The sequence below is a fragment of the Balaenoptera musculus genome, chromosome 2 (assembly GCF_009873245.2).
Source record: "Balaenoptera musculus isolate JJ_BM4_2016_0621 chromosome 2, mBalMus1.pri.v3, whole genome shotgun sequence".
In the NCBI taxonomy this organism is placed as follows: domain Eukaryota; kingdom Metazoa; phylum Chordata; class Mammalia; order Artiodactyla; family Balaenopteridae; genus Balaenoptera; species Balaenoptera musculus.
Window position 1 is genome coordinate 75,578,350 of NC_045786.1, and position 72,089 is coordinate 75,650,438.

Sequence of the window (72,089 nt, forward strand, 5' to 3'; positions counted from 1 at the left end):
ATTTATTTCTGATCTGATCTTTATGATTTCTTTCCTTCTGCTAACTTTGGGGGTTTTTTGTTCTTCTTTCTCTATTTGCCTTAGGTGTAAAGTTAGGTTGTTCACTTGAGATGTTTCTTGTTTCTTGAGGAAGGATTGTCTTGCTATAAACTTCCCTCTTAGAACTGCTTTTGCTGCATCCCATACGTTTTGGGTCATCATGTTTTCATTGTCATTTTTTTCTAGGTATTTTTTGATTTCCTCTTTGATTTCTTCAGTGATCTCTTGGTTATTTAGTAGTGTATTGTTTAACCTCTGTGTGTTTGTATTTTTTACAGTTTTTTTCCTGTAATTGATAGCAGTCTCATAGTGTTGTGGTCAGAAAAGATACTTGATATGATTTCAATTTTCTTACATTTACCAAGGCTTGATTTGTGACCCAAGATATAATCTATCCTGGAGAATGTTCCATGAGCACTTGAGAACAAAGTGTAATGTGCTGTTTTTTGGATGGAATGTCCTATAAATATCAATTAAGTCCATCTTGTTTAATGTATCATTTGAAGCTTGTGTTTCCTTATTTATTTTCATTATGGAAGATGTGTCCATTGGTGAAAGTGGGGTGTTAAAGTCCCCTACTATGATTGCGTTGCTGTTGATTTCCCCTTTTATGGCTGTTAACATTTGCCTTATAACAGTTGTAAATATTTATGCACCCAACATAGGAGGTGCTCCTATGTTGGGTGCATAGTTATTTACCATTGTTCTATCTTCTTCTTGGATTGATCCCTTGATCATTATGTAGTGTCCTTCTTTGTCTCTTGTAATAGTCTTTATTTTAAAGTCTATCTTTTCTGATATGAGAATTGTAATCCAGCTTTCTTTTGGTTTCCATTTGCATGGAACATCTTTTTCCATCCCCTCACTTTCAGTCTATACGTGTCCCTAGGTCTGAAGTGGGTCTCTTGTAGACAGCATATGAACGGGTCTTGTTTTTGTATCCATTCAGCCAGTTTATGTCTTTTGGTTGGAGCATTTAATCCATTTACATTTAAGGTAGTTATCAATACGTATGTTCCTATTACCATTTTCTTAATTGTTTTGGGTTTCTTATTTTAAGTCTTTTCCTTCTCTTGTGTTTCCTGCCTAGAGAAGTTCCTTTGGCATTTGTTGTAAAGCTGGTTTGGTGGTGCTGAATTCTCTTAGCTTTTGCTTGTTTGTAAAGGTTTTAATTTCTCTGTCGAATCTGAATGAGTTCCTTGCTGGGTAGAGTAATCTTGGTTGTAGGTTTTTCCCTTTCATCACTTTAAATATGTCCTGCCACTCCCTTCTGGTTTGCAGAGTTTCTGCTGAAAGATCATCTGTTAACCTTATGGGGATTCCCTTGTATGTTAATTGTTGCTTTTCCCTTGCTGCTTTTAACATTTTTTCTTTGGATTTAATTTTTAATACTTTGATTAATATGTGTCTTGGTGTGTTTCTCCTTGGATTTATCCTGTATGGGACTCTCTGCGCTTCCTGGACTTGGTTGACTGTGTCCTTACCCATATTAGGGAAGTTTTCAAGTATAATGTCTTCAAATAGTTTCTCGGTCCCTTTTTTTTTTCTCTTGTTCTTCTGGGGCCCCTATAATTCGAATGTTGGTGCATTTAATGTTGTCCCAGAGGTCTCTGAGATTGTCCTCAATTCTTTTCTTTCTTTTTTCTTTATTCTGCTCTGTGGTAGTTATTTCCACCATTCTGTCTTCCAGGTCACTTATCCGTTCTTCTGCCTCAGTTATTCTGCTATTGATTCCTTCTAGAGAATTTTAAATTTCATTTATTATGTTGTTTATCATTGTTTGTTTGCTTTTTAGTTCTTCCAGATCCTTGTTAAACGTTTCTTGTATTTTTTCCATTCTATTTCCAAGATTTTAGATCATCTTTACTATCATTACTCTGAATTTTTTTTCAGGTAGACTGCCTATTTCCTGTTCATTTGTTTGGTCTGGTGGGTTTTTACCTTGCTCCTTCATCTGCTGTGTATTTCTCTGTCTTCTCATTTTGCTTAACTTACTGTGTTTGGGGTCTCCATTTCGCAGGCTGCAGGTTTGTAGTTCCCGTTGGTTTTGGTGTCTGTCCCCAGTGGCTAAGGTTGGTTCAGTGGGTTGTGTAGGCTTCCTGGTGGACGGGGCTGCTGACTGTGTTCTGGTGGATGAGGCTGGATCTTGTCTTTCTGGTAGGCAGGACCACGTCTGGTGGTGTGTTTTGGGGTGTCTGTGAACTTATTATGATTTTAGGCAGCCTCTGTGCTAATGGGTGGGTTTGTGTTCCTGTCTTCCTAGTTGTTTGTCATAGGGTGTCCAGCACTGTAGCTTGCTGGTCGTTGAGTGGAGCTGGGCCTTAACGTTGAGATGGAGATATCTGGGAGAGCTTTTGCTGTTTGATATTACATGGGGCCAGGAGGTCGCTGGTGGACCAATGTCCTGACCTCGGCTCTTCCATCTCAGAGGCTCAGGCCTGACACCCGGCCAGAGCATCAAGACCCTGTCAGCCACAAGGCTCAGAAGAAAAGGGAGGAAAAAAAAAAAGATAGAAAGAAAAAAGGAAGGAAGGAAGGAAGGAAGAAAGGAATGAAAAGAAAGTTATTGAAATAGAAAAAAACGTTAAAAATAAAAAAGTAATAAAAAAAAAGAAGAGAGCAACCAAACGAAAAAACAAATCCACCAAAGATAACAAGCACTAAAAACTATACTTAAAAAAAAAAAAAAGGACAATCAGAACCCTAGGACAAATGGCAAAAACAAAACTATACAGACAAAGCACACAAAGAAGCATACACATACACACTCACAAAAAGAGAAACAGAAAAAATATATATATATAAAAAAATTTAAAAAGGAAGCAAACAACCAAATCAATAAACAAATCTACCAATGATAATAAGTTCTAAATACTAAACTAAGATAAACATAAAATCAGAAACAAATTAGGTGCAGAAAGCCAACCCCAAGTCTACAGTTGCTCCCAATGTCCACTGCCTCAATTTTGGGATGATTCGTTGTCTATTCAGGTATTCCACAGATGCAGGGTACATCAAGTTGATTGTGGAGATTTAATCCGCTGCTCCTGAGGCTGCTAGGAGAGATTTCCCTTTCTCTTCTTTGTTTGCACAGCTCCTGGGGTTCAGCTTTGGATTTGGCCCCGCCTCTGAGTGTAGGTCACCTGAGGGCATCTGTTCTTCACTCTGACAGGCCGGGGTTAAAGGATCAGCTGATTCGGGGGCTCTGGCTCACTCAGGCCGAGGGGAAGGAGGGGTACAGAATGCAGGGTGAGCCTGTGGCGGCAGAGGCTCGCGTGATGTTGCAACAGCCTGAGGTGTGCTGTGTATTCTCCCGGGGAAGTTGTCCCTGGATCACGGGACCCTGGCAGTGGCGGGCTGCACGGGCTCCCGAGAGGGGAAGTGTGGATAGTGACCTGTGCTTGCACACAGGCTTCTTGGTGGCTGCAGCAGCAGCCTTAGTGTCTCACACCCATCTCTGGGGTCCGCGCTAATAGCCGCGGCTCACACCCGTCTCTGGAGCTTGTTTAGGCGGTGCTCTGAATCCCCTCTCCTCGTGCGCCCCGAAACAATGGTCTCTTCTTGCCTTTTAGGCAGTTCCAGACTTTCTCCCGGACTCCCTTCCGGCTAGCTGTGGTGCACTAGCCCCCTTCAGGCTGTGTTCACGCAACCAACCCCAGTCCTCTCCCTGGGATCTGACCTCCGAAGCCATAGCCTCAGCTCCCAGCCCCTGCCCGTCCCGGCGGGTGAGCAGACAAGCCTCTCATGCTGGTGAGTGCTTTTCGACACCTATCCTCTGTGCGGGAATCTCTCCGCTTTGCCCTCCGCACCCCTGTTGCTGTGCTCTCCTCCATTGCACCGAAGCTTCCCCGCCGCTATCCCCCATCTCTGCCAGTGAAGGGGCTTCCTAGTGTGTGGAAACTTTTCCTCCTTCACAGCTCCCTCCCAGAGGTGCAGGTCCCGTCCCTATTCTTTTGTCTCTGTTTTTTCTTTTTTCTTTTGCCCTACCCAGGTACGTGGGGAGTTTCTTGCCTTTTGGGAAGTCTGAGGTCTTCTGCCGGCGTTCAGTAGGTGTTCTGTAGGAGTTGTTCCACATGTAGATGTATTTCTGATATATTTGTGGGGAGGAAGGTGATCTCTGTGTCTTACTCCTCCACCATCTTGAAGGCGCCCCCCTGCACATACATTTTAGAACCAGTTTGTAAATTTCTACAAAAAAAGCGTGCTGAAATTTTGATGGGAATTGCATTAAATATGTAAATCATTTTTATTTTTGATAGATTTTTGGATAAATTTGGTAGCTCTATTAGGCAATTAAGTAATTTGGTTAGCTTCTTTATTGAAGCTAGACTCTGTAATTCATGAACTAAACATGGCCCTGTGCAAGTTCTTTGCACCTGAGTATATGAAGAAAACTGTCAAATCTAAGTCAGTCACATGACTTGGATTATTTAAGTGTCAGCAAATTTACACTCCTGGAGATTTTTCTGCAACGTTGTTTTATGTTAGCAAAGCAGATATACAGCTGAATTTGTAAATGTGAAATAGTAATAGAATCAGCTGACACTAATGAAGAGGAAAGTAAATTCCGGGCTCTGTGTTAAATGTTCCACAGGCATTTTCTAAATACTTCCAACAACACATAGAAGGCGAGTGCTAGTATCATTCCCATTTTATGGATAAGGAGGCTGAGGTCTAGAGGGTCACACAGCTATTCAGCAGTGGATCAGAATTCAGTCTGGTTGTCTGTAAAGCCTGACCTCTTGAGGACTAGCCACTTAGCCACCAACCTGTGTTTGCACAGACTCCTTCCATGGTCTTATTCCAGAGGTCTGTGATTCAGCAACAAAACATCTATTCCCTTCCCTTGGCCCCAGGCTAAGAGCAGGCTCCTGGATCGTCCTCTGTGGTGCATGGTCCTCTTTGCTCCTTCATCCACAGAGGTCTTTTTGGCTGTAAATATATCATCTATTAAATTAGAATCTAATTCTCTGTATATCAGCAGATGAGATCTGCCAGCTGAGGACCATCAGAACCGCCTTTGGTAGAGGTAATTTCCTTCATGCAAAAGTTGGGAAGTATTGTGCCACTTTTTATTAGCTTTTATTTCTAAAGGTCTGAAGTCATTGGGCAAAAAGTATAAACAAAAACAAACAATAAACAGGAAGTATCAAATAAACACCACTACTCCAGGTGGAGAAGCTTCAGTCACAGTGACTCCCTTGCATAGGGCTGCATGGATGTTAAATATTTGGATTTCTTTCTACAGTGTGTTTTAGCTTCTAAAGTATAAGCAGTTTATGGAGTGTTCATTTTTTGATGTAACAATAATCACTGAAGGCCTTTTCTGCAATTCAGGTAAATTCAAGACTTCCTCTCTTTCTAAAAATAATTTCACTCCTGGCAGATGGCTATTTTTAGTAATAGTAGACAAACACATTTTCCTTTCGGTATAAAAATGAAAATATTTTGCAAAAATCTTACAGAAGACTCCGATACAAGGGTATAGAACTGAGGTAAACTTGTGCTACAAACTGAGGTAAACTTGTGCGCCATGTTCTCCTGAACAATTAGACATCAGAGTAAATCCCCTCTTTTCAGTTTTCACAGATTCCACATTATTAACTGGGGTTGAAGGACAGTCTCACTAGAATTGTGAACTGTGACTGGATATTTGATGACATTAAGAAATTATTGATAATTATTTTTATGTGTGATAATGGTATTTTGTTTTTGTTTCTGTTTTTAAAAAGAATCCTTACCTTTTAGATATACATATATTAAATATTCATGAATACAATTATATCATGTCTGGGATTTGCTTCAAAAAATAATCCTAGGGAGAGTAGTGAGAAACAGAGAGGAGGTATTGATGAAACCATGTTGACTATGCATTGGCAACTGTTGAAGCTGGTTGGGAGTCTGTTATACTATTGTACTAGCATGATACTATTTCTTACTATGGTATATTTAAAAAATCTTCCATAATAAAAAAAAAAAATGAAGGCAATCCCACTGACTTCTGTTAGAGTGGACAATAAAACTGGATCGTTAAGTATTTGAAAGATAGTTTTTGGAAGATACATGTAACTGAGAATTATTAAACTACGGAGAGTAAGAGAAGAGCTTGTGACCAAATTCTGATTTCCTCACTCCATGTCATCAAACTACAGCACATTAGAATGCCATTAATAATAGTAACAATAATAGTAACAATAGCTACAGCAGCAACAGTTCATATTCATTGAATACATACCTTGAGCCTGGAACTGTTTTAAGAACTTGGCATTGATTATCTCACTATTTTTAGCCCCACTTAATAGATGACTAAACTGAGGCTAAGTAACTCGGCTACTGTCCTAGTAGTAAAATCCTGAGAAACCAGGATTTGAACCCAAAGAGTCTCACTCTACAATCCATTCTTTCATTCCTTCTCCAAACACCTATTGAGCAGCTACCATGTTCCAGGCACTGGAGCAACAGTGGTGAATAAAAGAGCAAGAAGTCCTGCATGCATGGGGCTTCTATTCCAGTGGGAGGAGCAGGCAAAACCCAACATGCTTAATAAGGAATATGTGTGTTTTATTTATTTATTTATTTATGTTTTAAAAATATATATTTTTTAAATTTATTTTTTGGTTGCATTGGGTCTTTGTTGCTGTGCGCAGGCATTCTTTAGTTGTGGTGAGCGGGGGTTACTCTTCGTTGTCGTGTGCGGGCTTCTCATTGCAGTGGCTTCTCTTGTTGCGGAGCATGGGCTCTAGGTGCGCAGGCTTCAGCAGTTGTGGCACATGGGCTCAGTAGTTGTGGCTCGTGGGCTCTAGAGTGCAGGCTCAGTAGTTGTGCCTCACCAGCTTAGTTGCTCTGCAGCATGTGAGATCTTCCCAGACCAGGGATCGAACCCGTGTCCCCTGCATTGGAAGGTGGATTCTTAACCACTGCTCCACCAGGGAAGTCCAGGAATACGTGTGTTTTAGAGATGGTAGTAAGTGCTGTGGAAAAAGATTAAGAAGGGAAGAGGATAGGGAGTGACAGGGTTGTCAGAAATACCTGACAAATGTGGTGACATTTGAGCAGACCTGAAGGAGGTGGTATAGGAAATTTCAGGCAAGAGAAACATCAAGTGCAAAGGTCCTGTGGCAGGAGCTTGTGTGGTGGGTTCAAGGATCAGGACAGAGGCTTGTATGGCTGCAGCTGAGGATAGACAAGGAGTACAATAATGGCAAGACCAGGGACACCCACATATTACAGGGTCTCTGGAGCTTATGGCGCCCCAGGACCTCCCTGGTTCCTTCTCAGAAGGTCAAGAAGGCCCTTTCCTGCTCAGTGCTTGAGAAGGAGAGAGAAGGGCCAAGATGTGGATGGTCCCCATGGCCTCAGGCCTCAGACCTGGCCTCCAGAGTATCCTCACAACTTCTAGGACTTCCAAGGCTCTCCTCTGTTTCCATCCTTCCTCTACCCTTGGCCGTGTTTCCTGAGACCCCACAGGCAGGGTGTTGAGGACCCCAAGGAGGAAGAGGCTGCAGTATGACTGAGCTCTGGGACACCAGGGGGCGTGCTAGAGCCCAGGATATTTTTAGTAGACCAGGAAAATGTTTTAGTGTCTTCTAACATGATATAAAACATAATAATATAGTCTAGCTTGCCACCAATGCAGTCATAAAACATAATTTAAGCAATAAAATTTTCTGTGAGGGAAGGGGCCCATGAAGGCAAACATGCCTAAAGTCTACAAAAGACATAATGTAGCCCTGGAGAGGTAATAGAGTCAAGCTATGCTTGGACAACATGTCCATCCTCACACAGTTCCGTGGATTCTCTCAGCTAACTCAGTTCACTTATTCATGTTCAGTTTTATGGGGGCCTTCCTTTATTAATCTTGAGACTACGTTTCTTGATAGAGCTACTCCATTTCCAGCAACAAGAAAGAAGTTGGGGCTTGGTGGATCAGTCTATCTACCTGTCTGTCTGTCTGTCTATCTATATCTATCTATCTATCTAAATATCATTTATCTATCTATATTTATCTATCGTCAACTATGTACCTATTTATTTTTATAGAGACTTAGAGAGTCAGTAAACCTGACCAGGTCTACCACTCTTTCTCTCCATTTACTGTGATAAGTAAACAAATCCTCAGTTTGAGAATTGATAAACAACTTGATATAAAAAATTTCTTTGTGGGTGATATTTGGTAGGTTGAGTAATTCTGTTTAACTTATCTAAATACACTTACTAAGAAGTCTTTGACAAATTACCTGAGATTGAACTAACATCGTTTTTTGTAGGTTCTATACTTGAAACTTCTATAAAAATTTTTAGTAACAACTTGTCCCAAATTCTTTATCAATGGTTTTCAAATGGTGCCCCCCACCACACACACAGAGTTTCTCTTCAGAGACCCTTCAGTGGCTGCATTGGGGGTGGTATGTGAGATGATATCACAGGCAGGATGAAACTCACATCCTCTTCCCTGCCCTCTTTCTATTTATAGCAGCTCTGGTTTACTTGTGGATACCACATAAGATTTTATTTGAACAGTAGGTTCTGTGGCTAAACAAAACTTGTAAACCATTCTCTATAACTGGAAGTTGTAATTATTTTTCCATGATGACATTTTTGAACACTGACGTACCTTTAAATAAGGCAAGTGTGTGTGTAAGCAATTTAAAGGAAATAATAATTTATATCTTAAGGATTGGATTTTTAAATGTGACATTTTTACCCCACATATTCTGTTCAACAGCTGAGTATTAACTCAGGCTCTTAAAGGTTAGAAAAGTCCTACAACCCTTGGCATGCTCTGAGATCTCAACTGGTTGGGGAATCATAGAGAAATTCCATCTTTGACGTTAAAATAAATGCTTCTATTACGTTTTGTGATTGACAAGGAAGAAAGATATTGCATTTCTACCTCCTAAAGAATCTATTTTTTAAAGGTAGGTAGGCTCTAACTGACTTCTGACACATGTCATTCAACACTATAGAAACTCTCTTGGATAAGAACCTGACCCAGGCACACCCACTTGTAAACTGGGGAAGGGGGAGGATTTCAGTGTAAGCACCTTGAACCAGAGGACATTTTTTTTCCATTTAAAAAAACCTTCCTGGGGTTAATTTCCATAAGTGTACATTTCCTCTTCATAATTCTAGTCATTAATCACCAAGTAGTGTTTAAGAGCACCTGCGTGGATCACAGATTCCACAGTCCAACCTGAAAACTCGAATTTGGGATTACTTCTTGCTCTAAGAAGTATAATCCATCCCCAGGGTCTGCCCCTGACTCATCTGGCATCTCTGTTTTTGAAAGAACTTGGATCAGGGCACAGGATTTCAGTGTCTTCTCTTACTCCTCTTTTCTTCAATCCAGGGTCTCTTAACCTCCGCACTGTAGACATTTGGGGATGGATACTTCTTTACTGCAGGGGAGGCTGTCCTGTGCGTGGTAGGATGGTTAGCAGTGTCTCTGACTTCTACCCACTAGGTGCTAGAAATGCTCCTGCCCCAGTTGTGACAACCAAAAATGTCCCCAGACATAGCCAAACGTCCCCTTGCAGAGGTAGTAGGTAGGACTGTGAAGGAGCAAACTGTCCCCTATTGAGAACCACTGCTCTCTAATCCCTGAGGATCCCAAAACTGAGGATCCTACCAGGAATCACCCGGTCACCACTAGACATGGTTCTCAAGGATACCCATGTACTTTAACCAAGTCAGTGTTCTCAACACTGGCTGCACATTAGAATCACCTGAGATGTTTACCAATGACCAACTGAGCATTAGCATTTTTTAAAAAGCTCCCCAGAGATCTCAATTTGTGGACAGGACAGACAACCTCTGAACTAAGTGTACTTAGCGATCTTAATACTTATTAAAACTCCAAAAAAAAAAAAACCTCACCCCAAATTTATTTCAAATAGGAAATGCCAAGTAGTTTCAGAGAAATAAAAAAATTCCATATATCAGTCTATTACAGTCTATTATAGGCCCCTGGAGACATTCACATGTGCTTTTTGTTGTTTTTTTTTTTTAATCACAAAGCAGTTGAGAAACTGGATAACTCTGGGAATTCTGAGCTTTATAACAGTTTGACTGAAGGTGCATCACTTGATGTAGAGCAATTTCTCTGGTGCTTGTAATTCACAGACTCTTTTGACCAAAGTGACAGGGAGGAGCCTGACCAAGAGGAAATTCCTGGAATGTACAGTGTTGGAATTGACAGGGAAGGAAGATCAAGACTTAGCAAGACTAAGCGTGGCCTAGGAAGGGAGGCCTCTGATAATGTTCTTCAGCAGATGAAAAACACGATCTAATGGCTGCCTCTTTCCTTTGTTAGTGCTTCAGTCACAGTGGGAATAAAACCAGACAACGGCGGTCTTCATAACTTAGGATCCAGAAGAACGATGCCCAGAAGGTGTACATGTTCTGGCAGCTGCCAGTCCCACTTCTGGCCGGCCAGGAGGGGCTGGCCAAGGTTTTCATCCAGTTATTAATCTTCTGAAAGGTATAGGATGCATTCAGTGATGTTCAGCTTTCCATGTGACCTTAGGCAACTCAACTTCCCTGAGGTTTTGTTTCCTTATTTGAAAGATGAGCAGCATGATATTTACCCCAGACAGTGACTATAAGGATTAAATTAGATAATGTGTGTGAAAGTGCTTTGTGAAATGTAAGGCCCAGTAGGTAGCCCGTTGTAAACCCAGAACTGAGCGTGCTATTACATTATCACATTAAGTTCATGTTTCTCTGGTTTGTCCTCTGGCTGTTCTTCCTCGCAGTCTGGGTTAGGATCCGGGTGGTGGATTTCAATGACAAGAACATAGATGAGGCCTCCAATGATAGCACCAACAAAAGGGCCCACTACAGGAATCCACCAGAAGTTATTTCCAGCTCTGAAATCAAACAAAGAAATTAGTGATACACCACTTGGCCTTCTTCCTGGTATTACTGCTAGTTATTCACTAACCAGCTAGTCATTTCTCATGCTCATGACTCCCTTTTAAATCAGCAAGAGCTAAGTATAAGGGCACTCATTGTAGCTTGGCAACCATCATCCTAGATTTTGCAGTATACCTGATTTCAGATGATCTATTCCATTCTCCTATTAGTACTTGTGAGAGAAATGACCCGTTTATTTTCCTTTCAGAAAATATAGTCCCCGAACCCATGGCTACAATTGAGGGCATTTAGGGAAAGTTCAGGTCGATTATTCAGGAGTTGCCTTCCCCTCAAACTGAAATAATGAGTCTTGGGGATTATGAATGGTTGGGAGATGTGGAGAGATTCCTGGACATGATTGGTATATGAGGGCAATTACAAAATAAACAATCAGGAAACATTTGCCAATAAGTGAATTTAAAAAAATCAAAGGTAGAGATATGAATTACCTACTAAATATAATTTAGTTCAGTACTTATATTTTGAGGTCACAGCTTACTTAAACTTACTCTCTGATAAGGACTTTCTGCCATGTTTCCCTCTCCCCTCCAGAAATCCTCAATGTCAGCACATTGTATTGGAGGTATAGTTCTGAGAGAAAGCAGGTGCCTTTGCGAATTGTCACCATCTCTTTTGGAGACAGAAAATCCATTTAAATAATTCCGTAGAAAGGACCATGAGTGGTCAGAAGCAAGTAAAACTATACAATATGTTGTTTAAGGATATGAGCATTTGAGATAAAACTTTTTAAAAGCAGGATAATTATGAACAAAAAATTCAGAGTAATGCAGAGGAGGCAGAGGAAACAAGAGGAACACAACTACGCATGGGAATTTCACAGTGTTCTATTTGGGGGAAGGACTCATGGCTGCTATTTTTATTTTTATTCCTAACAACTATACATATTTCCATGGGACCTTTTGTTTGTATCAGTTTTTTATTAGAAAGGATAATAAAGGAAATAAGCACAGAACAGGGGGCCTGTCCTAGAATTCATGAGATTTAGTTCTAATCTCAGGAGGGTCCACAAGGTCTTTGGGCAAGTCTCCTCATCTCTGAGCTTCATTCTTCCATCTGAACAGTGGTCCCTTCCACCTGTATCATCCAAGCACTTTCTTAGATCCTGAATCTTATATCATCAATGCAGGCTCACAATAAGATAATAAATCTTAAGACCATAAACGCAGGCTCTGGGGAAGAGCACCGTGATTAAGCACAGTGGCCAGCAGATGTCACTCTTACTGCACTGGAAAGAGGTCACTGCACTCAGCTGTTCTCACAGCGCCCTTTCCCATGCCTCCAAATCCAGGCGGAATTTTCTATGAGAGGCACCTGGGCTTTAAAGAACTAGGAGCCTTCTCTTCAGGTAAGCACACGAAGCAAGGTTAAGCCACTTATTTGGTCCATCACTTCCATCACTGGTTTGTGGCAAATCTCTTACTGTCATTTAACAGATTAGGGTCCAAGATATCTGCTAGCACACATGTCCTCCTTTCACTGGCTGGACCCTCTTGAGCTGGATGTGTTGCACCAGGGTCACAAGGCTTAAATGGAGGAGCTCTGATGCGGTTCCCTGCCTGGCCTCACAGGTAAACAAGGTCATTTGCACACTGTGATTTGGGGGATGCCAGAAATATGTCTGTGTTAATTGCTTACGGTACCGTCATCAGGGATTCATTCCTTTGGTTAAACTATTTTAAAAATTAACAATACCCCTGAGATCCTTCATCCACTAAGTTATCAACACTTTAAAGTGAATTAGTGAAGACCACTTGCTTACATCCTAATACTTAAGGGAAAAGCAAGAGTCAGCCAGGGTCTGTCTTGCCCTTGTCAGACCTGCTGGAGGCCCGCTCCCGCTGTCATCCTCACTCCGTGCCGTGCAGGGGCAAGTGAGGATCCAAGGCAGTCTTGGTTTTATCTGAGACCTTGGGTGTGGATCCAAACTAGAAAGTCCCCTGAGATGCTTAGCTTGGATGTAGAACCCTGAAAGGATGGGACACTTTAGGGACACTTTGGAGTCCTGTTATCCCTCAGAGGTTTCCTTGGGAACTTTTTGGTTGAGGATTATCAGTCAGTCTAGCTATTTCCTAACTGGTTTCTGCTGCCTCTACTCATTTTTAATCTGTTCTATATAATAATGTCGGATCAGTTTTGCTAAATTGAAGTTCTAAACATGTCAAACTTCTGCCCTAAATCCTTTGTTGCTCCCTATAACCTACAGAAGAGGGAGCAGCAAAAACCCCAAAGTCTCGTTCTGGGAATCTAGGTCCTCTAATGGTCTGAAACAATTGCCCTTCCAAGCCTCTTCATGCACCCTTCCAACTAAACTAGATCATGTGTTATTTTAACATTCTGTCTTAGGATACAGAATCCTCTCTGCCTGAAATATCCTCTCTGTCCCCTGTTTAAGCATGTCCAAATACTACAAAATGCCCCTACTTCCACCCCCATAATTCTCAAATTTGGAGCTACAAACCTTCTCTCAACTCTTGGAGTTAATTAGTCAAATCTCTTTAATGGCACTTGACAGCTTCAACCTGTGTAAGAGCCTATGCTCACTACTCTGAAATAGAACGTAAATAAAGCAGTGAAGGGCAACAACAGTGAAGGGCATCTTTAGCACAGGGCCTTGAATAAGAAATCAGGTAGCTGCATGGATGAATGAATGCATGAATGAGGGGAAAAGACCCTGATGCTAACAAGGGACATGGTGCTCAGAGTTTGGCATTAGGTGATTTCAGCATTATCCCACAGACATGGTCTCCTGCCATATACTCAACAAAGCAAAGAAAACAGGCAAGATCTCTACCTCTTTAGAACCACCATCACTCTTAGAACTTTGGGTGAATCACCAAGCAGGGCTCAAATAGAGGTCACATCACTATGGGGCACCTTTGTTCTCGGTGTCTGTGTGAAGCTCACAGAGGTGTCTTGATGGTGCGGGCAGTGGTCTCCTGGAGTGAACCTCAGGAAATTGGGATTAAAGGAAACTCATGGGCCAATTCTGGGCTTTGGAAATAAGGAGATCTTTAACGTATGCTTTTGACAGTCCATTGGAAGAATACAAATGATCCTTCCTAGTTGTCATTTTCTTCAACCTTTTCACGTTCTAGTATGATCATTCTGGAAGAGAGCTCCTCAACTGTGGCAGTCTTAACATTTTTGGCTGAGTAATTCTTAGTTGTGGCGATCTGTCCTGGATACTGTAAGATGCTTAGCAGTATCCCTCTACTGGCCTCTACCACTAGATGCTGGTGACATCTGCCCCCACCCTCCCCAGTTGTGACAACCCAAAGTGTCTCCAGGCATTGCCAAATGTCCCTAGGGGCAATATCACCTCTGGCTGAGAACCACTGCTCTAGAAAATTCACTGCATTGTTCGTTTCTTAAAGATAGGAAATGTTTCTTGATTCTTTTTTATCCCTCATCTCCTAGGACATGTGTGTCACATAGCATTTATCCATACTTTTATTCAATAGCTTTTATTGAGGCTTTCTATGCACCAGGCCCCATCCTAGTCACAGTGGACACAGCAGTGAAAACATGGTCAAGGGCTCTGTCCTCATGATGCTTACACTATAGCGTAATGCTAATGCTGTCTGTGGTGGTGATCAGAATGGTGTCAGTGATTTCAGTAGCTTGTGTTTCATGATGGTGAAGGCAATCCAAACTCTTAAATAAAGTCATCACTTGTGTACAACTATATACAGGTCAGCATTAGGGACACTCAAGTGTTTTTTTTTCTCACAGCAGACATTAAACTAAAATTTGCTCACACATGTTTTCCCTGCTTCTCTTTCTCCATGTTAGAGCCCTGTTTCCTGGGGAACAAAGGTGGGTGGCTTTCCCAGAGAGAGATGTGATGAGTGGATGAGGACTGGCCACCATGACTTTAGTGGGGGGACAGTGGGAAGGAATTAATGGGCAAAGTTTGTCTTGGGAGCTTGGTACCAGCAGTTGGCATATTTCATCAGCACATTCTGAGGTGTAAGGCACGGGGTCTTGCCACTTCCTGTGCACAGGCTCTCTTTGATGCCTGTTCTGCCAGGAATTTCTTATGCTTTAAGAATTCAAGAACCAGTGATTAGGACTCCGCACTTTCACTGCCGAGGGCAAGGGTTCGATCCCTGATTGGGGAACTAAGACCCCGCAAGCCACATGGCATGGCCAAAAGAAAAAGAAAAAAGAATAAGCTCAGCACTCACTTCTTCTGTGGTGCCTCCCCCAACTTCCCTGGGCAGAGCTAGTCACTCCCTCTTCTGTGTTGCCTTAGTACTTTGTTTCAAGGGTTACCAGAGCACTTGTTACATTGCTCAAGGCCAGTGTCTTATCTGATTTTGAAATTTCCTTGCCTGGCACAGTGACCACAGCATAGGTGGTGATCAAGGAAGATCTGTTGAATGAATGAATGAAGCGAAGCTAGCATGATCCACTAGAAAGAGCCCTATAGTAGTATCAGAAGATAGAAATTCTACCCCTTTGTCACAAAGTGAATATGTAGACAAGTTCTACATCCAAAATAGTCACATAAAACCATATACCAATTGAGAAATTATTATTATTATTATTATATAGGACAAACCTATCTCTTTGAATCTATCTAGAGCCTCTCTATCTTTCTCTGTCTCTTTGTCTCTCTCTCTGCCTCTGATTATGTCTCTGTGTCTATCTCTTTGTCTCCCTCCCCCTTCTCTCTCCCTCTCTCTCTTACACACACACACACACACACACACACACACACACACACACACCCCGTATCATAAATCACCAGTGATATGTTCCACACTTACGATGAGGATGCACTTAACCTCACCCTCCCATCTGCACTCTCTTGGATCTCCAGGTCAAAGCACAGCCTTCCCCACTGAGGCACAGTGTGAATCTTCCTCCCTCCTCCCTGACCGTTGTTACTTACGTGAAGACCTCAAACCCCCAACCTGCCAAGGCAGTGAAAAGTCTGGGACTCAGGTCTCGAGCTGGGTTCATGGCACAGCCACTGTTCATTCCCAGAGAGGAAGAAATGACAACAATCAGGAAGCCAATGACAATGGGCTGTAGGCCTTTGGGGACTCCCAAGTTTCTTGAGTCAAAAATGGCAAAGATGACAATGAGGAGGAACATGGTGGCCACTACCTGGGGAGGGAGAAAATATACAAGGGATTTAGCTTATATTCTTCCCCCTTGCCCACCTCAAAATGCACCCACTCTCATTAAAAACAAACCTAGTAATAAGTAACGTACGCTGGGTGAGCACTCTGTGCCAGACCCTTATTGCAGCAATCCTAGACATGGGGGCTGATATCATTCTCCTTTACAGATTAGTTACCTGCCCAAGGTGACACAGTCAGTGACAGTCAGGTGTGGATCCAGAGAGTTCAGCTCTAGAGACTGTTATCTTTACTACGCTATCCTGCTGAGCTACTACCAGCTAAATGGAGAGCAAGCTACAGGCTGGAAAAATGAACAAAGGGGCTCATTCAAATTGGTGAGAAAAACAGTGTGAGACATCAATAGATGAATGGGCAAAGGAAATGAAAAGAAAATTCATAAAAGAAAAATAGATTTAAGAAACAAATAAGAGGGAAAAACTGATTCACAATGAAAAAAAGTAACAATACCAAGTGTTAGGGAACTGATACCACTTCTCTCAGGCTTTCCTAATTAAACTAAGCGCATACTACACTTTTGAAAGGCAATTCATCAGTAATTTAGCAACATGCATTTAAAAAAATCCATAGGATTATGTACTGAATTTGACCCGATTAGATATTTTGAGAACCACATCATGGAAATAATCTAAAATATGGAAACATCATAAAACAAATATGCAAATAAATAATTAAGCATCATTTATAGTATTGAAAAACTGGAGTCCACATCAATAGGGAAAGGGCTAACTATATTATGAAGTGCCCATTCTATAGTCTATTATACAGCCATTAAAAACAAATATAAGAGCTATCTGGTAACATTTTTAAATGCTTATGATATTAAGAAAAATATGTGCATTATATTTTATACTTGAAAACAACATAAAAACAAGTTGTAAGAGATTATACAAACAATGACAGCAGGTATTCTGAAGTGGTGTGGTACAGTGGGTATTTTCCCCACTCTCTAGTTTCTAAAATTTCCAAACTGTTATTTTACTTTAACAGCTAAATGATAGCTTCTATTTACCAGACACTTATTATGTGCCAGCTACTTCATATGCTTTTTCTCATTAGAACTTCACACCAATCGGTGAGATAAATCCTGTTTATTCACAGTTTACAGGTGAGGAAATGTAGATAGAAAGAGGTTAAGAAACTTGCCCAAGGGCACACAGCTCATAAGCAGAAGAATCAGGATAAGAACAAGGCAAGTGATTTTAGACCAGAATAATTGTGCTGTTGGCTACACTACCGATGCTTGGATGCAGCTTGTTTAAATGTCATTAAGGCAGAGACACTTCTAGCTGCCTAGAGAGTCTGGATAAACCTGTGCACGTGGGGAGACACAGAAGACCTGTGATACTCTTAAGCTCAACACTACACTTCACAGTCCTTGAACTGAGATCACAATGTCTTTTCTTGAGGCCTCTACGTTTAGATCATGTGCACAAAAGAGACAGTTAGGTGGAACAAACCCCATTTGCCCCTACAGGGGTTGAAATGTCCAGTCATGCACTTTTCTCTGAAACTTGACTGATGTGGAACAAGTGTATGTATTAAAGAGGAGGCAGGAAACCCTTAGTGGTATCAACTTTGGCAAGGGCAGGAATTTGTCAACAAAGCTTGGGTTATGCGTAGGGACCTCTGACTTTGGAAACACAGCCTTTCCTTTCTGATAGGCCTATAATGTTCCTATGCATCCCCCTTATTAGATTATGTCTTTTCACCAAAGTTAGGTCTTTGTTGAATGTACACTTACTTGGTCTGCAAGTGCATTCACCAGAGACAGGTACGGAGCTGGGTATGTTGCGAAAATGTGTGCTGTTGCGTTTTCTCCCACGACGAGCAGTTTTCCACCAGCAAAAGACAGAAATGCATCTATGGAAGACAGAGCTCTGGCATGTTAGTGTCCTCTGGGCAGAGGGGAGGTAGGCCTATGCCAGGTCTTGTGCTGAACAAGTACAGGAGAACCCTCAGGTTCAGCTAGGCAGATCCATATCATTTGCCTCTTTTCACTTCACAGTATGGTAGCTTTAGAGATACCCAGAGAACTTCCAGGATAGCTGAGAAAATCCCGGCTGCCCTTGATGGTTCACTCCACGTTTGAGCCAAATCCTTATCCAGTGGGTCTTGGGAACCATTTTTCTTTGAGGGGAATTCTTGGAATTTTCAAGATTGACTAAAAGCCAAAGTGAAGCTTGGACTTGCTCTAGGCAGAGTTCATGATTCCCAGAGGGTTCTCAGTAACCCCTAATAGCAGTCCAGAATTTGAGGGCATCAAGGTACAGTGAAGATGCCCTTAGAACAAGGAATACAGCAGTCCCCGACACAGCCAGCACCACCCCAGGCCTCTCTGGCCACAGCAGCTTGTTCTCTAGGTTTCTGGTCTGGTCTTGAGTAATTCTTTAGTCTTCTTGCACTCTAATTCTTAGGATACTCTGTGGGAGTACATTTCCACAATGTACCCCTCAGGCTTGGCTCATAAATTCTAGTTCCTAAGGGCTTCAGTTTGAGAGTCATAAAGTATTAAGACTCACCTTGGGTTAGATAGAAGGAACTACTTTAACACTTGATTTTACGGAACCCCAAGATTTTTTAGTTTGAAGGGCCTAAGAAGTCATCTAGTTCAATTCCTTTATTTTCCAGAGGAGGAAACTGAGACCAATAAGGTCAGATGACTTACTGAAGTCACACAGCCTCGTACTTAGTTCACATGGAACTAAACTCTGGGTCTTTGATCATCAGTACTCTGTTTCCCCCAGGACTGTTGCAGAATGGAAGCCCTGGCTATTGGATGGAAGGGAGAAGAGGTTCCCCACCCAGCCCATTTCTCTGCTATGCCTCTTCCTTCAAAGACTTTATTCCAGATTCCTTCTTTAAATACTTACTCATCATTCTCCTTGCCACAAGTCAACGGCTCCCTTCCCAGCCAAATCAGAGAAAGCCATGGAGAAGCCAGTGGCCTATTGCTTACTTTGGCATTGTTCACACTGTAGTGCTGGTTAGGTCTAAAAATATACTTCCTTTAAGTTCTGCCCTCCATTTAAGTTGTGACCATTTTCATTAAGAGGCTTCCTGAATGTGCCCTGATGATAATGTTGGCCCCATTATTTAGAACTTAGGACTCTCAGAACTGCCTGTCAAGTGTAAAACGTTTCCTGTTCTTACCTCATCTCACCTCTTCCTACAAGTAATTCTGACTTTCAACTTATAACCAGCTCTCCCTAATCTCTGGACTCAGGGGCCCTACTCACCATAATAAATGCCAAAGAGGGTTGCAGCCCCTACAAAGGCTCCCAAGAGCTGGGCCCCCACATAAAAGGGGAATTTGAACCACTTCATCCGTCCAAAAAGACACATTGCAAAAGTCACAGCTGGGTTGATGTGGCCACCTGCAAGGAAGATAAGGTGATTCGGAAAGTCAGAGGGCAGGCCAGCCAGGGGGAATTATTGTGAAGAAAACCTGATCTAGGGACTGCAGGCAGAATTCAGCCATCTAGGTGAGGAACTGTATGTGAGGAGACAGGTGTGTGTGTGTGTGTGTCTGTGTGTCTGTGTGTGTGTTTGAGTGGAGAGAAGAGAGGACTAATAATCCCCATGGCATCATTAGACACTGTTTAGGAATTTTAGCTTTCTCAAAAGAAAGTCAAATATATAAAGAAACTTGTACTCAAGTGGCTCTTTCTCTCTCTCTCTCTCTCTCTCTCTCTCTCTCTCTCTCTCTCTCTCTCTATCTATCTATCTATCTATCTATATCTATCTACTGGGTTTTGCCTAACTATAAAGCAATAACCCCAAAGAGGTTGGTATAAACCGTTAACTTCAGTATATTTTTAAGTCAATATACTTATATACTTGTAAGATTTAAATCTGTATCTAGTCCTCTCTAAGTCCATGTCCAGAGGATATAGAAACAATCTTAGGACTGAAAAGAGATATCTCTTTAAGGGGAAATGGCCCTTCCTTTGTGGGCTGTGCCTCTCACTGAGGTAAGGGGCTCAGTTTATTTTGAGGTAGTCACAGTGTCTGAGTGGATTTTCTGTAGTTTCTCTGCATAAACGATGTATATCTCACACACAGAAATGGAGTGACACTTCCTCCACTCCAGCCTAAACTCTGACTAGAGAAATCAGCTTCTTTGATTCTAACCCAGTTGCAAGGTCAGGTAGAGGGCTTGCTCTGGGGTAGGTTACTGATATCCCCAGCTGGCTTTGCTAGTAACAACAATAAAAACAATGCCTATTGAACACTTGCCAGATGCTGTCATAGGGGTATTACATGCACTTGATCCTCCTAAGAACCCAGTGAGGTGGGTACTAGTCCAGTTAACTGCTGAGGAAACTGAGGCACAGAAGTAAAGTAACATTTTAAGGTCACATGGCTAATAAGTGGTAGGTCTAGGATTCAAATTCAGGTTTATTTGAACTCTTGGGCCTATGTTCTTTTCTAGACCTTCTTCACCAAGTTTATAAAGGTTTCTCTGCCTTAGAAGGCAGGGAAAAATTTTTCAAAGATCATCTTTGAGCATATGGGCTTGATTCCTAGGGATGAAGGACACTCATATGAAGCATGCCAATGACATTTAGTGTGGAGGGGGGATTAGAGTAACTGTCAATGTTACCACACTGAAATGTGGACCTCTGGGTTGTGGAAATAGTTGTAAACAAAGGAGTGATGATGATGATGATGACACTTTGCCATTTGACCCCCCACAGAACCTATTGATGAGCTTGTTTTGGGAAGCCTTCCCCCCTCTCCCCTGTCCGTGAAGAAAGCTATGCTTTTCCTGAGTCTCTAAGCCGAAGTGGGCTTGAAATGGGGAGGGGTTCTGACTGCTGACTACACCGTGAGGGTCCTTTCTTCACCTGCCTCTGCCACTCTGGGGCTAATATGAACAAGAAAATGCCAATATATCAAAGCACAGGTGACTTCCTGAAGCCTTACACACACATCACCTGTTTTGTTTTACTTTTAAATCTAAGAGAGTCATAATTCTGGAGACTGGCAGGAGTACAGCTTACTAGGGAAGGTGGAAACAGGGGTTAGAAGAGGGTAGCACCCAGGGCAGTGGCAAGTTCCTGGAGCCAGCCCTGTTCCTCTTCTCCCAGAGCTGGTTGGAGGGTAGCCGCCACCCAGCCAGCCTGGAGGAACCCATTGTGAAAGGACAAGGCGATGTAAGAAGTCACCTCCAATCAAAAATGTCTCCCCTCAGATGAGTCCACCAATGGGAGAGTTACTGTTTATCAGGCTCCTCTTCTAAAATAAGACTTGCTGTAGGTAGGTCTTATTTAGCCCCTCAAAAGCACCCTGAGGCAGAAACTTTTGTTCACCTTGACCTTGACATGCTGCAAGGCATTCAGTAGGTTTTCAAGATATGAAAGTTGATATATGTGGAATCTAAAATATGGCACAAATGAACCTATCTACAAAACAGAAACAGACTCATAGACATACAGAACAGACTGGTGGTTGCCAAGGGGGAGGTGGGGAGGGAGAGGGATGGACTGGGAGTTTGGGGCCGGTAGATGCCAACTATTACATTCAGAATGGATGAACAACAAGTCCTAATGTATAGCACGGGAAACTATATCCAGTCTCCTGAGATAAACCATAATGGAAAAGAATATAAGAAAAGAATGTCTGTATGTGTATAACTGAGTCACTTTGCTGTGCAGCAGAGACTGGCACAACATTGTAAATCAACTGCACTTCAATTTAAAAAATTGAAGAAAAAAAAAGATATGACAGTTGAAGAAATAGAAGTCTTTATTCAGATAGCTCAGACTACAAAGATCTACAGAGGGAAGGTTGTTTGGGGGTCAGAGAGGCTGTGCCGGGAGGGTGCTTTGCAAAGCAACGAGGAGAGTTTCTTCTTGCAGAGATGCGTGATCACTTGGCTTACCCGAAGGACAAAGCAGAGCAGTGTAGTGGAAAGAACATGAGTGCTAGAGTCAGGGAAGGCCACACTCACATCTTGGCCCTGCCAAAGTGGTTGTGATGATCAGATTATTCACATAAAGAGCCCAGGGGGATAGCTGGATTCCCCGAGGCCTGAGATGAAAGTCTTACGTGAGCAAGGTGAACTCTTTCAAGGTTCTGTCCTATATGAGTCTCCTCCCCACCACCCACAGACAACTCTGTGATAGAGATCATTTTAATATTTTATTTGTCATTAAGCAAAGCTATTTTGATTTTTCAGTGAATTTTTATTGCTTATAAAAAAACTACATCAAAAACAACCGCCATAGTCTAGGTACAAGCTGGCAGTGTAAACACTTCGTGGGGGATGGTGCATAATTAGGGCATTATGAGTTCTGATGGGCCAGATTGGATTGCCAGACTATTGGCAAGTTCACAAGGGAGCAGGGTGCAGTAACTGCCATGCAGTAAGGTAATGCTTTATGTTCCACAACCAGATGTCAGCTGACCTCACCAGTCTGGACCACAAAGTGGGATCCCATTTATGTTTATGCCTAATATACATTGGTTATTTTTGGAATTCCCAGAGAGGGCCTCACATATGCCCACAAACCAGCATGTTAGCTGCAGCCACTGTGAGAAAGTCACCTCCCCTACACAGTCTTCCTCTCCTGTTCCTGGCCTGCTGAAGCCAATACTGAGTCTGCACTGATGTCATCAGTGGGCCAGTGTGTTGTCTGTGCATGTTCCCCCCAGTTCTCAGGGAGCCTGAATATCAGTTCCAAACAGAGATGGGGAGATAAGCTCCTTTTCCAACTCAATGCTACCTTATATCAGCCAGGCTCAGAAACTGCTCTCCTTGCATTTTGAGATCTCACAGTCTCTCATAAACAATTTGGACAGCTCCCGAGCCTCACCCAGAAACAGCCTCTAGTGCAAACAGTCCCATCAATTGTGGCCCTTACTCCTCTGAGCGCAGGGGCTTAATCCCAGTCTAAAGGCCGGATGGGAAGACTCCACACCATCCTTTACTCCCTCTTCCCCTTCCTGCTGGTCCCTGTCACTTCCCCTCCTATCGTGACTCCAAATATACCAATGGATGCAAACAGACATTGACAGCGCTGGTGGTAAAGGGTGTTAGCTACATTGGTAGGGTCTGGGACCAATTTATCCTAAGTAAATATTTGATGAAGTTTAATTCAGGGTGTTATGCAGGTGAAATACTGCAAAACCACATCTCCACCTTAAAAAAAATCACTGAAAATATACCTACATTTATATTGAATGGTTTGTGGAAACAACACCTGTGTGAATGTAGTTGGGAGCGTGAGGGGAGGCAGTAGAGCATCCTGCATGCTTATTTGAAGCCAGGAGTGTGTTCTGTGTCTGGTGTCAAGGCCTGCAGCTGTAATTAAGCCTTGGCACATTCAGGGTGTTCCCCTGGTTATTCTTGTGTCTTAGGTAGGCAGTACAGTGCTGGGATCACAGCAAAGCCTCGGCAAGAGTTTGAACAGAAACACTGCTCATGCCAAACAAACCACATGTATGGGAATCTGTAACCTGGTCTGCTCCAGGATCTGAGTCCGCCTGTGATATGGAAAGGCTGACAGCTAGCAAACGACTGTTCCAAGTGCCCAGCCCGTGGATGCTCTGTGGGGGTCTGGACAATCATTCTTTAGTGCTCCAATGGCAGTACTTGTCACCAGTCCAGCCAGCTCAACTGCAGGATCCTCCAGCTGGACCATACTGCCCATAGGCCCTGCCTGTACTGTCCTTCCCATAGTAGACCACTGGAAATGTTGTATAATAATGGGGATCTGTGCTTTGCTGTAGTATAGACCTGGGTCAAATCTTTGATCTGTCTCTTTGCCAGCTGTGGGACTTCTGGCAATTTACTCAATCCCTTGGAGCTCCAGTTTTCTCTGTAGAATGGACAATAATACTGGCCTCAGAGTGCTGCTATAGAAGTGAGAGGAGATAAAGTATGTACAGCACCCAGTACAGTGCCCAGCATGCAGGGGGTCCCTTCTTCCATTATCACCAGCAGTCTTGCCTTAGTTCTCTGAGCCCCCAAACAAGGCTGCTGAGGATTCTGCAAGCCTTTGGGAAGTGGATCATTTCCACAGTTCCTTCCTAAGGTCCCAGGCTGTATTAAATATCATTTCATTTTGCTTCTCAGAACCTTGAGAATGGCTTCTAATTAGCCTACCACTCAGGACAGAATTGGACCAAGACCTTCTGACTAGCGCTGTACCTCCATGAACACACTAGCTATTTTGCAAATGACCTAGGCTCTCTCTGATTGCTGTGGATAAAGGTCCAGGGAATTGCCTCTGTTGGAGTGATATTCACTGGGCTATTCACAGCATATCTGGGAAGTGGTTTCCAAGTGTGGCGTAGAGCTAGTAAAAGATTCTATTGATAGATGAAGAATACTATTCAGTAGCCAGATTTAGGAATCAGTCAGTTCTGAGTTCCAACCTCATCTCTGTCTTTTGCTAAATGTTGCCTTTGTGCCAGTCACTTGCCACTTGCTGGCCATTTAAATTTTGTCATCTATAAAAATAGAATCAAATACATATTCTTGCAGGACTGTTGAGATCTAGAAAAATTAAGGTCTGTAAAGTACCCAGAACTGCGCTAGTACATTGGAATGGTTGAGTTAATAGTAGCTATTATTATTATTATTTCTATTACTTACCAGAGACACCTCCAGCAACATAAATGGCCATTACTATTGCCAATGAAAATCCAGTATTGATAGTGATGATTCCTCCATGACGTCCTCGACTGAGGACAGCTTGGGCAACAGAGCCACATCCAAGGACCTGGAATGAAAGGGAACTCAACAAGTAAGTGAAGATGGCCACTATCAAAGACAATGGAAAGTCAGAGTAACAAGAAGCATTTTTCAAGCACACTCATAGATTGGACTGCCATAGGCCTCGTACAAATCAAATTATAATCTTCCAGCTGTGCACAGATAGCAAAATGATGGTCCCAAGGCTGCAGCTGGCTTATGGATGAGTTTTGTTAAGACTGCACAGTGTTAAAATTTTGTATGAATTTATAAACCAAGTAATTTGGTAATCATTTCATAATATATATAAATATCAAATCATTATGTTGTAAAACTGAAACTAAGATAATGGTGTATGTCAATTATACCTCAAAAGGAAGGAAGGAAGGGCAGGAGGAAGGAAGGGGGGAAGAAAGGAACATTTGGTGAGGGAGGGTTATTGGGAAAGATGAAACAGTCACATACAAGCTTGGTAGGAAAACAACAGGACAACGAATGACCATCAGCCTTTGTCACTCTGTGGTTTAAAGAGCCAGTGTGGTCCTGGAGGAATAAGTTCTAGGCTGCAGTATCATTAGATCATTGCTCTTAGATGTCAAATAGCCACAACTTTTTCTAGAATACAGGTTCTGTTTTGGGTTTTATAACTAAAGAAGAGCAACCAACTGGAGGGAGGGCTCAGCATCAAGTAATGGATATTATTTAAGGGCATATGAAGAAAGGTTTCAGAAACAAACGTATTTAAGGAACAAGAGATTAAGAATGTGAAGACTTCTTATCTGGAAGATAATAACCAGCTCTTGTGTCTCTTCACAAAAGGATGAGAAAGGAACTCTGAACCTGAAATATGAGAGGTTGCACATAAACCATTTCCTGATAGTGATGAATTAATTCTAAATAGCTCCCTTGGGACTCATTTGTGGAGTCCTTCAGAGAAATACAATTTACAAACAATGGATATTTAATACATATAGAATGATTTTGGTTTACTCCTCCCTAAAGGCAGAGAAATTACCTAGATGATCTTTTAACATCCCCTCCAGTCCCTGATTCTAAGATATATTGATTTAGCTCTACCTGCTAGACAGTAGGGAGAAGTAGGACTTGACATCTCAAGGGAAGCACAGGGGCTGCATATCACACGCACAGGGCTGTCTTTGACGTTAATCACAGACTCCAGACCCTGCACTGAGAGCTAAATAAAGTTGCAGCAGGAACATGTTCCCTTTTCCCTTTTCAAAAAACAAAAAAATCCCCTGGGTTCATTTCACAGCCTACCAATTTCACCTAGGCTTGACATTATTTTTTTCTAGGATCCCTATCTGTTATAATAACTGTCAGAATTAAAACCACACTGCTGTCTTTCTTTTTAATTTGCAGCCAATTAAATGCACCTGGCACAACTTCCAAGCTAGCTGGCATTTTGGTAACATCTTCTGAAAAAAGGAAGAAAACATTCCTGACAGCTGAGATGACCTGATTTAGACAACCAGGGGTAAGAAGAGACACATCCAGACACTGGCCAGTCCTGAGCTATTACTACTTTTCCACATAAGCTTCTTCCCTCTTTTATGGTCTGATGTTCACGCTCTTGTGATAGTCTACAGGGAGCATAAAAGCTTTAAATGGCCTGAGTGGACCTGGGGAAGCTTCTGTCCTGTCAAACTTCATTGTGATTAATACTCTCCTCTTATACCCTAGATGTTGAAATTGCTTTTTTGTTCTTTTCTAGAGAGGATAACTGATGCTGTGCAGTGCAAGAAAGGAGCAGAAGGAGAAATGAACAAGGTAAGGACTTTAGTTACCCTAGTCAGAAATTGTTACTCAGAAGATTTCAGCCCAACTTCGCATCATTGCTTCTTAATTTTTGAATACATTCATACAGCCTGAAAATCAATGAGGAAGACAGGTAATTGCCTGCTAGTATCTTTCCTTGCCTGCTTCATCCCACCTGCATTCACAGCACCAGGGAAGCAGATCTGGGATATTCTAATGTTATCATGGTCTGATTGCTAGGGAATTGGTCACCCACTCTGGTTTCCTTCTTCTGTGTGCCCACTGTAATTTTTTTTCCTTAAAAAAATGAGAGAACTGTTGTTTATGGTATTACTGATAGAATTTCCAGCATGATTCCATGCTCTAACCTTTAAGAACTGCCATACTTTCCCCCTTCTTAGACACAGAAAGAGCCAACCTGTCTCAGTTTTTCTGGTCTCCCTATCTGGAAATCTTTTTTTGGACCCATCACCCTTTCATATGCTTCTCACTAAACCTAACCTCTTTTCTCTGAAATTCACTTGTACTGTCCGTACTGAACAATTAATACTTAGTTGTTTTCCAGATGCGTGATCTTGATTTCCTTATCTAGAAAACAATCTCTATGATTCCTTTACATACCAACAGGCAATAATATGCTAGTTTATCCTGTTTTATTCTGTTTCCTTGGGTGTTGTGTTTCCCAAGTACACCACCCATATGCATGCCATCCACAGACCTCCAAGGTCTCTTCCACCTTCTTGCCAAGATCCAGCACCTACCTTCTCCAGGTAGGTAAAAAAAAATCACAAAACCGTGTAGAGGAGAGAAGGTATTACAAAGCCATGGATCTTGTCTTCACTGTGCCCCCAAAAGTCTTCGTTCATTTCTCATTCATATTCTCCCAATAGTTTCATTGAGCCTTCTCTTCTCTCATTAGCCCAAGACACCTGCGCCCCTTTCTGCAAATAATATCTCCTTCTACTTGACTCAGTACCTGTAAGTGGCCTTGAAGATCAATGGGAATTCAGAAGATCACATAAACATTGTGTTCCGGTTATTCAGTGCTACGTAACTAACTACTCCCAAACTTAGTGGTTTAAAATGGTAACATTTATTTTGCTTGTGAATCTGTCATTTGGGCAAGGTTTGGTAGAGCATCTTACCTCTGCTCCATTTGATATCAAATATGATGGTTCAAAACTTGAAAGACTGGAATTATCTGAAGGCTCACATAGTCACATGTCTAGTGGTTGATGTCAGCTGTCAGCTGATGCCTCAGCTGGTGGGTTGGCCAACACACCTACAAATGGTCTCTGTGTGGCTTGGCTGAGTTCCAAGGGTGAGCACTGTACAGCCTTCAGAGCCTGCATTCTTAAACCCTGCATCATGCTACCTCTCAGCCATAGCACTACTTTGGTTCTGAACTCAATAGCACACAAATTACAACATCCTTAATAGGCATTAACTTGGCCCATGTTGGTTACCTTTAGGAATAGGGAGCTCATTACCACATCAGGTAGCTTGTTCTAAATATTTTTGGTGTTCCAGTGGTTGGGGAGTCCTCCCTTATATGAAGTTGGAGTCCTTTTTTCCTGTAACTTCTGTTCATTAGCTCCTGGCTTACTCTTGGGACCTCAGAGAAGAAGCCTCTTTTATACACCAGGCACTCCATTAAGTAGAGGGAGCAAAAAGTCCTTCCTGAGTTCTTTTCTGCTGGATGTTTGTCCCTTCACCTTTGATCCCTAGGACTCCTCAGATTCCAAGTGAGTCTCACCTGGATAAGCTCTAGGTTGTTAGCACCCCTTTTAAGCACGGAGCCCAGGAATGGACACAATCCTCCCTTATTTTTTTTTAAGCTTTTAAAAATGTTTATTATTTAAGACCAAAAATCCTGTGCAGGCTCCTTAGAGAGAGTATGAGGAATATATAAAAATATAAAGAAAAAAAACCCAATCACAATGCCTTTACCTATGAACAGACATTATAAACATTTTGGCTTATTTCTCCCCAGTAATTTTTAAAATATTTATTTATTTATTAAAGTATAATTGACCTAAAACACAATGATTCACTATTTTCATACATTACAAAATGATCACCACAAGTCTAGTTACCATCTCTCACCATACAAACTTATTACAGTATTACTATGTTCCCCATGCTGTACTTTTCATCCCTGTGACTCATTTTGTAACTAGAAATTTGTACCTCTTAATTTCCCTCACCTATTTCACTCATCCCTCTACCACCCTTCCCTTTGGCAACCACCTGTTTATTCTCTGTATCTATGAGTCTGTTTCTGTTTGTTATATTTGTTTATGTATTTTGATTTTAGATTCCCTGACTTATTTTACCTAGCATAATACCCTCGAGGTCCATCCATATTGTCACAAATGGCAAGATTTCATTCTTTTTATGGTTGAGTAGTATTCCATTGTATATACATACCACATCTTCTTTATCCATTACTCTGTTGATGGACTCTTAGGTTGCTTCCATGTCTTGGCTATTGTAAATAATGCTGCAGTGAACATAGGGATACATATAACTTTTCAAATTAGTGTTTTTATTTTCTCTGGATAAATACCCAGGAATGGAATTGCTGGATCATGTGGTAGTTTTATTTTTAATTTTTGGGGAAACCTCCATCCTGTTTTCTATAGTGGCTGCACCAGTTTACATTCCCACCAACAGTGCATGAAAGTTCCCTTTTCTCCACATCCTTGCCAACACTTGTTATTTGTTGTCTTTTTGATGATAGCCATTCTAACAGGTGTGCGGTGACACCTCATTGTGGTTTTGATTTGCATTTCTTTGATGATTAGTGTTGTTGAGCATCTTTTCATGTGTCTGCTGACCATCTGTATGTCTTCTTTGGAAAAATGTCTGTTCAGGTCCTATACACATTTGTTTTTTTGATGTTGAGTTATATGAGTTCTTTGCATATTTGGGATATTAACCCCTTATCAGATACATCATTTGCAAATGTCTTCTATTTTATAGGCAGTCCTCCCTTATTTGTGCATCACAGTATGACATGGTAATTAATCATGTACCTTCTGCTCCTTGCTTCTATTGCTATCTAGTGGAGCACTTAACCACAGGATGTAATTCAACTGTTCACATATTAATGCCTGGTTTTCGCAATTTTGTAAGATGCTTAAGATTGTGTAATAAACTTCTTTGCCTTTTAACAGCATCTAGGATATTGGAAGTAATTAAATAACCAGATCCTACATGTTATTTCCAGTTATGACACTTGGTGTCTGTGTAAATGAACATGTTATTTCTCAGCCTCAGCTTGCTCATTTATTAAAAAATAATACCTGCCAGACTTGTTTCATAGGATTCAGTAAAGGTTCAAATGGGATAACCTTAATGAAGGCACTATTTAAACAGCAAAGGACAATAATAGGTGCAGGATATTATTGCCTTTGGTATAAACTCAAAAGGAAAACCCCAATTCAGGGTGAATAAATTAAAACAAAGGGACTCATGAACTTAACCACTAATGCACTGCCTGGCAATAAAAATGGGGGCAAAAACACATCTATGACAGATATTAGAAATAGCTACTATTTCATTCCAAACATGAGATCAAAATTTTGGGGGAGAGGGGAAGTGAGAAACTGACAAGAACTTCAAGGTGTTTTGCGTATTTGTGATTACTCTTGAAAGATAGGTCGTTGCATAGATGGCAATATTTTAGTGCTTTTGGTAGTAAAGCAACACTAGAAAAGAGGAGGGGGTAAATACTGTTGTTATCAGGTTCCTTGCATGGCAGGAGTGGGAGAAAGAATTTCAGTAGAAAAGGAAGAAAGACATTTGAAAGGCAGAACTCCTATAAGAGATTGATTGGTGAGTGAGGTACCCCCAGTCATTCCCAGTCACCCAGGCCATACATTCTGGACTCTTTTGGTATTCCTTCCTCTTCTCTCTCTTGGCTACCCATAGTCAATCATTCCCAAATCTTTGGAGTCTTCTTCTGTGGCCTCTGACAAGTGTCCCCACTTCCAGTGTCTCCCTACTCAGTGACCATGCCAGATGAAGCACAACATACATACTCTCCCACCCCCATTGCTCAGGAATTGCCAGCATAAGGAATCGCCCCTTAACCTGATACTCAGGGACTTGCCTCACAATCCCCAGCTACTTTCTGCCCAGGGTTCTTCAGCATAAGTCTCTGCATCAGCCAGTCACTTTGAGTCCTTTGAACTCATGACACTCATTTCCACCTCTGCACACCCGCTCATGCTATACCTTCCAGCAGAATATCTTTTCTGCATTTTTCCCAATCAAAACCGATCTATTCTTAACACTGAGCTAAAATGCTACCTTTTCCCTAGGGCTTTCTCTGGCAACTGAAACCCTCAAAGTTCTCTTCTGCTTATTTTGCCATGTCTTTACAATGTCATTTCATTTCACCTTGCCTTGTGGCACCCCACCAAGGCTGTAATGTTCACAAGGGCACTCATGCTTCTTTGTATTCCATGCTCAAACAATACTTATGAAAAAAATTAAAATATCTGAACAAGCAGGAAAAAATCCTGCATAAAATGCCTTTTCAAGAGAAAAAGTTAATTTGAGGGTAAGATGTAAAAAGTGGGAGGTGTAATTTCTAAGACATACCACTTGGGACTGATGGGTAGTTCCCAACTGAGCCATGAGCCCTATGACAGGCTGATTAATGGACACAGTGAAATGCTGGAGATGAGGAGAGAGAAAAATGAGTCCACAGATTTTATTTCATTTGAGCCTTCTCAAATCCCCTTTGCATATACTACCTCCTTTAAAGTGAAAGCCAAGATGTTCTGAGCACAGAACACAGTGCAAAACAGGCACTCAAAATATTTGTTCAGTGAGTGTGTAAAAACTGAGCCCTTTCAGAAAAGCAGTTAGCGAAGGTTAGGGATTACTTAGCAAATGCATGCACCCTGGAGCCAGGGATCACCTGGGAACCTTCTAATTATCGCAAGAGGTCTGTGATTCCCTGTGCACATCAACGTTATCCAAAGAAGGAAAAAATTAACATGTCTTGTATCTACCTTTCTGTTTCAGTATTTTCAGAATTAATGGATACTAAAAGAACAGTTTCTATCCTATAAAGCTCCTGAAAAAATTTTAAAGTCGAAAGGAGCTCCTTGGGAAACGTTGTCATAGACTTTGGAATAAAGGTTGTATGAAATGTTGACTATCTTTACTCATCTGTTTAGGGTAATGTGAGTAAAGTAATACAAATACCAGCTACCATCTATTTGGTGTGTGCTTTGTGCCAACTTCCACGCTAAGTGCTTTACCTGTATTACTTCATCATTATCCCATTAACTTGTGATCACCCTGAAGGGGAAGTATTATTATCTCCATTTTATGGATGAGGAAATTGAGGCTGGGAAAGGCCAAGCAATTTTCCCAATGTTACATAGTAAAAATAAAGGAGACAGAACCAGGATTTGATCCCAGGTCTTAGTCAGAGGACTGTGCTCCTAACCATGACATATTGGACAGAGCAAGAGGTCATCAGAACCAACCAGTGCCCCCAAGAATTCATGGAAGTTTTCAGGGAGGACACTGGGTTTTCCACAGAAAGTGAGATGGGGCACCATTTTTCCTATCTGCGTACTGAGAGTAAAGGCTGTCTGGGAATGTTGAAGGCTTTGGAGAGCCCAGGCAGCAACCATCTGTTACCATCCACCCAGTATAAAAGGCCTCCCTGTAGACCAGATACAGTCTGAGGAAAAAAGACTGAGGTTGAAGCTCATTTGGAAGCCTCCTTGTAGACCCTGCTCTTTGTGCCAGGACAAGTGGCTTTTCTGCTGACAACATATGTGATCACTCTAGTTCAGAAAAATACCCAACACTTGTACTTTTTCTCTAAAGCTTCCCATGACCTAGAGAAAAATTCTTTTCAGCCCCATTTCCCTTCCTTTCTCAGAGATCAAAGAGACATGTTGGTGATTAAGTGCAACTTTTTAGTTTATGCAAAACTTTTTTTATGGATTTCTACTTGCTTGATTTCTAGCTCCCCTTGCAGAGACAACTTCCACTAGATGACCAAGTGCTCACCGGGGAAAACTAGACCTGAAGGCAGAGTTAAACCTTTTCCTCTCTTGTTCTCTTTTGCTCGTTTTCTTTCCTCATAGTGTCTCCCAATCTTGTAGTCATCAGCAGAAATCACACTCCCCCTATGCTGACAAAACCTGCCTACTCCTGGGAGTCAGTGGGCTGAGAGAATGGTGGGGTAGGCCTTTTCTACACTTACAAACCACACCCACGAGCCATGTGGATTTCCTGTGGAGCTGGCCAAAATTTAGGGCACTTATTTAGCATTCAACCTATTCACAACATCAAGACTCAAGAAGTCAACCAATTCCACCTCTCCCTCTCCGCCCCAAGTGCCCCGTTAGTACATTTTACTGAAAAAGAGCCAAAGAACTAACTCAGGTGGCCATTCTAAACTGCTCCAGTACCTCCAAAGCACACCTGGCTAGTGTTTATTTACTATTGTTCTTTTAAAAATGTATCTAGGAAGCCAATATCCTCCTTTAATCCAGTAATGTCAGTTTGGGTCATGTTTGCTATGTGCCATGTGGGCAGCAACAATGTGACCCAAGACATGAACCATGTATGACTATTTACCTTATGTTGCTGCAGGTCTTCTTGGAAATAGGTAAGGAATATATTTTGAATGAAAAGTATTCTTCAGTAGATAATTTGTCATTAAATGATGTAAATATTCATAAAACAGAAGTCAGCATTAAAAGGTCATATCTGTGGCAACACTTACATTTTAAATAAACTGAGTTGTATTATGTTTAGGTGGGTGAGTGTATATGTATACACACACACACCCACCCACATATATATATAGATATAGATATGTTATAAATAATCTCATTTAGTCCCAATAATAACCTAAGGGGGAAGAAAACTCTGCTGTTTTCATCTAAAGAAAACTTAGGTCAAAGAAATTAAGTAATTTGCCTGAGGACTATAGCTAGTGAGAAGATCATTTTGAACCTAAAATTAACATTTCCATCCAAAGTTCATGTTCCTTCACTTACATAAACAGCCCTCAAGTGTACCTGAGCCAAATAAGTCGTTTGTCCAGATTTGTACTTCAGAAGCCTGTCTTTCAAAAAATCAAATTGTGGAAAATGAAGATCTCCAAATCTACAAATACCTCTCACTGGGACTTGGCATTCACTTTTCTTCTTCCATTCCTCCCTGTTCAGGTACATAAAAAAATTCTAAGTGCCATGCACAGTGCCCAGTGTCACAGGGATGCAAAAAACCAGACACAGGGCCTCCAAAGTTCACAGACCAGTAGGAGAGATAGGAGCTGGGAACTGGTAAGAATCACAAGAAGAGTATGAAGTGATTCCCTGTCGTTTTATGTTATAATCCTGTTATTCGTGAATGGTTTAAGTATTTACGCCTAGGGAAAGTGTGCATGGGGATGTGATTTTATAATTCAGCCTTACTAACTAGATGATGGAAATTTTGACATTTAAGTCTCCCCAAATTCTTGAATTACTTGATTAATACCCAAAATTATTGAGCCACCTGACAATACTATTAAATCCAAGATATATTAATATATCACATGAGTGTATAACAGATTGGCCTCATGAGGAACTTGACTACGATAATATAAGATGAAGATTTATCTTCTGATATTGCCAGAAATAAAATTGTTTTCACCCTATTGCCTCAACTAATTTTACCAGGGGGTAGGATGGGAAAAGGAAAGGACCACAATCTTGCATGTAGACTTAGGTTTCTAATAGCCAGGCCTCCTGTAAACAAATGATATCGGACAGTAGCCCTCACAATCTCTCCATTTGCGCTTTTCTGGTGAAAATATTTTGTCTTTGTAGAATGTGGTTAAGGACACCTTCAGGGCAGAGTCACAGACTGGTGGTCCATGGCTAAAGACAGCCTATGAGTAGGATTGACTCAAAGATGTGTTTTGTTTTGCCCACGTGGTGATTTTTTCTAATTTTAGAAATTGTTACCAGTATTTAAAAATAGAAAAATTGGACTTCCCTGGTGGTGCAGTGGGTAAGAATCCGCCTGCCAATGGAGGGGATATGGGTTTGAGCCCTGGTCCGGGAAGATCCCACATGCCGCGGAGCAACTAAGCCCGTGCACCACAACTACTGAGCCTGCACCCCAGAGCCCACGAGTCACAACTACTGAAGCCCGCGTGCCTAGAGCCCGTGCTCCACAACAAGAGAAGCCACCGCAATGAGAAGCTTGCGCACCACAACAAAGAGTAGTCCCTGCTCACCACAACTAGAGAAAGCCCGCGCGCAGCAGCGAAGACCCAACACAGCCAAAAATAAATAAATAAATTTACTAAAAAAATAGAAAAATTACACATAGAACTCTGGATTACTGACCATTCTCGAAAAACTGGAATATCTGATAAAGCCTTACCCCATTCCTGCTTAGCCACAGTGGAGACGGTCTGGGTGGCAGATGCCCCCCCGAGACATGGCATACACTGTCCACTTCCTCCCTAACTCCACCATGCCCATGTCACTCAGATATCTTACCTGACTGGTCTCAATAAGCTTTGGGGCTACTGAGTACCATCTTAAGTCCTAGAAAGTGAAACCCATTTAGATCTTGGGGCCAGTGACTTCCTGGCCCCACAGATACCATGGGTATAACCTACCTGGGCTGAGACGCAGGACAGCCTCCCAGTTCCTGGAGGAAGGATTGTTGGCTACCTTCAAATGAAGGAATAACTATGGGCAAAGCTTTATCTAGGGAGGTAGTAACAGGGAGACCGAAAATACAGTCCTATTCTTGAGAAGAAAGTCATTTTGGGGCCTGCCACAGGCTCTCCTCTCCCTGTAAGTGTTGTGTCTTTTGTAACTGGAGAGGAAGAACAAATCCCAACCTCAGTACACTGGTCTCTGCAAACCTTGTCCCTCCGGCCCGTGCTGTAGGTATGTGTTACCAGAAGTCCCACCTCCTACTCCATCTGTCTATATATACCTATTTAGTTTATGTAACTGTGTCCATTGGAACATGTAATGATAATAGTAACAACAAGAACAACAATAACAGATACTACTTATTGAGTATAATAGCATACATTAGCCCATTAACCCTCACAAAGACCCTATGAGTCAGGTCCTCTTAACTGTCTCCTCTTTACATATCAGGAAACAAAGCTTAGAGAGGTTAAGAGGTCAAGAGAATTCCTCACATACACACAGGCAGTAAGTGATAAAGCCCAGGTTTGATTGCACATAATTTTGGCCGCTGGGTGGATGAATGAGCAAACATTTACAGCCTGTATACCGTGGGCCAAGCATGCTCACTTCTATTACTTCCATTATTCCTCCCAACACTTAATCCTCATTTAAAAAGTGAAAGACTGGATGGCTTAACAAAAAATCCTATAGCTAATAAGTGGCAGAATCTGAATCGGGAGCCAGGTTCTCTGATTCCCAGTCCTGTGTTTCTCCTGAGACAACTTCTGCTACCTTGGTGGGGCTACTTGGTTTCTTTATTAGGACAGAATGCCTCTTCAGGCATGGCTTTCCAGTCAGTTAGTTTTCCAACTGGAAAATGAAACTTTCTCAATCATAACAAAAATGGTCACAAAGAACCAAGACTGAAATCTGGACATTCCAGTTAAAAATAAAGTATTGGGTGGCATGTAGCCTGAGATAATATCAGAATGCGATCAGTCAACTCTCAAGAACCAGCTGTACTTCAAAAGAGATGATGTTAAGGCAGGTTCATCAAAAGAGAGGAATCTGAGATTTGAGAAACAGGTGAATGGGCAAATGGCCAATTTTATAGGTCTCCAAATAGAAAAGAGTACCAAGAACCAACACTGACCTCAGCAATGAGAGATGACTAAACTCCACTCTTTCCACTAGGCTGAAAAGAAGAGTGCTCTCCTTTTCTGATCTACACCAGGCATTCACTCCTCCCTCAGCTCATCCCAAATAATGCTAGCTTGGACAAGAGCTTGATCACGATCCCAGGGCCAGAATAAGAAACTATAATTATTGATTAAGGTGTGTGTGTTCATATCAGGATAACCATGGGGCTGAGTGTGCTGGGTGTGGATGGGGGGTTGCTGAGGGCAATTCTCTCTTTATTCAGAGTGGCCCAACAAAGTCAAGTATACCTCGGGTCACTCTCAATCGGGAAGATCACTGAAGATGGAGGAGTTTTGGGCACTAATTTGTTTCTTAGGTTCATTCCAGGGCTTGCAGTTCCCAAAGTGTGTTCCACAGTTTATCAGTTCTGTGAGGTGCTCCTCAAAAAAAGTGGCTTGTGGTCAAGTAAGTCTGGGGACAGCTGTATATTCTAGTCCCCTCTTAGAAATTTACAGTGAAGATTAAAGGCCTGATAACTCCTACAGTTAAGAAAACTACTTAGCTTGGTTTAACCCAGTGTTTCCAAAGCATATCTGGGAAGGACAGCATATTTTCTTTCATGTAGTTCTTGTCTGCACTTCACAGAACTAGTGTTCTTCAGAACACAGTTTGAGCATCTCCCTAAATCACTTGGAAGGGATAAATTCTGCTGAGTGACCTCTTTTGTGGGGAGCAGAGAGGTGAAGAAAATATACATGAACATTAAAAAATTTTCAGTTACAAAGGGTATATGATAAAATATAAGAATTCATGGGACTTCCCTGGCGGTCCAGTGGGTAAGACTCCATGCTCCCAATGCAGGGCACCCGGGTTGGATCCCTGGTCCGGGAACTAGATCCCACATGCATGCCGCAACTAAAAGTTCGCATGCCGCAACTAAGAGTACACATGCCACAACTAAAAATCCCACATGCCGCAACTAAAGATCCTGCATGCTGCAACAAAGATCCCACGTGCCGCAACTAAGACACAGCACAGCCAAAATAAATAAGTAAATATTAAAAAAACAAGAATCCGTGTCCTTCCCACCCCAGATTTCATATTTTATCCTCTGTAGGTAACTAATATCAATACTTTCTGGTGTATTCTGTTAAACGTGTGTATATGTGTGTGTGTTTATACAAATGGGAGTTTTTATACATAACATTTTCTGCCTGCTTTTTCACTTTAAAAGCTTAGCGAGTCTTTCTATATCAGCATTTAAAGGTTGGCCCCATTATCTTTAATGGCTGCGTAAGAGTCCATTGCAGCAATGCACCCCAATTTCTTTAACCAATTACCTGTTGATAGGTTTTGAGGGGAGGTTTCCTGCTAAGAAAGTTTTACACAGAGTCTAAGCCATGTGGGCCAATTCTAGGATGAGAGGGACTAAGCCCTTGGGTCCTTTTTGGTCTTCGCTGACCATCCCAGACCTGTACCTTAGAGCATATCAGCCAATCTTTCAAGATGGCTGAGGGGGGGGCGGTGCATATTTTGCTGGCATATTTTCTTTTAAAGCATTTGCTTTGCTTTGCAGGGTCAGTGAACGTAGCAGTCCTACCTCAGATGTGAAATAAGGTGCCCACTAGATGCATGGAGTCACTGCTGGGCTCTTTCAGCATCTTGATATGTTCTGTGGGTTGTCTCACTTCTGTGAGGCTTCCCTTCCTCGGAGGCCTCACTTTTTGCCATATCTACATCACAAGGCTGATGAGTAAGGAGGAGCCAGCTTCTGCTTTCATCCCATGTTCTCCTTTCTTGTCAACTAATGAGAACATGTTGCAGAAAACTTGGTCATTAAAGAAAAACTAAGCGACTCCACTTCTGGAAAGTACAAAACAAAAATACTTCCCCTTTGAAAGTAATGAAAATAGCAAGTTTTCTGGGTCAAAATTAAAACTCAGGGATCACAAGCACAGTTTTGTTTGGCAGAATCAAATTTGGCTTTATGAGTCTGCAGCCCTTAGATCAGTGACTCAGAACAGACTTTTGTCCCCAGGTTCTTTGGAACTCTGAAATTTCCCAAGTTAGTCTGGCCCTTCATGTTCACTGACGATAAGGGGAAGCCCGCAGGAAAAATCCTTCCTTCAACCAATACTGACTCAGGGTCTCAGGACTTGAAGAGGATCAGCCTCATTTAGAGAAAGCATGGGGTTTCCTAGTCACTCATGGTCACACATCCCATGTGGGAGAAAGGGAGCAGAGAGCTGTTCTTTAGAGTGAGTGCTCTTTACCACCACACCCACATTCTTCAGTCTTCTTTTTTGTCAGTTTTCCACCTCACAGTCATCATTTCTGGTTGGTGATATACCTGGACACCCTAGCAAAAGCAAATGCAAACCTGTTCTGGAAGAGCAACTCCACAGTTCAGGCCGTACAGATTTCCCACACTGAATAATAAACCTTCCTGAAAAGCTTACAATACAAATTTACAAAACACTAAAGGAAATGATCCTTTGTGAATGAGACAGTGGATAAAATAAGCAGGATGATTAGCAACTCCAAAACTTGAGATGATGGAAGTAAAATATCATAAAATACTGTAAATATGTTAGGCTTTAGTAAGTTAAGCAGATTAAAAATAAACCCATAAGGAGGGAAAAGAAAAGCAATTAAGTACAAGAACCAAATAGAACTTCTAGAAATGAAAACATATTAATGAAACTGAAGACTTAATGAATGTATTAAACAGAAGACTAGATATAACTGAATAGGAAATTAGTGAATCAGAAGACAGATTTGAGAACACTGCAGAAAATTCATCATAGAGAGGTTGAGATAGATTTATGAAAGAATGGTTAAGAGACATATAGAAAAAAGTGAGAGGGTCAAGCATATATACAAATATAATAGGAATTCTAAAAGGAGAAAATAGTCTGGAGGAGAGGAAAGGTGATAAGCTGAGAATTTTCTAGAATTGGTGAAAATTGCAAATCTTTACATTGAAGATGAACAATGAATCCTGAGCACTACAAAGATTCATTCCTAGTCATAGTGAAGTTTCAGGGAAAAAAAAGAAACTTGTAATAGTAGGCAGAGAAATGCAGGTTATTAAGGACAAAAATTAGACCAGTAACAGACTTGTCAATAGCAATAATAAAGACATTGGGATGACACCTGCAAAATGATAAACAAAACCAATCATCAACCTAAAATTTATCAACTAATTTATCATTGAACCTTGAGAATGAAATAAAGACATAGGCAAACAAAGACTGAGAAAGTTTATCCCTCACACACCCTTCCTGAAAAATTTCCTTAAGAAAGTTTATTTAATTGCACCTGAAAGAAAGTAATGAATGGATGCAGTAATGATTAGCAAGTAAACCGGTAAATGACAGTAAATTTAAATAAGTATTCACTCCTAAAAACACTAACATTAAGAAAAATGAGAGTAGAATATTGATAACAATGGCATAAGATGGAGTGGTTGATTACAATGAGGCTTTTAAAAAGTTTTTGTGTTGTTCAGAAGGAAAGAGATATAAATTCACTTTAAAGTTTGTGAATGCAATATTACATTTTTTTTTAATGTAAGGATAAGTACTTAAAGAATAGTGTAAGCAGAGGAGAAAAGGGAGAAACAAAGAAAGCTGATCAACTCAATGGGAGAATACAAGAAAGGTCAAAGCAGAAACTACTAAGTGGAAAACAAAGAAACCACATTAAAAATTAAAGAAAGGGCATCACCACAGGTACAGAAGAGATTTTTAAAAGCTGTAAGCAAATACTATGAAAAATCTTCTCAGAATTACTGCTTTCACTATATTAATTTTGAAAGTATTAACAATTTTGAAAAACTACATTTGAAAACAGAAATGAAGTACAGTTCCCTAGGAAAAAAATAAATTGCCAAAATGGAATTAAGAATAGAAAATCTAAATGAGACATAGCTTTAGAGAAACCGTCTCTCACACATCTCTCTCTCTTTTTCTCTCTGTTTCTCCCTTTTTCAGTTCACATGCTAAGTAATCTTTAAGAAACATAATCCTCATTTTATACAAAATGTTCCAGAAAACATAAAAAGAGGGAAAAATTCCAAAACATTTCATGAAGCTAATATAACCTTGGTAATAAGACTAGACAAGGGCAATATAATAAATGAAATTATAGTCCAGATCCTTAGTAAGACACTGCAAACTAAATGCTGCATGAGTAGGTGAGAATTAATCTCAGGAATGTAATGATGATTTAACCCAAAAATATTTATCAATGTAATTTTCTTTATCAACAGATAAGAAAAGAAGCCCTTGTGCTTATTTTAATAGATGTAGAAAGGTATTTTTTAAAAAATTCAACAATCTTTCCTAATGAGAGTTTTAGTAAATGAGGAACAGACAGGACTTTCCTTTCTCAAATCAAGAATGTCTACCAAAAACCTACAGAAACTATCATGTTTCATGGTAAAATACCAGAAGCAGATTTTTGAAAGTTGGGAATAGAAGAAGAATGCCGCAATTATAGCTTCTAATAACATTGAACAAGAGGTTTTAACCACTATAATAAGATAAGAAGAAATTAACAATTTAAGGACTAAAAAGAAAGAAAATAAAAACTCTCATATTCTCAGAAAAAGTATTATCTGTGTCAGCACAGTCCAATAGTGCATTTTTCAATGAGAGAAAAGTTCTACATCTGTGTTGTCCAATATGGTAGTCAGTAGTCATATATGGCTCTTGAGCACATGAAGTGGAACTAGGAAGACTGAGGAACTAAATTTTTAATTTTATTTAAGATTAATTTTAAGTAGACACATATGGCTAGTGGCACTCAAATTTGATGGCCTTGATCTATACAGAATAGCCAAGATAATATATAAACTTATTTGAATTAATAAGAGAATTACCAAGTTTGCTGAATGTAAAATCAATATACAAAAATCAATATTGTTCTTAAACCCTAGTAATAACCAATTAGAAAATATAATTTTTAAAAGGTACTATTCACAATAGTGATAATAACCATAAAGTAGCTAAGAATATATCAAACAAAAATATATATGACTAATACCAAGTAAATTATAAAACTCTGGAAAGAAATATAAAAGCAGACCTATGAATGAGGAACTATTCATGGGTGAGAAGATTCAATATTTTAAAATGTCAGTTCTATCCAGAATACTATAAATTCAATGCAATTCCAGTCAATTAATCTTTTATTTGAGATTAATTTCCAGAGGAGAAAAATCTTAAGGTTCAGTAAACATGAAAAGATCAACTGCACTAGGAATTCATTAAAACTGCTAGTGAACTTCTATTTCCTACATAATCAAATGGGCAAAAATATAGAAGTTGGATCGTATCAAGGGTTGGTGAATGTATGGAGATGGGGACTCTTATGTTGCTGCCTGTAGTATAAATTTGAAACCACTTTGGAGAGCAATGTTACAATGCACATAAAGGTGAAGATAGACATGTCCTAAGCCACAAAACTCACTTCTAAGGATGTACTCAAGAGGAACTCATGTACCGGGAGACCTGTACAGGATGATCATAACAGCAGGGTTGGTAATTGCAGCACATTGCAAACAACATAACAGTTCACAAGGCGAATGGATATATACACCTGCCGTACTACACAACAGTTAAAATGAATTACCTACATCTACATGTCCCCAAGTAGATTAATCTCAAAAAACGTCTTTGACATTTGTATACCTTCAAATTGTAGAAGGTATACAAGTTATGAAGCCACGCATGTAAGTTTGTAAAACATCCGAAACAGTAGCATAGATTGTCATGGGCGGCAGTAATAAAAGTTCAAAAGCATGCACAAGAATGAAGAGAAACCAGAGAGGTTTGATTCTAAATCCAGCTCCACCACACATTTGCCTGTGGGCAAGATGTTCCATCATACCAAGCCTTAATTTCCTCACCTGTAAAATAAGAACAATTTCCTTATCTCACTAGATTTTTCCAAGATTAAATTGAGTGTTAATGCTCTTCACCATCTTTTGTCCTCATCACATAACTGTATTTGGAGTGAGAGAACCTTCCGCTTCAGGCCCCTCTACGCTCCATTGAAGGCACAGGGCAAGAACCCACATAAGAGCTCGTGTTTGGTTCTTTCACAGTTCAGATTTAGAACCTTGGACTTTCTTAATGTGACAGAACACCCAGATGCAGAAGTACAGATCCATGAAAGGCAGAGTACTGGACATAAATCATAAGTAAATAAAAGAAGCAGGTAGGGTTGGCCATGAATGTTCTCTCTGATGTCCTGCTGTGGTAGAAAGAGCATTTGACAGAATTCTGTGAGCAAGCGTGTGGGTCTCTGTTTCCTCAGCTGAAAGATGCAGGGGCCAGACGACAGAGACTACTTCATCCCAGTGTGTGAGGGCCCGAGGACAGAGCATCCCTCCAAGGCTCTGGCAGACAAGCCATCCGAGACCAGCAGAGGCTTCTGGCCTATCATCAGTCAGCAAACCTACAGCTCCAGCTCCGTGGGACCCTCAGTCATGGACGTCCCAGGCTTGGAGTGGGGCACAGCTTTGCAAAGCCATAAGCTAGAACCAAGCAGATAGAAGACAGATAGAGGGCAGGGGGCTGTCAAGACAGAAAGTGAGAGAGAAGAGTTACCAAGTCTCTTGAGGGCCACTTCCCTTTAGGTCCTTTGCTCTGAGTCACAGACTGGTCTCATGGAGTATCTAGAAAATAGAGAAGTATTAAGGGAAAAACACAGTGCTTTCCATGGCCAACGTGTTCATTAGAGCCATGAAGAGATGGCTGAACCACCTCAGAATCCTGGTGTTACAGGAGGTTTGCACGTGTTTGTAGGTGGTGAAGAGGTCCAAAAACTTCATGCTAATAGATCTTCTGTAAAATTTTCCTGTCATAATTGTGTCTGTTCTATATAATAATCTTCTGACACTCTACTGTCTAATGTATTTTAGGCTATAAAATTAGTAAAGTTCTCTTGGACTTTCACATGAAATGAGTTAATTTTCATTAAATACTGGTATATTAGGAATGACTGAACTCAAGATATCAAGCCTAGCTCTTGTGTTCATGGGCTAGGTGACCTTGGGTGAACCTCTTGATTGTGTTACATCTGTTTTCCCATCTGCCGATTCAGAGTTGATCACCTCTCTCTCTCTCTCTCTCTCTCTCTCTCTCTCTATATATATATATATATATCCAAGGAGAGTTATATAAGTAAGCAACAGTCCAGATGAAAAAACACTCTATCTCTCTTAGAGGAAAAGCACAGTGGAAACCCAAGGCCATGTACGTGCCTGAGGCATGACAACTGGGCTCCATATTGACTCCTAGGACACATGACTGCATCAGCCCGTGCCTCAGCTTCCCCATCAATGAGATGGGCCAAGGACATTCACCTCACTCGTATCTCATAGTTGTCCTACCAGTCTCTGGGAACTCCAGATAAATAATGTAGTAGACCAGAACTGTCTTGAATTACACCCTGCAAAGCAGACTTATTTTAAGAACTGGCTAATTTTAAGAACTCTAAATGCTAACCATATATTCTTTTCTTTTTCTTTAACATCTTTATTGGAGTATAATTGCTTTACAATGTTGTGTTAGTTTCTGCTGTATAACAAAGTGAATCAGCTATACATATACATATATCCCCATATCCCCTCCCTCTTGAATCTCCCTCCCACCCTCCCTATCCCACCCCTCTAGGTGGTCACAAAGCACCGAGCTGATCTCCCTGTGCTATGTGGCTGCTTCCCACTAGCTCTCTATTTTACATGTGGTAGTGTATATTTGTCAGCACTACTCTCTCACTTCGTCCCAGCTTACCCTATATTCTTTTGTTTCAAAAGCTCCCTAATATGGAATAGACCTATTCCAAGATCTGAGGACACTTTGTAACAATCATTTTAAAGCCCCAGAATTTCTACAGCCAGCATATCTGAAAACCGTTCCAGAAACAGAGTGACGAACTTGGTGACTCTGTCAAAGAGAAAAGTTTGGTCATAAAGTCATGAAGGCAGGATCACATGTGGGAAACATGGTGGGGTCTGAAATTTCTCCATCCATCTCATTTCCTCCCTCCCTCCTGCAATGCCCACTCCCCTCTGCCCTCCATATCCTGTGTCCCAGGCCTCTGCCCTTTCTATTTCTCTTCAGGGCACAGATCAAAGGTATTACTTTTAGCAAAAGTACTTGCATTATTTCATTCTTAGATATGCCAAAAGATAGGTTGTCTAATGTACAAGCTTGATGGGGTGAGAAAAAAAATGTAGGATCTTTCACAATACACAAGTAGATGCTACCTACTCATAAGTCCAGACCTGGAAGGATGCCCTTCCACCACAAGAGGAAATATGGCTGCTTGCTGGGCTGTTCACCTCAGCATCCTCAATAGGATGAGCTCTGTATCAAAGAATCCTGAGGGCTTCCCTGGTGGCGCAGTGGTTGAGAATCTGCCTGCCAATGCAGGGGACACGGGTTCGAGCCCTGGTCTGGGAAGATCCCACATGCCGCGGAGCAGCTGGGCCCGTGAGCCACAATTACTGAGCCTGCGCGTCTGGAGCCTGTGCTCCGCAACAAGAGAGGCCGCGATAGTGAGAGGCCTGCGCACCGCGATGAAGAGTGGCCCCCGCTTGCCGCAACTGGAGAAAGCCCTCGCACAGAAACGAAGACCCAACACAGCCATAAATAAATAAATAAATAAAATTAAAAAAAAAAAAAAAGAATCCTGAAATGTTTGGAGAGAGAAGAGGGTACACAAAAAAGCGACGGGTGAACATAGCTCCTTCGAAAAATGATGAGAGATCTTGGGAAGTTCAGCCCCTAAAAGGAATTATTTAATTCAACACACATTGACGGGGTCCCATATATGTATGGGCAGAGTTCCGTAGTCCGTGCTAGGGAAAGGCATGGGCACGATGCCCAGGAGGGGACAAAGCAGCTGTTTTTAAATACTACAAAGACGCTCAAGTAAAAGCAGAAGGATCGAGGGGTAAGGGAGCTAGCATGTAATGAGCATCCTATGTTAGGAATTTTACATGTAGTGGATATTTAATCTGCAACTTGAAACCCGCACACCATGGGCCCACGTGCAGGGGGCTGAGAAGTGTGTTTTCTGCCTTCACCTCAAACCCTCCACCTGAGTTGAGTAGTCTTTTCTGCTTAGGGGCACAACTAATGGTCTGGTCTCATCAGGTGCTCATCAATTAAACTCCCATGCCCATAGTACTAACTCAAGGCTCCAATCTGTGGAAATATTAAAGCAGAGTCTGATTTACTATCTATCTATCAAGGACATTGCCAAAGGAATTCCAGCAATGGGTGGAAGTACGTGGAAAGCGTAGCCTCTAGAATTAGAAAGAATCCCAGTTCACTGCTTTCCCAGTTTTGGCCAGTTACTTCATCTGTTTGAGCCCTCACTTCTCCAGCTGTTTATGGGTGATAATAAAGTCTTCGTAATGCAGCTACCATAAGGATTAAACAAATGTAGGTAAAGAAGCTAACAAATGGTAGGTACTTAACACATACTCCCTACCTTTGCAGCTCAACGCTTCTAAACCTCTTCTGTGATGGGGAAGATGCATTGCAAACTTTCTCCCTGGCACTAGCAAAGGCATAAAGGCCTACCTATCCCAATGTCTAAAAGGCCAAATTAGAGCTAGTTTTTTAGCTTATGACTTAATTATTGTTGTTTTTAGTTGTAGTCTACAGAGAATTTTTCATGGACTTGCTCTTTCCTTAGTGCTACCAGTAGCCCTTATTAGTCATTTATACCACAGTGTGAATGAGCTTGAGATGCTTCCCTTAAGAGCAGTTTTCGAGAAGAGGGAGGCAAATGGCATCAGACTCCCAGTGTCTGGGGGAAAACTAATTTTACATATGAAAGACCAGTGAGTCCTGCATATACTCTGTCATCTTTTCAATGCTCCCTTTGCTCCATGCCCTGTCAACATGCAAAGCTTTTTACTAGAGAAAGTAAGGCAAAATGCACATTTTCTAATAAAGCAGAAAAAATTACTTTGAATTACCTTTGAGAAAAACCATGTAGATTTATTAAAAATTAAATTTTTAATTTATATGTACATTAAAAATTGTGTTTTTGCAGAAGTTTCTTGTTTACACATCCCCACAAGCCTCAACAAAATTGAAGATTATACTCACCATGAAAGATTTCATCAGGGTTTGTTTTAGAACAGTATAAATAGAAATCAAACCTTACAGGAAATTATTGGCTTTAGCCAGAAGATACAAAGTTTAACTTTTCAGCATACAGTATTAAGATATTATTTCTTTAGCTCCCACCTTGAATAGTAGGGGAAGACACAATACTATTTGCATGAGTAGAATAGTGAATGGCTAAAAGCCACTTTCCTTTACTTAGGATGGGATCATGAAATAGGTTCTTGTTAAGAAATAGGGTTTTAACTTTTTTGGTTACAAAATACATAGATGTTTAGTTCACTTCCTCTTCTGTATTGTTTGCAGAGCACTTAGAATTGTAACTGAATTTGCCTCACTTCTCCGTACCACAGGTCACCTTGAGGACGGAAGTTAGGCCCGGGGCAGCAACCACTCTCCCCTTTGGGACCAAATTGTCAAGTAACATGACCCCAGGGTTTCTGTCTCCCTGAGGGCGATTTTCCAGTAAAGAGTGACGAGAATCAGAAGAATCTTGGACTTTTATTTTCTCTCTCTTTTCCTTCCAATGCCCTTCTCCCCCACACTACCCCCGCCTAACAAGTCACCATAGATGAGAGGTGAGGATGGTCAAGAGGGAATGTAGGAAATTGTCCATAACACCTTGAAAATACTTGAACAAATCAGGTACAAAGAGGTTTTCAGAGACCAGAAAACGTATTGCTCTCTCTTATTTTACACTAGTTCCATTTTTTGAATTCACATTTGTTTCTCAGTATTGGCTTAGTCTTCTAAAGTATTATGTATTTACCCAATGCAAAGAACTTAAAAAAAAAATTAGGTATAATTAGCATATAACAATTTATTAGTTTCAGGTGTACAACATACTAATTCAATATTTGTTTATATAATGAAATGAACACCACAATAAGTCTAGTTAATATCCATCACCAAACATAGTTACACATTTTTTTATCTTGTGATGAGAACTTTTAAGATATACTCTCTTAGCAATTTTCATATATGTAATATGATATTATTAACTGTAGTCACCATGCTGTACATTACCAAAGAACTTTTAATGTACAAAGTTTATGGACAAAAATAACTTTTTGTTATTTTTTTATAACAGAAATCAGAAAATACTCACAATCATTATAAATGTGCCCAAGAACTCGGAGAGCATTTCTTTAGCTAAGCTGCTCTTCAAGACCAGTCTCTGCTTCAAGCTTTTTTTCTTTTGTTCCATCTCAGGCTGTATCTTGGGGCTTCTACAAGGACCACTCTTTTCACCAATACCTGCTTCTTCTGGTCCCTACTTCACTGGCACATGGAAGTTTTAACAACTGCTCACAGATTCCTGGAGATGCCTGATTAGATAATATGGCTGTACAAATCCAGTCCCAATTAGAGCCTGTGGCTTAATCCTCTTCTGGTGAAATTGTCATTCCCTGTTTGCTGCTGTTTATTTGAAATGGCGTATTAGAACCTGAAATCCTGAAAACAGTCCTTTTTGTACCTGATGGATTAATCATTACCTTTATTATCAAGGTATTTTTTTCTCTGTTGGGTTTTTTTTCAAGAGATGAGAAGAGAGATGTTTTGGTTGCGTTGCCAAACCACAGTGATGGGCTCCAGTCCAGGAGAGATTTACATGTTGCACAATTGCAAGCTTCTGACTTTTTTTTCCTATTCAGAATTGGTTGGTTGAGGTGTAGTTTGGAATTGTCAGATCAGGTATATACACATCTAATGTAAACATTCTTTTCTGAAGGAGCTTTCATGCAAATTGGAGAACAAGAAGAAAAATAAGACGTGTTGTTCAACAAGATTAATCACTCTTTTTTTCTTCCAGTAACATTTCAGTGATTTAATTACACCTCCCTGAGGGTGTTAAGAACCACTGCATTCCTTCTAGAGATGAAGAAATTAACGTACAGAGAGACCATTCCAAGTCTCACATGGCAAGTGTGTAGGACAGGATGGGATCTCCTCCTCGGTTACTATAGCTGGGGTTCATCTACTGAGGATAGCTTGGGATCAAGAATCAGAAAGATGGAGAAGCCAACTTCTTAAGAAGCATTCTAGTTTGAAAACCAAGTTACTCTCCTTCATTTACCATGAAATATTTAAGCAAAATACATAGCAAGTAAACAATAGTAACTTGAAAGTCTATACTGCTTGGAGATCACTAAGCCAGAAGGAGATCAATCTGAGTATATGTCACCCCAATTAAACAAGAAAGGGAGTAAAGATGCCTAAACAAGGCTCCTAGATTGTATCTTTTAAGTTTGATGAATTAACATCCTTACAGGCAACAAACTGTGTTCAGGACTAGCTTCTCATCATGTCAAATATTCAAGCCTTGTTTTTCAAAACTAGTTTGTGAGAAGAAGTAGAATCCAGCAGTTGTTTCTGAATACCAAGGCAGTCCCATGAAATTAGTACCCTTGCTGTGTGCTTCCTCCCAGTCCTCCCACAGAAAAGCCTGCTCTGTTTCAGACCCTCCCCTATCTTTGCAGGAGGCCCACAGTCATTCCCATTTGAGGCAGCAGGCTGGAAGAGGGGCCTGGAAAAAACAGCTGTAGAGATTTCAAGGACAGAAGATGTACCTAGTCTGTAGGTGAAATCAAGAGTTAAGGCCTAAAGAGATTATAACTTGCCTGAGGGCATGCCATTGCAGAGCCAAAACAGGAATGAGCATTTTGACTGTAACTCCTGGTTAAGTTATGGATACCATCCCACTACTGGGCATATACCCTGAGGAAACCATAATTCAGAAGGAGTCATGTACCACAAAGTTCATTGCATCTCTATTTACAATAGCCAGGACATGGAAGCAACCTAAGTGTCCATCAACAGATGATTGGATAAAGAAGATGTGGCACATATATACGATGAAATATTACTCAGCCATAAAAAGAAACGAAATTGAGTTATTTGTAGTGAGGTGGATGGACCTAGAGTCTGTCATACAGAGTGAAGTAAGTCAGAAAGAGAAAAACAAATACCGTATACTAACAGATATATATGGAATCTAAAAAAAAAATTGTTCTGAAGAACCTAGGGGCAGGACAGGAATAAAGACGCAGATGTAGAGGAATCGACTTGAGGACACAGGGAAGGGGAAGGGGAAGCTGGGATGAGGTGAGAGAGTAGCATTGACAGATATACACTACCACATGTAAAATAGAGAGCTAGTGGGAAGCAGCCACATAGCACAGGGAGATCAGCTCGGTGCTTTGTGACCACCTAGAGGGGTGGGATAGGGAGGGTGGGAGGGAGACGTAAGAGGGAGGGGATATGGGGATATATGTATGCATATAGCTGATTCACTTTGTTATAAAGCAGAAACTAACACACCATTGTAAAGCAATTATGCTCCAAGAGTTATTTATGACCATGCTATTCCCAGGTCCCAGTGGATGGACCAGAGAGATAGGACTTTATTGTGATTACAACTAATACCACACAAGGGTGTTCTGTGGTCTCTCCATTCCCTCACCTAACAAATATTTATGGCATACTCATTATGTGCCAAACACTGTACTTAACAAAAGCACATGGGGTTCTTGCCCCTTACAGAGCTTAGAGTGTCATGAGGGAGAGAGACGTGAGTGAACTAATCATACACACAGAAATATGAAATTACAACAGAGATGTATGCTCTGAAGATAGAGGACATATTTCTGTAAGCAGATGTAAGAGGGAGATTTCATCTTGCCTGAGATCTCTGATAGCTTTTCCAAGGACATCATGTCTGAGCTGAGATCAGAAACAAGTGTAGTGGGGAATGTCTTGTGGGGGGTGGGGGATGGGAACAGTATGATGCGTATCCAAGAATGAAAGAGAGGCAGCGAAGGAGCACAGTGCGGAATGAACCTGGAGCCGTAGGCAGGGATCGGACCATAGTGAAGCTTGTAAATCAAGTTTAGGGTAAGAGCAGTAATAAGTCACTGAAGTGGTTTAAGCAGGAGCAGGACACCATCAGATTTGAGTTTTAAAACTCATGTCCATGGCACATAATGTTTGAATAAACATATGTTGAGGTAGGGAGTGAGGAGAACACTCATCCTAGCTGTGAGGTGGAGAGGGGATTGGTGGGGGCCTAAGGTGGGCATATGTAGACATTGGGGGATATGCCAGAATTCCAGGACTAGGTGGTGGCTTTCACAATGGAGAGAAATGGAAGGACTCAAGAGTTCTTTATATCTTAAAATTGGAAGGACTTGATGGATTGGATATGAAGGATGAGGAAAAGAAACTCAAGTTTGATGGCTGTATTCCTGGCTTGCTGGGGAAGGAGGTGCTAAGCCTCCAGAGAGGAAATGCTGGAAGAGGACCAGGACTGCAAGGGAAGGTCATGAATTCTGCTTGTGCAGGTTGAGACCTTGGGGGCTCTCTCGTGCTTCTGAGAGAAGATGTCAAGTAGGAAATGATATGGTCTGTATTCAGAGGGAAGGTTCTTGTGCTCATCGAGGGGATAACTGAAGCCATGAATAAAGATGAGGTTACCTAAAATTAAATTAAATTAAATTTTTAAGAAAGATAAGGTTACCTGAGGGAAGAGTTTAAAGAAAGCAGAGGTTAAGCTTGTGGCACTGAACATTTCAGGCTTAAGTGGAGGAGATGAAATATTTATCATTTCTTTCAGTCTACCTTCAGAGGACAGTTACACTTTTTAGCTGCATCACCATGAATTCATCGTCAGACCTAACTCACTCATGCCCCCCTTTGCAAAGCACCCTCATGCCAAAGTTCCTGTTAGAAATATGGGGCTGCTTAGTTTCATTCATTCAGAAAAACCTTTTATTATTTACCATATGTCAGGCACAGCATTAAGCAGTAGGGATTCAAAAATAAGGAATACAAATCTCTACTTCTAAGGAGTTATATAGTCTTAAGTGACAAATACCTCCAAATGAACACATCATATGGTAAAATAGAAGCATGTGCAAAGTACTGAACCAAAAGTCCAGTTATCACTGCATGGGTATCCTAGAGGTTACCATGCATTGCCAACATACTGACTCATCCTGCCACCAACAGTCCTAAAATTGTGCTTACCTAGACACAGTGCCATGCTGAACCTATGGAGCTAGCCTACCCAGCTCTTTTATTTCTCCCTGACTGTCCCTCCCTGACCCCGACATTCTCTTCTCCGCTTTTGCCTTGAGAAGAGAAACCATCTTTGCCTCCATCATGGGATTCAACAAATCTGTTGTTCGTAAGGGTAATCATCTCACACTCTGCTCTTACTCCCCCAACCTCTTCTACTTCGGCCAAATTTATCCCCACTATATCCTCTTGTTCAGAAGCCCCTTTCATGGCCATTGTTGGAACTGTGTCACCATCTCCTCTCTCAAAATCTTTCATACCAAGACACATCCCACTGACTAAAACTTCTAGTTTCTGCCTTTCACCCACTCTCTTTCACAAATCTGCTTTACATCCTCCTCATAGATTACAGTTTCTCAACTCCTCCCTCTCCACCCAGCTCTTACCTCACTGTCACCCAGGTTAATGATGCACTTAACGTCTCTGGTTCCATTGACCCCTTGACTTTCTTCTACACCCACATTGCCAAAGCCCAATTCTGAGTAAATCCAGTGATCGATTTTTCTCAAATGCTCTCTTCCCACACTGTGAATAATGCTGGAAAAATTATATAAATGTATCAATTGACCCTAGAGATAGTTGCGATCTAGCATCAGCAGTGGCCCCATATCCTTAGTTGACCTTTTATTTCAAAGGTTCCAGACTTTAGGGTGCATTCGGATCACGCAACTTCAGAGGGTATGATTTGGTAGATCTGGGATGGAGCTCAGGAATCTCACACATATACCTGATAGTCCAGATACCGTGCACGATTTCATTCTCTGCAGCAGTAATATACCTCTTCCAGTTCCCTGTCCCAATCCTCCTACTCAGCTGATGACCTTTTCTCCCAATCTACTGGGAAAACAAATGGGTTCATTAGCTATAATACTTTTGTACCTCTTCTCCTCAAAAAGTTGCCCTAATGTTATTTATACTGTCCTTCTTTCCCTTCAAGTTAGCCCTGATGCTGGTGTACTGTCCCGGCCCCTCTGAGACCCTGGCTGATTAACATTCTCCTCACCCTCTCAATCTCTTCCCCCCATTGGCTTCTTTCCTGGGGCCTAAAAACAAGCTCAAGTCTTGACTATCCTGAAAAACGTTCCTTCAGAATTGTTCACCTCAAATTCCACAGTCTTAGTCAATTTGGGCTACTATATCAAGACCCGTAAACTAGGTGGCTTAAGCAACAAGCTTTTATTTCTCACAGTTCTGGAGGCTGGAAGTCTGAGAGTAGGATACCAGTAAGGTTGGGAGAGGGTGAGAGCTCCTTTCCTGGGTATAGACAGCCACCTTCTTGTTGCATCCTCACATGGCTGAGAGTTCTAGTCTTTTTATCCTCTTTTAAGGGTACCAATCCCCTCATGGAGACTCTACCTCCATAACTTCATTCAAAACCAGTTTCCCCCAAAGTCCCCCCACTCCAAACACCACGCATTTGGAAATTAGGGCCTCAATGTATGAGGACACGAACGTTCAATTCATAGCAACCATTTCATGTCTCATGTGCTTTTTTTCTTTTCTAGTTGGGGTAAAAAATAACCACTTTACCTTGAGCAAAAAATCATACTAAACTGAAAAGAAAAATTCAAAAGTATTTAAATTAAAACAAAAATCTCTCATAATCCCAGCCCTCATAGATAACCACTGTTAACAGACTGAAATATAACCCTCCAGAATTTTTTTCAGTAGATCTATATAAATATTCTTTTTCTAAAAGTGGGATTATATTATACATACTAGATTAATGTGTTTTCTCTTCAAAATTTCTGTCTTCTTTCTATGCCAATGTATAACTCATCTTTTTAATGACTGTAATATTCAATTGTACAAATGCGCCATAATTTAAACAACTTCCTTTCAATAGACAATTGGTTGTTGCTATTTTCCCCCCATTAAATGAACATCCTAGTGTATATAATTATCTATCTATCACTTAGCACAATGGCCTAGAAGTTGAATTACTGGTCAAAGAATATGCATATATTCTGGGTTTTAAAAGTACCTATTTCTCCGGGACTTCCCTGGCTGTCCAGTGGTTAAGACTCTTTGCTTCCACCACAGCGGGCACAGGCTCGATCCGATTCTGCATGCCTTGTGGTGCGGCCAAGGGGGGAAAAAGTACCTATTTCTCCCATTCTCTTTAGTATTGGTTAATGTAAATTCTTTCTAATTCTTTTCCGACTATAGCAGTTAAAAAATTATATTGTTTTTGTAGGCATTTCTTTAGTTAACAGTGAGTTTGGGCATCTTTCATGTGTTAGCTATTTGTGTTTATTCTTTTATACATTTTAAATTTATATCCTCTACCCCTTTTTCATCCGTTTCATTTTTTATTTATTAATTTTTGTCACTCTTTATAAGAATATAAATCTTTTATCTGTTATATTTGGCAAATCATTTTCCACTTAATCTTTTATCTTTAATTTATAATGATGATGTGTGGCTGCCATAGAGAAATTTATAAAATTTGTGTACTCAAGTCTATAAATATTTTTCTGTATGGTTACCAAATTTGGTAGTTATGCTAAAAAGACCTACTCTATCCCCAAATTACAAAAATATTAAACTTTGTCTTATGTTTTATTCCAATATTTTCATGATTTTACTTTTCACACTTAAATTTTTAATTTTTTTAGAATATATTATGTACAGTATAAGGTAGAATTCTAATATATTTCCAAAATATTTTGACAAGTTTTGCAACACTATTTGGTTTGAAATTCCATCTACGCTATATAAAAAAAATTCCTGGAAGTAAAATTGTAATTTTTTTTAACATCTTTATTGGAGTATAATTGCTTTACAATGGTGTGTTAGTTTCTGTTTTATAACAAAGTGAATCAGCTATATATATACGTATATCCCCATATCTCCTCCCTCTTGCGTCTCGCTCCCACCCTCCCTATCCCACCCCTCTAGGTGGTCACAAAGCACCGAGCTAATCTCCCTGTGCTTTGCGGCTGCTTCCCACTAGCTATCTATTTTACGTGTGGTAGTGTATATATGTCCATGCCACTCTCTCATTTTGTCACAGCTTACCCTTCCCCCTCACCATATCCTCAAGTCCATTCTCTAGTAGATCTGTGTCTTTATTCCCGTCTTACCACTAGGTTCTTCATGACCTTTTTTCTTTCCTTTCTTTTAGATTCCATATATATCTGTTAGCATACAGTATTTGTTTTTCTCTTTCTGACTTACTTCACTCTGTATGACAGACTCTAGGTCCATCCACCTCACTACAAATAACTCAATTTCATTTCTTTTTATGGCTGAGTAATATTCCATTGTATATATATGCCACATCTTCTTTATCCATTCATCTGTCGATGGACACTTAGGTTGCTTCCATGTCCTGGCTATTGTAAATAGAGCTGCAATGAACATTTTGGTATATGATTCTTTTTAAATTATGGTTTTCTCAGGGTATATGCCCAGTAGTGGGATTGCTGGGTCATATGGTAGTTCTACTTTTAGTTTTTTAAGGAACCTCCATACTGTTCTCCATAGTGGCTGTATCAATTTACATTCCCACCAACAGTGCAAGAGGGTCCCCTTTTCTCCACACCCTCTCCAGCATTTATTGTTTGTAGATTTTTTGATGATGGCCATTCTGACTGGTGTGAGATGATATCTCATTGTAGTTTTGATTTGCATTTCTCTAATGATTAATGATGTTGAGCATTCTTTCATGTGTTTGTTGACAATCTGTATATCTTCTTTGGAGAAATGTCTATTTAGGTCTTCTGCCCATTTTTGGATTGGGCTCCTTGTTTTTTTGATGTTGAACTGCATGAGCTGCTTGTAAATTTTGGAGATTAATCCTTTGTCAGTTGCTTCATTTGCAAATATTTTCTCCCATTCTGAGAGTTGTCTTTTCATCTTGTTTATGGTTTCCTTTGCTGTGCAAAAGCTTTTAAGTTTCATTAGGTCCAATTTGTTTATTTTTGTTTTTATTTCCATTTCTCTAGGACATGGGTCAAAAAGGATCTTGCTGTGATTGATGTCATAGAGTGTTCTGCCTATGTTTTCCTCTAAGAGTTTGATAGTGTCTGGCCTTACATTTAGGTCTTTAATCCATTTTGAGTTTATTTTTGTGTATGGTGTTAGGGAGTGTTCTAATTTCATACTTTTACATGTAGCTGTCCAGTTTTCCCAGCACCACTTATTGAAGAGACTGTCTTTTCTCCACTGTATATTCCTGCCTCCTTTATCAAAGATAAGGTGACCATAGGTGCATGGGTTTATTTCTTGGCTTTCTATCCTGTTCCATTGATCTATATTTCTTTTTTTGTGCCAGTACCATACTGTCTTGATTACTGTAGCTTTGTAGTATAGTCTGAAGTCAGGGAGCCTGATTCCTCCAGCTCCGTTTTTCTTTCTCAAGCTTGCTTTGGCTATTCGAGATCTTTTGTGGTTCCATACAAATTGTGAAATTTTTTGTTCTAGTTCTGTGAAAAATGCCAGTGGTAGTTTGATAGTGATTGCATTGAATCTGTAGATTGCTTTGGGTAGTAGAGTCATTTTCACAATGTTGATTCTTCCAATCCAAGAACATGGTATATCTCTCCATCTATTTGTATCATCTTTAGTTTCTTTCATCAGTGTCTTATAATTTTCTGCATACAGGCATTTTGTCTCCTTAGGTAGGTTTATTCCTAGATATTTTATTCTTTTTGTTGCAGTGGTAAATGGGAGTGTTTTCTTAATTTCACTTTCAGATTTTTCATCATTAGTGTTTAGGAATGCTACAGATTTCTGTGCATTAATTTTGTATCCTGCCCCTTTACCAAATTCATTGATTAGTTCTAGTAGTTTTCTGGTAGCATCTTTAGGATTCTCTATGTATAGCATCATGTCATCTGCAAACAGTGACAGCTTTACTTCTTCGTTTCTGATTTGGATTCCTTTTATTTTTTTCTCTTCTTTGATTGCTGTGGCTAAAACTTCCAAAAGTATGTTGAATAATAGTGGTGAGAGTGGGCAACCTTGTCTTATTCCTGATCTTAGTGGAAATGGTTTCAGTTTTTCACCATTGAGGACGATGTTGGCTGTGGGTTTGTCATATATGGCCTTTATTATGTTGAGGAAAGTTCCCTCTATGCCTACTTTCTGGAGGTTTTTTATCATAAATGGTGTTGAATTTTGCCGAAAGCTTTCTCTGCATCTTTTGACATGATCATATGGTTTTTCTCCTTCAATTTTTTAATATGGTGTATCGTATTGATTGATTTGCATATATTGAAGAATCCTTGCATTCCTGGGATAAACCCCACTTGATCATGGTGTATGATCCTTTTAATGTGTTGTTGGATTCTGTTTACCAGTATTTTGTTGAGGATTTTTGCATCTATGTTCATCAGTGATACTGGTCTTTAGTTTTCTTTCTTTGTGACATCTTTGTCTGGTTTTGGTATCAGGGTGATGGTGGCCTCATAGAATGAGTTTGGGAGTGTTCCTCCCTCTGCTATATTTTGGAAGAGTTTGAGAAGGATAGGTGTTAGCTCTTCTCTAAATGTTTGATAGAATTCGCCTGTGAAGCCATCTGGTCCTGGGCTTTTGTGTGTTGGAAGATTTTTAATCACAGTTTCAATTTCAGTGCTTGTGATTGGTCTGTTCATATTTTCTATTTCTTCCTGCTTCAATCTTGGAAGGTTGTGCATTTCTAAGAATTTGTCCATTTCTTCCAGGTTGTCCATTTTATTGGCATAGAGTTGCTTGTAGTAATCTCTCATGATCCTTTGTATTTCTGCAGTGTCAGTTGTTACTTCTCCTTTTTCAATTCTAATTCTATTGATTTGAGTCTTCTCCCTTTTTTTCTTGATGAGTCTGGCTAATGGTTTATCAATTTTGTTTATCTTCTCAAACATAGTTTATTGATCTTTAGTTTTAGTTTTATTGATCTTTGCTATCATTTCCTTCATTTCATTTTCATTTATTTCTGATCTGATCTTTATGATTTCTTTCCTTCTGCTAACTTTGGGATTTTTTTGTTCTTCTTTCTCTAATTGCTTTAGGTGTAAGGTTAGGTTATTTATTTGAGATGTTTCTTATTTCTTAAGGTAGCATTGTATTGCTATAAACTTCCCTCTTAGAACTGCTTTTGCTGCATCCCATAGGTTTTGGGTTGTCGCATTTTCATTGTCATTTGTTTCTAGGTATTTTTTGATTTCCTCTTTGATTTCTTCAGTGATCACTTGGTTATTAAGTAATGTATTGTTTAGCCTCCATGTGTTTGTATTTTTTACAGATTTTTTCCTGTAATTGATATCTAGTCTCATAGTGTTGTGCTCGGAAAAGATACTTGATATGCTTTCAATTTTCTTAAATTTACCAAGGCTTGATTTGTGACCCAAGATGTAATCTGTCCTGGAGAATGTTCCATGAGCACTTGAGAGGAATGTGTATTTCATTGTTTTTGGATGGAATGTCCTATAAATATCAATTAAGTCCCTCTTGTTTAATGTATCATTTAAAGCTTGTGTTTCCTTATTTATTTTCACTTTGGATGATCTGTCCATTGGTGAAAGGGGGGTGTTAAAATCCCCTACTATGATTGTGTTACTGTTGATTTCCCCTTTTATGGCTGTTAGTATTTGCCTTATGTATTGAGGTGCTCCTATTTTGGGGGCATAAATATTTACAATTGTTCTATCTTCTTCTTGGATTGATCCCTTGATCATTATGTAGTGTTCTTCTTTGTCTCTTGTAATCGTCTTTATTTTAAAGTCTATTTTGTCTGATATGAGAATTGCTACTTCAGCTTTCTTTTGATTTCCATTTGCATGGAATATCTTTTTCCATACCCTCACTTTCAGCCTGTATGTGTCCCTAGGTCTGAAGTGGGTCTCTTGTAGACAGCATATATACAGGTCTTGTTTTTGTATCCATTCAGCCAGTCTATGTCTTTTGGTTGGAGCATTTAATCCATTTACATTTAAGGTAATTATTGATATGTATGTTCCTATTACCATTTTCTTAATTGTTTTGGGTTTGTTATTGTAGGTCTTTTCCTTCTCTTGTGTTTCCTGCCTAGAGAAGTTTGTTTAGCATTTGTTGTAAAGCTGGTTTGATGGTGCTGAATTCCCTTAGCTTTCACTTGTCTGTAAAGGTTTTAATTTCTCCATCAAATCTGAATGAGATCCTTGCTGGATAGAGTAATCTTGGTTGTAGGTTTTTCTCCTTCATCACTTTAAATATGTCCTGCCACTCCCTTCTGGCTTGCAGAGTTTCTGCTGAAAGATCAGCTGTTAACCTTATGGGGATTCCCTTGTGTGTTATTTGTTGTTTTTCCCTTGCTGCTTTTAATATTTTTTCTTTGTATTTAATTTTTGATAGTTTGATTAGTATGTGTCTTGGTGTGTTTCTCCTTGGATTTATCCTGTATGGGCCTCTCTGTGCTTCCTGAACTTAATTAAGTATTTCCTTTCCCGTATCAGGGAAGTTTTCAACTATAATGTCTTCTAATATTTTCTCAGTCCCTTTCTTTTTCTCTTCTTCTTCTGGGACCCCTATAATTTGAATGTTGATATGTTTAATGTTGTCCCAGAGGTCTCTGAGACTCTCCTCAATTCTTTTCATTCTTTTTTGTTTATTCTGCTCTGCAGTAGTAATTTCCACTATTTTATCTTCCAGGTCACTTATCCGTTCTTCTGCCTAAGTTATTCTGCTATTGATCCCTTCTAGAGAATTTTCAGTTTCATTTATTGTTTTGTTCATCACTGTTTGTTTGCTCTTTAGTTCTTCTAGGTCCTTGTTAAATGTTTCTTGTATTTTCTGTATTCTATTTCCAAGATTTTGGATCATCTATACTATCATTATTCTGAATTCTTCTTCAGGTAGACTGCCTATTTCCTCTTCATTTGTTAGGTCTGGTGAGGTTTTGCCTTGCTCATTCATCTGCTGTGTGTTTTTCTGTCTTCTCATTTTGCTTAACTTACTGTGTTTGGGGTCTCCTTTTTGCAGGCTGCAGGTTCGTAGTTCCCGTTGTTTTTGGTGTCTGTCCCCAGTGGCTAAGGTTGGTTCAGTGGGTTGTATAGGCTTCCTGATGGAGGGGACTAGTGCCTGTGTTCTGGTGGATGAGGCTGGATCTTGTCTTTCTTGTGGGCAGGTCCATGTCTGGTGGTGTATTTTGGGGTGTCTGTGGCCTTATTATGATTTTAGACAGCCTCTCTGCTAATCAATGGGGTTGTATTCCTGTCTTGCTAGTTGTTTGGCATAGGGTGTCCAGCACTGTAGCTTGCTGGTCGTTGAGTGAAGCTGGGTCTTGGCGTTGAGATGGAGATCTCTGGGAGATTTTCGCCGTTTGATATTACGTTGAGCTGGGAGGTCTCTTGTGGTCCAGTGTCCTGAATTTGGCTCTCCCACCTCAGAGACACAGCCCTGACGCCTGGCTGGAGCACCAAGCGCCTTTCATCCACATGGCTCAGAATAAAAGGGAGAAAAGAAAGAAAGAGAGAGGGAGGGAGGGAGGGAGGGAGGAAGAAAGAAAAGATAAAATAAAATAAAGTAAAATAAAATAAAGTTATTAATATAAAAAATAAAAAATAATTATTAAGAAAAAAATTTTGGAAAGTAAAAAAAAAAAAAAAACAACGGACGGACAGAACCCTAGGACAAATGGTAAAAGCAAAACTATACAGACAAAATTACACACAGAAGCATACATGTACACACTCACACAAAGAGAAAAGGGGAAAATATATATATATCTTTGCTCCCAAAGTCCACCTCCTCAATTTGGGATGATTCATTGTCTATTCAGGTATTCCACAGATGCAGGGTTCAGCAAGTTGATTGTGGAGATTTAATCCGCTGCTCCTGAGGCTGCTGGGAGAAATTTCCCTTTCTCTTCTTTGTCCACACAGCTCCCGGGGTTCCGCTTTGGATTTGGGCCCGCCTCTGCATGTAGGTCACCTGAGGGCGTCTGTTCTTCGCTCAGACAGAACAGGGTGAAAGGAGCAGCTGATTCGGGGGCTCTGGCTCATTCAGGCCAGGGGCAGGGAGGGGTACGGAGTGTGGGGCAAGCCTGTGGCGGCAGAGGCTGGCGTGACGTTGCAACAGCCTGAGGCGCGCTGTGTGTTCTCCCGGGGAAGTTGTCTCTGGATCACGGGACCCTGGCAGTGGTGGGCTGCATAGGCTCCCGGGAGAGGAGGTGTGGATAGTGACCTGTGCTTGCACACAGGCTTCTTGGTGGCTGCAGCAGCAGCCTTAGCGTCCCATGCCCGTCTCTGGGGTCCGCGCTGATAGTGGCGGCTTGCGCCCGTCTCTGGAGCTCCTTTAAGCAGCGCTGTTAATCTCCTCTCCTCACGCACCAGGAAACAAAGAGGCAAGAAAAAGTCTCTTGCCTCTTCGGCAGCTCCAGACTTTTTCCCAGACTCCCTCCTGGCTGGCTGTGGCGCACTAGCCACTTCAGGCTGTGCTCACGCCACCAACCCCAGTCCTCTCCCTGGTATCCGACCGAAGCCTGAGCCTCAGCTCCCAGCCCCCGCCCACCCTGGCGGGTGAGCAGACAAGCCTCTCGGGCTGGTGAGTGCTGGTCGGCACCGATCCTCTGTGCGGGAATCTCTGTGCTTTGCCCTCTGCACCCCTGTGGCTGCGCTCTCCTCCGTGGCTCCGAAGCTTCCCCCCTCTGCCACCCGCAGTCTCCGCCCACAAAGGGGCTTCCTAGTGTGTGGAAAACTTTCCTCCTTCACAGCTCCCTCCCAGAGGTGCAGGTCCCGTCCCTATTCTTTTGTCTCTGTTTTTCCTTTTTTCTTTTGCCCTACCCCGGTACGTGGGGAGTTTCTTGCCTTTTGGGAGGTCTGAGGTCTTCTGCCAGAGTTCAGTAGGTGTTCTATAGGAGCTGTTCCACATGTAGATGTATTTCTGATGTATTTGTGGGGAGGAAGGTGATCTCCACGTCTTACTCTTCCGCCATCTTGAAGCTCCTCCTGTGTAATTTTAATTACTCTAGTCTTGCTCTACTTTTTGATGTGTTTTTGGTAGTGTAGGACCCTCCTAATTACTGTTTTCAAATATTTATTATGTAGGTGAATTTTAAAATCATTTTTAAACTTTCATATCCTCCCAACTCTAATTAATGAAAAAGCATTAACTTTATGGATAAAGTTATAATGTTGAATTTTCCCTTCAAAAATATAATTCTCATCTCTCCATTTATTCAAGCCTTTTTTATGTTCTCAAGTAAGGTTACATTGTTTTCTCCACTGGGTCTTGTAAATTCTTAAATTTATTTCTAGGCATTTGATATTTAGTTGTCTTTATTTTTGGAGTTAAGATGAGATCTCCGTTTTAATTCTGTTTTCTGACTGACCATTATAAGCAAATTTCGGCATGTATATCTTTTATGTGCCCATCCTAATGAAATTTCTTATAGTTTTAAATAGGTTTCTAGTTGACATTGTAGTGAACAGCATTAGTTGCCTACTTGGAATCTCCTAATCCCCCTTTCTAATAGGACCAGATTTTTATTTGGATATCCACCTTTTTTTCTAGGCAACTATAGGCTTTGGGTGGAACACTGAGTAAGGGTAAATACAGGTTTAAGGTTTAAGGGTAAAAACAGATTAGTCTAACCTATGAGAACCATTTTTCCACCCTTGAAACAATGCCTGGTTCAGAAATAATAATGTGGTTTAATTTGGGCCAATGAAATTTGAGAAGAAACTTTCTGAGTCTTTAGAAAGGAATTCCTCAACTCTCTGAAAGCTATAAGAACCCAATTCTCTGTCATCCCCTGGACATGAACAAGGACGCTTATAGCCCCAACTACTGTAGACACCCATCCTATAACTTTAAGGGAAACTAGCCTTTCAATTAAGCTGACACAGGGACCAGGACATGCAGGCAGAATGCAGCTGAGTCCTTGATGATATCACTGAATTACTGGATCAGTCAACCCTGAGGCCTATGCCATTTCTGGGCTTTCAGTTATGTAAACCAATAATGTTTAATATTTTCAAAACCAGTTTGAATGGGATTTCTGTTAATTTCAATGTTAAAGAGCCCTAACTTGTTTGGTATCTTAAATTTTTGAGATAGAATATAATATGAACTATAAATAATCATCATTTACTCTCTTTTTTTCTTCTTAATCCTATATTTATTTCTTTTTCTTCTCTTATTATATGGGCAGAAATCGTTATAAAAATACTGAGTCATAATAGTAAAAACAGCCATCCTTGTATTGTTCCTTAATTTACTGACAATGTCTTTAGTGGGCCATTCATTAAGTTTCTTGTTTCTTGTTTCTCATGATAAGACTTTTTAAAAAAAATTTAAGCAATGTGATGTTAAAAACAGGAATGAGTTTGGATTTTATCAAATGTCTTTTGAATATTTAATGAGAGTATTGCATTTCAAAAAATTCTTCTGTTTCTTGTTATGTTATTACTTAATTATACTATATTTTAAATGTTCTACTGTTGAGCTAAGCTTGTATTCCTGAAAAGACCCTTATTTAGTCATGATACACATATTCATATACTGCTAGATTTAATTTTCCAGTATTTAGTTTTTGATTTCTTTTTGGCTTGGAAATTATAAGTATGTGATTTGTGTTTTTTTTGTTTTTTTTTTTAATTAATTAATTAATTTATTTATTTATTTATTTATATATTTTTAAACATCTTTATTGAAGTATAATTGCCTTACAATGGTGTGTTAGCTTCTGCTTTATAACAAAGTGAATCAGCTATACATATACAATATGTTCCCATTTCTCTTCCCTCTTGCATCTCCCTCCCTCCCACCCTCCCCATCCCACCCCTCTAGGTGGTCACAAAGCACCGAGCTGATCTTCCTGTGCTATGCGGCTGCTTCCCACTAGCTATCTATTTTACATTTGGTAGTGTATATATGTCCATGACACTCTCTTACCCTGTCACATCTCACCCCACCCCTTCCCCATATCCTCAAGTCCATTCTCTAGTAGGTCTGTGTCTTTATTCCCGTCTTGCCACTAGGTTCTTCATGGCCTTTTTTTTTTTTTTCCTTAGATTCCGTATATATGTGTTAGCATACTGTATTTGTTTTTCTCTTTCTGACTTACTTCACTCTGTATGACAGACTCTAACTCCATCCACCTCATTACAAATACCTCCATTTCATTTCTTTTTATGGCTGAGTAATATTCCATTGTATATATGTGCCACATCTTCTTTATCCATTCATCTGTCGATGGACATTTAGGTTGCTTCCATGTCCTGGCTATTGTAAATAGAGCTGCAATGAACATTGTGGTACATGACACTTTTTGACCTATGGTTTTCTCAGGGTATATGCCAGTAGTGGGATTGCTGGGTCGTATGGTAGTTCTATTTGTAGTTTTTTAAGGAACCTCCATACTGTTCTCCATAGTGGCTGTATCAATTTACATTCCCACCAACAGTGCAAGAGTGTTCCCTTTCCTCCACACCCTCTCCAGCATTTATTGTTTCTAGATTTTTTGATGATGGCCATTCTGACCAGTGTGAGATGATATCTCATTGTAGTTTTGATTTGCATTTCTCTAATGATTAATGATGTTGAGCATTCTTTCATGTGTCTGTAGGCCATCTGTATATCTTCTTTGGAGAAATGTCTATTTAGGTCTTCTGCCCATTTTTGGATTGGGTTGTTCGTTTTTTTGTTATTGAGCTGCATGAGCTGCTTGTAAATCTTGGAGATTAATCCTTTGTCAGTTGCTTCATTTGCAAATATTTTCTCCCATTCTGATGGTTGTCTTTTTGTCTTGTTTATGGTTTCCTTTGCTGTGCAAAAGCTTTTAAGTTTCATTAGGTCCCATTAGTTTATTTGTGTTCTTATTTCCATTTCTCTGGGAGCTGGGTCAAAAAGAATCTTGCTGTGATGTATGTCATAGAGTGTTCTGCCTATGTTTTCCTCTAAGAGTTTGATAGTGTCTGCCCTTACACTTAGGTCTTTAATCCATTTTGAGTTTATTTTTGTGCATGGTGTCAGGGAGTGTTCTAATTTCATACTTTTACATGTACCTGTCCAATTTTCCCAGCACCACTTATTGAAGAGGCTGTCTTTTCTCCACTCTATATGCTTGCCTCCTTTATCAAAGATAAGGTGACCATATGTGTGTGGGTTTATCTCTGGGCTTTCTATCCTGTTCCATTGATCTATATTTCTGTTTTTGTGCCAGTACCAAACTGTCTTGATTACTGAAGCTTTGTAATATAGTCTGAAGTCAGGGAGCCTGATTCCCCCAGCTCCATTTTTCGTTCTCAAGATTGCTTTGGCTATTCGGGGTCTTTTGTGTTTCCATACAAATTGTGAAATTTTTTGTTCTAGTTCTGTGAAAAATGCCAGTGGTAGTTTGATAGTGATTGCATTGAATCTGTAGATTGCTTTGGGTAGTAGAGTCATTTTCACAATGTTGATTCTTCCAATCCAGGAACATGGTATATCTCTCCATCTATTTGTATCATCTTTAATTTCTTTCATCAGTGTCTTATAATTTTCTGCATACAGGCATTTTGTCTCCTTAGGTAGGTTTATTCCTAGATATTTTATTCTTTTTGTTGCAGTGGTAAATGGGAGTGTTTTCTTAATTTCACCTTCAGATTTTTCATCATTAGTGTATAGGAATGCTAGAAATTTCTGTGCATTAATTTTGTATCCTGCTACTTTACCAAATTCATTGATTAGCTCTAGGAGTTTTCTGGTAGCATCTTTAGGATTCTCTATGTATAGTATCATGTCATCTGCAAATAGTGACAGCTTTACTTCTTCTTTTCCGATTTGGATTCCTTTTATTTCTTTGTCTTCTCTGATTGCTGTGGCTAACACTTCCAAAACTATGTTGAATAATAGTGGTGAGAGTGGGCAACCTTGTCTTGTTCCTGATCTTAGTGGAAATGGTTTCAGTTTTTCACCATTGAGGACAATGTTGGCTGTGGGTTTGTCATATATGGCCTTTATTATGTTGAGGAAAGTTCCCTCTATGCCTACTTTCTGCAGGGCTTTTATCATAAATGGGTGTTGAATTTTGTCGAAAGCTTTCTCTGCATCTATTGAGATGATCATATGGTTTTTCTCCTTCAATTTGTTAATATGGTGTATCACATTGATTGATTTGCGTATATTGAAGAATCCTTGCATTCCTGGGATAAACCCCACTTGATCATGGTGTATGATCCTTTTAATGTGCTCTTGGATTCTGTTTGCTAGTATTTTGTTGAGGATTTTTGCATCTATGTTCATCAGTGATATTGGCCTGTAGTTTTCTTTCTTTGTGACATCTTTGTCTGGTTTTGGTATCAGGGTGATGGTGGCCTCGTAGAAAGAGTTTGGGAGTGTTCCTCCCTCTGCAATATTTTGGAAGAGTTTGAGAAGGATAGGTGTTAGCTCTTCTCTAAATGTTTGATAGAATTCACCTGTGAAGCCATCTGGTCCTGGGATTTTGTTTGTTGGAAGGTTTTTAATCACAGTTTCAATTTCAGTGCTTGTGATTGGTCTGTTCATATTTTCTATTTCTTCCTGGTTCAGTCTCGGCAGTTTGTGCATTTCTAAGAATCTGTCCATTTCTTCCAGGTTGTCCATTTTATTGGCATAGAGTTGCTTGTAGTAATCTCTCATTATCTTTTGTATTTCTGCAGTGTCAGTGGTTACTTCTCCTTTTTCATTTCTAATTCTATTGATTTGAGTCTTCTCCCTTTTTCTCTTGATGAGTCTGGCTAATGGTTTATCAATTTTGTTTATCTTCTCAAAGAACCAGCTTTTAGTTTCATTGATTTTTGCTATTGTTTCCTTCATTTCTTTTTCATTTATTTCTGACCTGATCTTTATAATTTCTTTCCTTCTGCTAGCTTTGGGGTTTTTTTGTTCTTCTTTCTCTAATTGCTTTAGGTGCAAGGTTAGGTTGTTTATTCGAGATGTTTCCTGTTTCTTGAGGTAGGCTTGTATTGCTATAAACTTCCCTCTTAGAACTGCTTTTGCTGCGTCCCATAGGTTTTGGGTCGTCGTATCTCCATTGTCATTTGTTTCTAGGTATTTTTTTATTTCCCCTTTGATTTCTTCAGTGATCACTTCGTTATTAAGTAGTGTATTGTGTAGCCTCCATGTGTTTGTATTTTTTACAGATCTTTTCCTGTAATTGATATCTAGTCTCATAGCGTTGTGGTCGGAAAAGATACTTGATACGATTTCAATTTTCTTAAATTTACCAAGGCTTGATTTGTGACCCAAGATATGATCTATCCTGGAGAATGTTCCATGAGCACTTGAGAAAAATGTGTATTCTGTTGTTTTTGGGTGGAATGTCCTATAAATATCAATTAAGTCCCTCTTGTTTAATGTATCATTTAAAGCTTGTGTTTCCTTATTTATTTTCATTTTGGATGATCTGTCCATTGGTGAAAGTGGGGTGTTAAAGTCCCCTACTATGATTGTGTTGCTGTCGATTTCCCCTTTTATGGCTGTTAGTATTTTCCTTATGTATTGAGGTGCTACTATGTTGGGTGCATAAATATTTACAATTGTTATACCTTCCTCTTGGATCGATCCCTTGATCATTATATAGTGTCCTTCTTTGTCTCTTGTAATCGTCTTTATTTTAAAGTCTATTTTGTCTGATATGAGAATTGCTACTCCAGCTTTCTTTTGATTTCCATTTGCATGGATATCTTTTTCCATCCCCTCACTTTCAGTCTGTATGTGTCTCTAGGTCTGAAGTGGGTCTCTTGTAGACAGCATATATATGGGTCTTGTTTTTGTATCCATTCAGCCAGCCTGTGTCTTTTGGTGGGAGCATTTAATCCATTTACATTCAAGGTAATTATCGATATGTATGTTCCTATTCCCATTTTCTTAAATGTTTTGGGTTTGTTATTGTAGGTGTTTTCCTTCTCTTGTGTTTCTTGCCTAGAGAAGTTCCTTTAGCATTTGTTGTAAAGCTGGTTTGGTGGTGCTGAACTCTCTCAGCTTTTGCTTGTCTGTAAAGGTTTTAATTTCTCCATCACATATGAATGAGATCCTTGCTGGGTAGAGTAATCTTGGTTGTAGGTTCTTCTCCTTCATCACTTTAAGTATATCCTGCCACTCCCTTCTGGCTTGCAGAGTTTCTGCTGAAAGATCAGCTGTTAACCTTATGGGGATTCCCTTGTGTGTTATTTGTTTTTTTTCCCTTGCTGCCTTTAATATGTTTTCCTTATATTTAATTTTTGACAGTTTGATTAATATGTGTCTTGGCGTGTTTCTCCTTGGGTTTATCCTGTATGGGACTCTCTGTGCTTCCAGGGCTTGATTAACTATTTCCTTTCCCATATTAGGGAAGTTTTCAACTATAATCTCTTCAAATATTTTCTCAGTCCCTTTCTTTTTCTCTTCTTCTTCTGGGACCCCTATAATTCGAATGTTGGTGCGTTTAATGTTGTCCCAGAGGTCTCTGAGACTGTCCTCAGTTCTTTTCATTCTTTTTTCTTTATCCTTCTCTGCAGTAGTTATTTCCACCATTTTATCTTCCAGATCACTTATCCTTTCTTCTGCCTCAGTTATTCTGCTATTGATCCCATCTAGAGTATTTTTAATTTCATTTATTGTGTTTTTCATCATTGCTTGGTTCCTCTTTAGTTCTTCTACGTCCTTGTTAAATGTTTCTTGCATTTTGTCTATTCTATTTCCAAGATTTGGGATCATCCTTACTATCATTATTCTGAATTCTTTTTCAGGTAGACTACCTATTTCCTCTTCATTTGTTAAGTCTAGTGTATTTTGACCTTGCTCCTTCATCTGCTGTGTGTTTTTCTGTCGTCTCATTTTGCTTATCTTACTGTGTTTGGGGTCTCCTTATCACAGGTTGCAGGTTCGTAGTTCCCGTTGTTTTTGGTATCTGTCCCCAGTGGCTAAGGTTGGTTCAGTGGGTTGTGTAGGCTTCCTGGTGGAGGGAACTAGTGCCTGAGCTCTGGTGGATGAGGCTGGATCTTGTCTTTCTGGTGGGCACGTCCACGTCTGGTGGTGTATTTTGGGGTGTCTGTGGCCTTATTATGGTTTTAGGCAGCCTCTGTGCTAATGGATGGGGCTGTGTTCCTGTCTTGCTAGTTGTTTGGCATAGGGTGTTCAGCACTGTAGCTTGCTGGTCATTGAGTGATGCTGGGTCTTGATGTTGAGATGGAGATCTCTGAGAGATTTTTGCCGTTTGGTATTACGTGGAGCTGGGAGGTCTCTTGTGGACCAGTTTCCTGAAGTTGGCTCTCCCACCTCCGAGGTACGGCCCTGATGCCTGGCTGAAGCACCAAGAGCCTTTCGTCCACACGGCTCAGAGTAAAAGGGAGAAAAAATAGAAAGAAAGAAAGAAAGAAAGAAAGAAAGAAAAGAAAGAAAGAAAGAAAGAAAGGAAGAAAGGAAGAAAGGAAGAAAGGAAGAAAGGAAGAAAGGAAGAAAGGAAGAAAGGAAGAAAGAAAGAAAGAGGCTATAATATAGTGAAGTAAAATAAAGCTATTATAAAGCAAAGCTATACAGACAAAATCTCCCCCAGAAGCATATACATATACACTCACAAAAAAAAGGAAAAGGGGAAAAATTAATATATCCTGCTCCCAAAGTCCACCTCCTGAATTTAGGATGATTCGTTGTCTATTCAGGTATTCAACAGATGCAGGCACATCAAGTTGTTTGTGGAGTTTTAATCCGCTGCTTCTGAGGCTGTTGGGAGAGATTTCCCCTCCTCGTCTCTGTTCGCACAGCTCCTGGGGATCAGCTTTGGATTTGGACCCGCCTCTGCGTGTAGGTCGCCTGAGGGCGTCTGTTCCCCGCCCAGACAGGACGGGGTTAAAGGAGCAGCTGCTTCAGGGGCTCTGGCTCACCCAGGCCGCGGGGAGGGAGGGGTACAGAGGAGGCGGGGCGAGCCTGCGGCGTCAGAGGCTGGCGTGACGTTGCAGCAGCCTGAGGTGCGCAGTGCGTTCTCCCGGGGATGTTGTCCCGGGATCACGGGACGCTGGCAGTGGCAGGCTGCACGGGCTCCCGGGAGGGGCGGTGTGGAGAGTGACCTGTGCTCGCACACAGGCTTTTTGGAGGCGGCAGCAGCAGCCCCAGCGTCTCACGCCCGTCTCTGGGGTCCGCGCTGATAGCCGCGGCTCGTGCCTGTCTCTGGAGTTCGTTTAGGCGGCGCTCTGAATCCCCTCTCCTTGCGCGCCGCGAAACAAAGAGGCAAGAAAAAGTCTCTTGCCTCTTCGGCATCTGCAGACTTTTTCCCGGTCTCCCTCCCAGCCAGCTGTGGTGCGCTAACCCCTTCAGGCTGTGTTCACGCCGCCAACCCCAGTCCTCTCCCTGGTATCTGACCGAAGCCTGAGCCTCCGCTCCCAGCCCCCGCCCGCCCCGGCGGGTGAGCAGACAAGCCTCTCGGGCTGGTGAGCGCTGCTCGGCGCCGAGCCTCCGTGCGGGAATCTCTCCGTTTTTCCCTCTGCGCCCCTGTTGCTGTGGGATCCGCGCTGTTAGCCGCGGCTCGCGCCCGTCTCTGAAGTTCGTTTAGGCGGCGCTCTGAATCCCCTCTCCTCGCGCACCAGGAAACAGGGAAGAAAAAGTCTCTTGCCTCTTCGGCAGCTGCAGACTTTTTCCCGGTCTCCCTCCCAGCCAGCTGTGGTGCGCTAACCCCTTCAGGCTGTGTTCACGCCGCCAACCCTAGTCCTCTCCCTGCGATCCGACCGAAGCCCGAGCCTCAGCTCCCAGCCCCACCCACCCCGGCGGCTGAGCAGACAAGCCTCTCGGGCTGGTGAGTGCTGGTCAGCGCCGAGCCTCCGTGTGGGAAGTGCGGGAATCTCTCCGCTTTGCCCTCCACACCCCTGTGGCTGCGCTCTCCTCCGTGGCTCCGAAGCTCCCCCCCTCTGCCACCCGCAGTCTCTGCCTGCGAAGGGGCTTCCTAGTGCGTGGAAATCTTTCCTCCTTCACAGCTCCCTCCCACTGGTGCAGGTGCCGTCCCTATTCTTTTGTCTCTGTTATTTCTTTTTTCTTTTGCCCTACCCAAGTACGGGGGGAGTTTCTTGCCTTTTGGGAGGTCTGACGTTTTCTGCCAGCGTTCAGTGGGTGTTCTGTAGGAGCAGTTCCACGTGTAGATGTACTTCTACTGTATCTGTGGGAAGGAAGGCGATCTCCGTGTCTTACTCTTCCGCCATCTTCTCTCCTCTCCCGTGATTTGTGTTTTATTTGTCAGACTTTGATATCAAACTAATAGTATTCATGAACAAAAGAACTGGAAAGATTTCCATATTTCTCTAGCCTGTGGAACAATTTAAATAACCCAAGAATGATCTGTTCCTTAAAAATAATGTGTTCCATTTATATACAGATATGAGCTAACCTCCTCTTTGGTTAGCAGATCTTGGAGAAGGTTTTAATATCTACTATAGTTATTGTTGTTTATATGTCTTAAGTGATTTTTGATCAGTTATGCTTTTCTAGAAATTCTTTTATTTGATGTAGATTTTTAAAATAGTAATACTGATGTAGCATATAATTTTAAAGCATCCTTTTTAATTTCAAAAATTATTTACTTATATTTTCCTCTCTTTTTTCCTTGGTCTCAATTGCTAGAGGTGTATCTGTTTTCATAGTTATTTTTGAAGAACGATGCCTTGATTTTTGTCAGTTAGTTTTGTTTTATTTAAAATCAACTAGTTTCTTATTTTTCTTAATATATTTCCCCTGATTTAGTTTAATTTCTTTCATTGTTCTTATTTATTTCTTTAAGTTTACTGATTTTAATTTATATTTTTCCTTGTAGAAGTAATTCAGGTTTTGAGTTTTCCTCTGAGAACTGCTTTGGTTGTATAAATATATTTTGGTATATTGTGTTTAATTGTTGTTAATTCTTAGAAAAATCTGTCATTTCTGTTTGATTTCCCTTAGACCAAATAGTTATTTGTCAGTGTGATTTTTTAATATAGTATCCAAGGGAGTTTTATTAGTAGTATCTAACTTTATTGTAGAATATTCAGAGAATGTGTGCTAAGATTTCAAATTTGTGGAATATATTGTAAATGTCTTTGTGGCCTAATATACAATAAAAGTTTTTAACAGTCTGTAAGCTTTTGAAGAATATCTTTGCATTGTACAAAGTTATATATTTATATAATCAAGATGAATGCTTATTTAAATTTGTTACTTTATTATACTTATTATATTAGTTTTCTATTATTGCATAACAAATTATCACAAACCTAGCATCTTAATACAACACAAATTTATTATCTTACAGATTGTATGGGCCAAGATGGCATTGACGGTTCCTCTAATCAAACCTCACAAGGCTAAAATCAAGCTGTTGGCCAGCCATCAGCCAGTGTCCTTATCTGGAAGCTCGACTAGAGAAAACCATGCTGAGTACCTCAGGTTTTTGGTAGAATTCTTTTCCTTTTGGTTGAAAGAATGTTTCCATTGTGTTGCTAGTTGTTGGTTGGGAGCTGCTTTCAGACCCTAGGGTTGCTTTCAGGTCCTTGCCATA

General features: G+C 40.6%; 1 protein-coding gene across 1 annotated transcript; it reads right to left on the reverse strand.

Annotated features, from left to right (window-relative positions):
- Positions 1 to 9,905: 9,905 nt before the first annotated feature.
- Positions 9,906 to 48,150, reverse strand: AQP9 (aquaporin 9). The gene is made up of 6 exons (XM_036844178.1): positions 47,700 to 48,150; positions 24,730 to 24,856; positions 19,364 to 19,501; positions 17,869 to 17,987; positions 15,872 to 16,089; positions 9,906 to 10,907 (listed from the first exon to the last, which is right to left on the reverse strand). The coding sequence occupies exons 1-6, from the start codon at positions 47,796 to 47,798 to the stop codon at positions 10,733 to 10,735; spliced, it is 876 nt and encodes a 291-aa protein (XP_036700073.1). The 5' UTR covers positions 47,799 to 48,150; the 3' UTR covers positions 9,906 to 10,732.
- Between the last annotated feature and the right edge of the window lie 23,939 nt (positions 48,151 to 72,089).

Excerpts from the sequence above, each read along its gene's own strand:
- AQP9 (XM_036844178.1), bottom strand. The coding sequence starts at position 47,798 with ATGGAACAAAAGAAAAAAAGCTTGAAGCAGAGACTGGTCTTGAAGAGC. Across the intron at positions 17,988-19,363 it reads CCTCTTTGGCATTTATTATG|ATGCATTTCTGTCTTTTGCT; the intron begins GTGAGTAGGGCC and ends TGTCTTCCATAG. Across the intron at positions 10,908-15,871 it reads TGGGGGTTTGAGGTCTTCAC|AGCTGGAAATAACTTCTGGT; the intron begins GTAAGTAACAAC and ends GTTTGATTTCAG.